This window comes from Taudactylus pleione, unplaced genomic scaffold (assembly GCF_031769625.1).
Source record: "Taudactylus pleione unplaced genomic scaffold, aTauple2 ptg000189l, whole genome shotgun sequence".
Lineage (NCBI taxonomy): Eukaryota > Metazoa > Chordata > Amphibia > Anura > Myobatrachidae > Taudactylus > Taudactylus pleione.
The window spans coordinates 16727791-16799879 of NW_028284591.1; positions in this window are offsets into that span (position 1 = coordinate 16727791).

Here is a 72089-nt window from a genome sequence, read left to right on the forward strand (position 1 = left end):
CAGTCTCATAGCAGTCAATCTTTGCCTTTGCAATTGGTTTATGGACTGTTATTTTTAAATCCATTAATCCAGTATTTTGTGAAACAGTGAACAAAACCAATAAAAAAAAAACTCCTTTCCTAGGAAAACCATAAGCTCTGTTGATGTCATTTCCTGTTCTAACTAATCATTTCCTTTTCCGTGTTACAGAAAATGGTGATGCAAAAAATGATGGCGTCCTAATAACAATTTAAATGTTTCTGGCTCTTCTATCTTCACATACTTTTGTTGGCAAAATTACTTGTGCCATGTATACTGGGAATATGTGTGTGTGAAATCCCAAACTGCACAAACCAATTAGTTCATTTTGAATTACTATTCTTACACATTCCTCCGCTAGTATATGATTCCTATTTGGTCAAAATCATAACCAGATCTTATTCCCTCCCTAGGTTTGCACTCCATGTTTTGTACGTTAAATGTACTATAAGAGGGTTTAAAGTCCTTCCCACCGCTGTTGTCCATTTGTTTGCTTATTGGTTATGTACAGTTATACCTTCTAAAGAGTTTTACAAGGAGAACACGTTGCGTACTGCAAATCAAAAAGGACAGTTCTTCTAATAGTAAGTGCTCTGGTTCTCCCTACAGTAGCATGGATGCAGCGAGAGGGTAAATTACATATGATATTGAATGGGAATTAACAAAATGGGTTGGGTACGGGATGCCGGTGGTGAGGATCCCGATTGCTGAAAATACTGATGCAGGCATCCCGACTGGGTTAAACTACTGACACCTGTTGGTAAGTACCCTAACCATACCCCTAACCCACCTTTGCCACAGTCTAAACCTAACCCTCCACCCCACAGCCTAACCCTAACCCCTACCCTAGTGCTTAACCCTAACGCTCCCCCTAACCCCAATACTTACCGTTGGACAGCGGACGGAATGCTGACACCAAGATTCTGAATGGTGTCGAGACTCCGACGTCGGCATTCTGAGCCCCGGCATCCCAACCACCGGGATACAAACCCCATCCCAGGAAAACAAGTATTTGCTTTGATATTACAGTATATAATCTACAAAATCCTACATTATTTTTTTTATATTTTTCCCAAATTTTTTCCACTTGTCTCCCTTTCACTGCAGATGATTTATCATTAACTAGATGATCCGCAATTTCCATGTTCTTGCAGAATACCATATAATACAATGTTTCTTCATCCAATCATACAGTAGATTTTATAGGCTTTAACGGTAGTGGTGAGCTTTTCTCCCAACTAGGGGTATAGAGGGTGGGGCAGCGGCTTTCCCTGGTTTTTTTTTTGCATAAACTATTCATTTTCTTTCTTTTCATCAGAAAATGAACTGAGGCAATGAGAAAATTACACAGGGCCTGAGTCAGATCCATTCGCTTTGCTGCACTCGCTGGCATTGAGTGATTTTTCTCAGTCTGCGCATGCGTAGAATTTGCAATGAGCGTGCATGAACCAGCCAGTTCGATGGGAAAGTGCCCGCCCGTAGCTCGCAGTCGGGATGCTATTTTGAGTGACAGATAGTGCCGTTTGTTGGTGGTAACAGGTGAAGCACAGGTGAAGGTGCTTGTGAACGGGGGAGTGGATGTGCGAACGTAGGCATGCCCGACCGTCTGAATGGAGTTTAATCTGTGTGCATAATTAGCAAAGTAGCGTCGTTGAACATGTGACTTGGATGATTTTTCCATGAACTGCTCACACTGCTTGCGGGAGCCTAGGTCTACCTTAAGTGCTGCGAGCAGCTCTGATGGCTCCCGATTAATCCTACATTTCCTGGAGATGACGTTTGCTGCAAGTGGCAAGGGGCATCTTTAAACATTTGTAAGTGCGATAAGCCCTCGCCCACTAAAACATAGAGGCGTCCTTATACTGCAAAGAGCGATCGCATGTTTTGCATAGACAGCCCCTTTTTCAGAGCGAGCGGCCGCAAATAGCGTCCGGGTCTGAATCAAGCCCTCTGATCGTAGTTTATCAGACAAAACAGAAATCACCTATATTGCCTGCTCACGTGGAACCTGATCACGTAGGTTTTGTAAATCAGGATACAACAGTGCTTGGGGTTTGTGTATGTGCAGGTTCCTCTGTTGCAAATTCAGCCCTGGCACATAAAACTTTCTTCTATCACCATTGCTAATTTGCCACTTTTGTGTGACAGTGACATTGTCGTTATGAGTGTTTCCTGACAGTGAAATTGAAAGTGGCCCATTAACATGAGCGCTGGCTGCATCTTTCGAATAAATCTACATTACTTTGAATTGCCTATTTTTGCAAGCCCCATAACAGCATTGCAACATTCTCATTATTTTGTTAAATATGCTTGTATCATTGTATACATCAATAGGAGAAAAAGGCGTACATAAGGTATGTCTGAATAATTTATTATTTATCACGACAACCTACCTATCAGCCCAGAAACAAATATGGGAACAAACTATAGGGATCAGTTTTCCAATAAATCTTTACAAAATGCATCAAAATGGTTTTCCGTATTGAGTATAATTTCAGCCGGAAAAAAATATATAACTGATCTCCTTTAGATGACGGATAATTGTATTACCGTGGCAAAGTATGGATTTGTAAGTAATGAGAAGAATCATGCAATAATAAAAAAAAGAAAAGAAAAAATTTGAAACGTTGTATCGAGTCGGGCATCAATTCCTTGAAAGCCCAGAGTTGATACATTATGCATCGCATTATCCAGAACAAAATAGCTCAGTACAAGCAACTAGTGAGAAGTGCATGAATACTTTAGAATGAAATATATTACTTGATACTCTCATTTTTACAAAGCAACTTCTAATAAAAGAAAGACTTTCAAGTTCTGTCTGAATGATTTTTTTTTTCTCAAATAGCCTGACTGAACACTGGGAGATCAGAAATGTATATTATCAAAGTGCATCAAAAATATATCAACTCTATCTTTCATACAGTACATGAAACGTGGTGATGCACTTAGCACTGACAGATAAACTTTATATCTCTAGTATTCATTAGTTCTATAAACAAAGGCAGCAGAGAGCGCTGCCAGGAGGAACTTTCATTTGCTACAATTCCAGGAGGATTCTACAATTTATCTTTGATGGAATAACAGAAGCTTTACCTGCTGAAAATGATTGAAAACTGCAGATGGAATTTGGATGCTGGAGAAACGAGGGAGATATCAAGCTAATAAACAGACTTCATTCCGCACAGAAAAAGGAGACCATAACGTGGGTCAGGGTAAATAAAAATGGGGCACAAAATTATGATACATTTAAAAACTAATAATACAAAAAATAAATAAATAAATGAAAGTGACACTATTGCCAAAATATAGGAATAAGAAGATAACTTTGAACAGCAGTCATTTTTGCTCTCTGGAATCTGATTTCTAAAAACATGTGTTTATTGTAGAGATGTGCGGTTCGGTTCTCCAGAAATCCGAATCCGCCCGAATTTCATGAATCCGGGTAAATCCGAGACGCGGTTCTAAAATCCTGAGGAGATCCGGGTAAATCTGGGTCATGGTTCTGATCTTTTTGTGGTTCGGAATTTAGATTTTAAATCCAAATTTTGGGTTTTGGATTGCATAAATTACATGATTTTACCTGTTTTAAAACTTTTTATCTCTTTTTTATTTAAAAACTCCAGATCCAAAAAACAAAACCAAAAACACTTGAGGGTGGTTTGCAAAACCAAATCCAGATCCAAAACTTTGATGGAGATACAGATCCGAAACCAAAACACGGGGGTCGGCGCACATCCCTAGTTTATTGATAGATTTATTGTATCGATCTGTACACGTAAAACTTGGATTGTGCTGGAGCCAGTGAGAACAATAGGCAGCTGCAGTGTAAAACCTACATTGCTTACAGTGGAATACAATTTTAGAGCAATGAGCTAATGTTTAGTAAAAAACAAAAACAAAAAAAAGTTAAACAATTAAAAATACTATTTATCATACTTAACATAGGAATATGACTGTAAGCTCCAGTATAGCAGGGACTGACAACATGAGTAAATATTATCTGTACAAATGTGTCAGTTTATTTCAGTAGCACCAAATAGCCCCCCTCGGCACAACAAGTCCTGGGTGACTCGGGCGCAAAAAGCATCTTTCTTATTAATAAAGTGTGTCTTATAAATAAAACAATTGAGAGTGACAAAATTACTGTTCTAGATTACACTAATACATTTTATGTGTGACGTTTCTACATCTGTGCGTGACTGCATTTAAATCTGTGTAAAAAGGGCCCTGATGCAAGCGGCTGCAGCTTTTACTCACGCGCTTTTCCGCTGTGCTTAATTATTATTATTATTATTACCACTCGCGCACGTAGGGGGGGTTTCCGAGTCCCTGGAAACCCCACCTGTCCGACCTGGCGAGCGCCGCTGCTTAACAAATTATTATTATTTTTTTTTAAGAAATACTGACACTGCCTGGGCTGGCTGTAGGGGGAGCTGCAGCGCGCAAGCCCCTCCCAGCCAGTTCCCAGGCAGGCACCGTGACATCAGCGCCTCTCATGCTGCCTGGACACTGTCAGCGGCGCGCTGTGCACTGCGCCTACGGAGCTGTTGAGTGCGGCCGCAAGACGTAGATGGCCGCCGGGTGCTGCCCCGCCCGGGGGGATAATGTTGTTGTTCAAGCAGCAGCATGTGTCGGGGGAGCGCCGGGGATCTTGCGGGCGGGCGGCGGGGGCTGGGAGTCTGAGTATTTTTTTTTTTAATGTTGCCATATTCTACTGCTCGGGGGGGGAGAGCGGGCGGGAGGAGGGGGCTGGTAGTCAGAGTATTTTTTTTTTTGAATGGTGCCATATTCTACTGCTCGGGGGGGGCGGGGTGTCGTGGTGTATAGCAGAGAGAGGAGAGGTACGGGCGGCGGAGCAGCCAGGAGGGGTTCATATAAAGGAGTATTAATCATTACATTCGATTGCTCCTTGTATGCGGTGGGGGGATGAAGGGGGGGAGGATAATATTTATTAGATTATGCCAGCTGTCTTCTGTATGTTTTTCCAGGGGGGTGGGGGAATGGGAATAGCAGACGGGTGGCATAAACTAATAAATATTATCCTCCCATCCCCCACCCCTGGGATTAGCTGACAGCCTGGCATAATCTAATACATATTATCCCTCCACCCCTGGGAATAGCAGACAGTTGGGGGAGGATTATATTTATTAGATTATGCCAGCTGTCTTCTATATGTTATTCCAGGGGGGTGGGGGAATGGGAATAGCAGACAGCCTGGCATAAGCTAATAAATATTATCCTCCCATCCCCCCACCCCTGGGAATAGCAGAAAGATGGCATAAGCTAATAAATATTATCCTCCCATCCCCCCACCCCTGGGAATAGCAGACAGATGGCATAAACTAATAAATATTATCCTCCCAATATACAGCAGACAGCTGGCATAATCTAATAAATATTATCCTGGATAACAATTATTAGATTATGCCAGCTGTCTGCTGTATGTTATTCCCGGGGGGTGGGTGAATGGGAGGAAATTTATTGGATGATGTCAGCTGCTATATGTTATTCCCGGGGGTGGGAGGATAATATTTATTAGATGATGCCAGCTGCTGTATGTTATTCCCGGGGAATGGGAGGATAATAATTTTTAGATGATGCCAGCTGCTGTATGTTATTCCCGGGGCGGGAGGAGGAGGATAATATTTAATAAATGATGCCAGATCACTGCTATATGTATTTTGACTCTGCATTCATGTTTTTTTTAGGTGAGTGCTGCCGTGTGTGTATGTGTATCTGTCTAGTCTGTATCAGTATTGTGTAGCGTGCAGGCTAAGGGGGAGGGGTTATTTTGATTGTGCAGTATCAATGCTGGGGGTATCATTGCTTGTTTCAGACAATGATCAGACGATCGTTGTCTGATCGTTCTGCATGTGCTTGATCGAGCATACAGCACTGCAGCAACTCCCCCACTACTGTTGATCGTGGGTCCCTATAGTAAACAGGTTAACATGATCGAAATCGACCATGTTGGCCTGCATGCATGGGCGATGGTAGATATCGTTATCGACCATTCGTGCCCGCTCATTGAGCGTTGTTTGAGGGGGCATTAAAGTATACTATTTGAGTGATAACGATCTGATCGTTATAGTTTAAATCGTACACTTTATCTGACCGTGTGTACGCGCCATTAGTATGTGGTAGGGATGTGCCATATAATTTTTAATTTTTTTTTACATATTTTACTTTAATTGTATCTTATAGAATAATCACCAGTTGTTTCTGACATAAGAGCAATGTCAAAGCGGCCATGTAAACAAAAGGGTGCTATCCAGAAATATTTTAAGGCAGCTTCAAAAGCTACAGTGACGGCTTCCACTGCTTCTGAAAGCTGTTTGGTTGAGCACCCTGGCACGGTTCTTTTGGAGGGAAACTCTGAGAGTGAGGCAGGAGCATCCTCTGCTGAAATAACCACATCAATAATAAACTTAGACGAATGTCCAGGTCTTTCAGAAGGATGCTCAGATAATGAGGCAGACACAGGGAATGCACCGAGCGTTCTACTTGTGGAACAGCTTAATCCATCTCAACCGGACATCAGCAATGCCCTAACTCACAGGTTCTCAAACTCGGTCCTCAGGACCCCACACAGGTCATATTTTGCAGTTCAGCTAGCAGGTGCACAGGTGTATTCATTACTCACTGACATGTTTTAAAAGATCCACACATGGAGTTAATTATTTCACTTGTGTTTCTATGAGGAGACCTGCAAAACATGCACTGTGTGGGGTCCTGAGGACCGAGTTGAGAACCACTGCCCTATCTCATTCCCTGAGTGATGCAGAGAAGTTCAATGTTCTAGAGAATTTTTATAAACCCCCAAAAGATTTTCAATCTCCAAAGAAGCTGCTGTATGGAAAGCAACGCAAGTTCCAACATGAATATCTGTCACAATTCAAATGGCTGGCATATTCCAAATGCCTTGATGCTGGACTTTGTGTTTTCTGTACTCTTTTCTTTCTGCCAAGTGGTGCAGCAGAAAACTTTGTGTCTGTGCCATATTCTAACTGGACAAAAATGGCTAGCGCATTAAATAAGCACCAAGTGAGTTTAACCCATATGAATGCTGTATCACTAGACACAGAGTTTAAAAACACTTATAAGGGACTCCAGAAGCCAGTGGACCACTATCTAAATGCAGAAAGGGGTAGGAATTTTGAAGAAAATCGAGCAAAGCTTAGACCAATAATTAGCGCCATCATTCTGTGTGGGCGACAAAATATTGCTCTAAGAGGCCATAGAGCCAGTGACGCAGGTGACTCTGCTAACAAAGGCAACTTCAAGGCTATATTAGATTACAGAAGTGAGGGAGACAGTGAGTTGAGAGAACATCTAAGTAAGTCAGCCAAAAATTCAAGATACATTAGCTGGCGGGTTCAAAACGCAATCATAGACATCTGTGGAAACATTCTGACTAGGATGATAGTTGCAGATGTGGATGAATTCTTTACCGTCATAGCTGATGAAACAGCTGACATCAGCAATAAAGAACAACTAGCTCTTGTCATTCGATTTGTCAGTAAAGAAGGTTTAATTAGAGAGGAGCTCCTAAGATTTATAGAATGCAATGAGGGGGTCACTGGGCAAAATATTGCACAACAAATCCTCACAGGCATTAATATGGCCGGACTTTCTTTGAACAAACTTCGTGGTCAGGCATATGACGGTGCAGGGTCAATGGCAGGGAAGGTGAAAGGTGCTGCTGCAATTATATCTCGTCAGTACCCAAAGGCGGTCTATACTCATTGCTGCTCCCATGTTTTAAACCAAGCCATCATGGCAGCTTCTAATATTCCCATGGTGAGGCATATGTTTGGTGCTGTGGATCGAGTACACACTTTTTTTTGACTCTCACCCAAAACGCCAAACTGCTCTTGAGGCTGCTATTTCTAGTGAGTGCCCAGAAGCTACAAGAAAAAGGTTGAAGTCTCTGTGCAGGACCCGTTGGATAGAACGGCATCATGCACTGGAGACCTTCCTTGACTTGTATCCTGTAATAGTGAAATGTTTTGTGGACATTTATAATCCACCATCAGAAAATCCAGCATCCTGGAGCAAATATAGTGTGGTTGATGCCAAATCTCTGCACCTTACTTTGACTACTTTTGACCACATCATTACTTTAGTAGTAGTGCAGCACTGTATGTCGTTTGTTAAAGGACTTACTGTCTTACTACAAGCTAAAGCAAATTACATTGTGAATGCCTGTTCTGCAGTTGAGGTTCTAAAAGTCACAATGGCAGGAATCAGACAGGATATTGATAATGAGCATGCCATGCTCTTTAAGAAAGCCAGTGATCTAGGATTAATGTTAGGAGTTACACCTAGTCTCCCACGTACCTGTGGTCATCAGACCCATAGAAGCAATGTGCCAGCAGAAAATCCTGAAATCTATTACAGGCGTGTCATTATTGTCCCATATCTTGACCATCTTATTACAGAGCTTGATGTTCGCTTCTCTGATCATCAGACAAAAGCCATGACAGCACTGACCATCATTCCATCTTTAATTGTTACAGACAGTGAAGATCAGAGCCAAATGATAACTAATTTCACTAATATGTATGAGGATGATCTTCCTTCTCCAAGAACATTCCATGCTGAGCTGATGCTATGGAAAAATCATTGGAAAGCTCAGGATACAGCCATTCTCCCCTCCACACCTTTTGAATCTCTATGCCATGCTAGTAAGCTGGCATACCCCAATATAAACACCCTACTTCAGATACTATGTGTACTTCCAGTCACTACCTGTGAAGCAGAGCGCAGCTTTAGTTCTCTAAAGCTTCTAAAAACCCATCTGCGCAGCACTATGGGGCAAAGCCGTCTGAATGGTTTAGCTTTGCTCCATATACATAATAAAACCCCTCCTGCTGTAGATCATGTCTTGGCAGAGTTTATTGGCCTCCATAACCGTAGAATGGAACTGGGACATATTGACATTGAAATTGCACTGGTAGTTTAAATTTTGTTCGTACATACTGTTACACATTGTGCATAAGCAAGCTTTATGCCCAGATGCCTTGTTATTTATATTATTTATTGTTATTTATATTAATACACTTGAAGTACACAATAAAGTGTATGTTGCAAGCTTATTCTGGTTAGACGTTTTTGTCATTGGGTCTGTAACCAATTATTTGGAAACCCCCCTTTCAAAATCCTGCGTTTGCCACTGATTACAGGTTGAGACTCCCATAATCAAATATTCTGAATATACCGAAATACTGAATTTTTTTAGCATGACTGAGACAGTGAAACCTTTGTTTTTTGATGGTACAATGTACATAAACTTTGTTTAAGGCACAAAATTATAAAAAATATTGTATAAAATTATCTTCAGGCTCTGTGTATAAGGTGTATATGAAACATAATTTATTATTATTATTATTATTATTACTATTATATTTTATGTATATGGCACCACAAGGGTTCCGCAGCGCCTCACAAAGTACATAAACAAATGAGCAAACACGAAAACAGCGACTTACAGTACAAAACAATACAGAATAAGATCATGGTATATAAACATTGCTGCAGCCATCATAACACACAAAAAAGCAGCAGGGCGTCAGCTACCAAGTGTTAGGTGCCCTCGTGGGGAGTTTGGAGTAGATGATCGTATGAGTGAGGGAAGGAGAAGCACATGAGGGAAGAGGGCCCTGGTCCCAACCATTTTGGATGGGTTCCGGACTATATATAGACAGTACAAGTTGAGTCTCACATATCGAAATATTCCGAAATACAGAATATTCTGAAATACAGAATTATTTTGGCATGACTAAGATAATGAAACCTTTTTTTTTTTTGATGGTTCAATGTACACAAACTTTGTCTAAGGCACAAATTATTAAAAATATTGTATAAAATGACCTTCAGGCTGTGTGTATAAGGTATCTATGAAACATAAATGAATTTCATGTATAAAGACAAACTTTGTTTGAGCCACAAAATTATTGAAAATATTGTATAAAATTACCTGCAGACTATGTGTATAAGGTGTATATAATACATAAATCCATTCTGTGTGTATATTTGGGTGCTATTCCCAAGATATTTCATTATAATATGTAAATATTCCAAAATACGGAATATTCCGATATCCAAAATACCCCTGGTCCCAAGCATTTTGGATATCGGAGACTCAACCTGCAATTAGATAGACAATGTCTAGATAGACACCAGATGTTAGACAGTCAATAGTTAGACAGGGACAAAGGGTCGACAGGGACAAAACACACTAAAGTTAGACATGTAAAAAGGTCGACAGGTACAAAAGGTCGACAGGGTCAAAAGTTCAACATGAAAATGGTTCTACACAAAAATGGTCGACTTTTTTGGTGATGCCACTGGTCCTCATACACTTAGCATCTATACGCTATACAGTGACTGTGAGTGGCTATTTGCTGATTCTGGGATGTATATATTAGAAGATGGGAAAGTTAAATGAAAAATTTGGTATGCTACTTCTTATCGAGCATCTAATTCTCGCTCCGATTCTTGCACCCTATAGGGTATATATGCTAAGTGTATGACCATCCTTCTGATGAAACCAGGACACCGGAGAAACATGTCAAGGCATTAAGGGCCTCATTCAGAGGCGGTCAGAAACTGGGCGGCCACTTGCATCCTGACCGCCCGCCTTTGTTGCGGTTGTTAGGCTGTGGGTTAACACCCACAGCTCTAACGACTGCTCTGGTGATGGTCTCTGACCATCGCGACCATCGGGGCTTATGACGAGACCCTAGGGTAGGGTCTCCCTTGTCATAAGCCCCGGAGAGCTTCTGGCTCTGTCGGAGCCAGAAGCTCCCCACTGACATCACTAGTGATGTCAGTGGGGCCGCCCCCAAACGGTAGGTGTTCCCATGGGAACGCTTCCATTTGGGCTGCCACCCCACTTGCCCGCCTTCCACATGGGGCGAGTTGTCAATCAACATCGACAGCTCGCCCCCTTTTGATCGAGACCCGCTACGCCGGCACTGTCGTGCGCATGCTCTGTGGGGGGCCATTGACCCGGTCCGAGCGCATCGGCGCTAACGACTGGGTCAGAATGACACCCTAAGTCCTCAGTTTGTCTAAAACCTTGTATTAGCAGGGTTTCCCATGAACCATAAACGTGATATACTGTACATGCTTTACTAAATTGGGGAAAGTTGGTTTTGCACTATAACTTCATCCACCCTAGTGTATCCTACTCACTAAAGATCTACTGATGTGAGCTCTGCCGGAGGAGCCATCATGCAGTGCCATAACTAGGGTTGTTTAAGCAGTGTGCCACCACAAAGAGCACAAGACTCTGTGGGCATTGCCATCTCTGCCCCATGGCACATGCATGTAGCTTGCAGGGTGCCTGGAATGGCACCCAACAGCCACTAGCCCTACTGCAGAGCTGCCCGAGTGTCCAAGGGATAAGGGACACTCCGGGCAATACCACTTTGCAGCCCGTTGAGATGCCAGGCAATACCAGAGCCTGCTGTTGAGCTGACAGCCCCACCCCCTATGCATGATGTCATGATATCACATGTTTGGGGGGGTGGCACTGGTTTGTATAAAGCCCTGGGAAGCTACTTCCATCATGCACATGTGCAGCTCATCTTACAGATTTTCTGGGTGCTCGGACTCCCCGTGAGTGCGCAACTGATATTTTAGAAGCATTGATAGCAAAATCAGTCCTCACCCCCAAAATAATGAACAATCCTGTTCAAGAGGGCACACTTAACAGCCTAATAAATTATAACATAAAACACTGCATGTAGGAAATGTATTTCAAACTTTTATCAGTAATAATTTTGCTCAGGTGTGAAAACTTAATAACACATTTAGTCAATATTTGTAAAAAAAAAAAAATTCTCATTCCACAGTGCAGCCATCTGCCCCATGTGTTGTCCTATGGTGCATTCACACTGTCAGATGTAGCAGGACAATATAACCGATAACGATAATGTTTATCATTAGATCATTTATGTTGTTCATTTTTTAGCTCCTTCCAGTCCCCAAATGATGGTCGGTAATGATAATGCCCATCGCTCGTGCATGCAGTCCAACCTGGTCGATATCGATCATTGATCGCGGGTCATTTAATCATTTGGGGGTTGGTGCTGTGCTGGATGTACGATAATGATCATTCAGCACATGCAGGATGATCAGACAACAATATCTTTATCGTTGTCTGATCTGACCGTGTGTATGCACCAAAAGCCTGATTTATTGTATCTTTTATACAATTGCAACTGTACTTTGTTTACTGGTAACTAAGGTGTTGGAATGTTATGTATAGATTTCCTTTGTATTACATAGGGGATTTCCTTGATATTGCATAGGGGATTTCCTTGGTATTGCATAGGGGATTTCCTTTGCATTGTATAGGGGATTTCCTTTGTATTGTATAGGGGGTTTCCTTTGTATTGTATGGGGGGTTTCCTTTGTATTGTATAGGGGATTTCCTTTGTATTCTTTAGGGTATTTCCTTTGTATTGTATAGGGGGTTTCCTTTGTATTGTATAAGGGATTTCCTTTGTATTGTATAGGAGGTTTCCTTTGTATTGTATAGGGGATTTCCTTTGCATTGTATAAGGGGTGTCCTTTGTATTACATAGGGCATTTCCTTTGTATTGTATAGGGGGTTTCCTTTGTACTGTGTAGGGGATTTCCTTTGTATTGTATAGGGTATTTCCTTTGTATTGTATAGGGGGTTTCCTTTGTATTGTATAAGGGATTTCCTTTGTATTGTATAGGAGGTTTCCTTTGTATTGTATAGGGGATTTCCTTTGCATTGTATAAGGGGTTTCCTTTGTATTGCATAGGGCATTTCCTTTGTATTGTGTAGGAGGATTTCCTCTGTGTTGTATAGGGGCTTTCCTTTGTATTGTATACTGGGTTTCCTTTGTATTATATAAGGGATTTCCTTTGTATTGTATAGGGGATTTCCTTTGTATTGTATAGGGGATTTCCTATACAGGTTACAGAGAGGTCACTGACTACTTTCTGGATATTTTAGTTTCAAAAAGATGCCAAACTTTTCTCATTTCTTACTTGTTCCAGAACAATACCCTATTTTACATGTACTGCATATGGGAAAACAGCCTTGAAAGCAACCTCTGTAAATTGTAATTAGACATTGTGTTCTCTGCTTATTCATCCAACAGATTGGTTTTTATACTTTTCATAGTTTCCTTTTTGTAGTCTGCAGATTTCTATTGGTTAGTGCACTGCCATTTCTCATTAAATACTTTTTGGAAGGAAAGAAACTTTTAATTAGGAGACATTAACAGAGAAAAGATGAATATTCAAATGTACTGTTTATTTGTTATTCTCATAGGGTATGTTACCAAATTATTGGCATTTATACAGATTTTGGGCAGCACAGACGGGGTAATGGTTAGCATTACTGCCTCACAGTACTGAGGTCGTAGGTTCAATTCCCACTACGTTCCTAACCATGTGGAGTTTGTATATTCTCCCTGTGCTTGCGTGGGTTTCCTCCGGGTACTCTGGTTTCCTCCCACGCTACAAAAATATACTGGTAGGTTAATCAGCTCTCAACACAAATTAACCCTAGTGTGTATGTGTGTGTGCATGCAGTAGGGAATATAGATTGTAAGCTCCACTGGGGCAGGGACTGATGTGATTGGCCAACTATTCTCTGTGAAAGCGCTGCCGAATATGTGTGCACTATATAAATAACTGGTAATAAATAAATAAATAAATAATAAATAAAATGTTGTGGTTATGACATTGTTTTCAGAATTCTTATAATGACAAAAAAATGTCCAAGTGCAGTAACCCAGCCACAGCTGAGAGTGAATAATATTATGTGTTTATAACAAAATAAAAAAAAATAAAACTAGACTAGTTTACAGATATCCCCCTTTTTTCTCTTTTAAACCCACCACTTGCCCATCCGCATTTTTCCATGTAGACCACACCTTTTTATTGTAATAAAGAAAGGGACTGTCCCAGGGAAATTGGGACTGTTGGCCGATAAGCAATTTTCACAAATACAGAAATCTATTTTGAATTTGCTGGAACTGAAAATATTTTACACACAGCATGGTTAAGATCTTCTGCAATGCATATTAGGGAGATATGTAATAGGTCCGAGATTAGAGAACAGGCATGATTTTAGCGAGTTCATGGCTAAATTTAAAGCAGCAATCAGTTATAAGGCAAAACTAGCCTTTTAACTGATTGCCGCTTTAAGATTAGCCATGAACTCGCCAAAATCATGCCTGTTCCCTAATCTCTGACCCTATTACATAACCCCCAGTGGGGTTGATGTTTCATGCAGTAAAAAGAGTGTAGAAGTTTCCCATAGGAACCAATCAGCTTCGAGGTAGCATTTATGAAGTACATTCTTTAAAAAAAGAAATACTGTAGAAGCTGATTGGTTGCTATGGGCAAAGTCTCCATAGACCCACTTCTCCATGCTTTTCACTGCTTGGTTTTAGAGTAAGCAGATTGGGACTCTAAATTGAAGTTACAAAGAAAAATAGCTTATACTGTACTTAGCGGCTTAGCAAATATCAACTTTTGTGAAGGTATTGAAATTTTACATGTAAATATTGTATATTCTCCCTTTGCTTGAGTGGGTTTCATCTGGGTGCTCCGGTTTCCTCCCACACTCCAAAAATGTACTGGTAGGTTATTTGGCTCCAAACAAAAATTAACCCTAGTGTGTGATTATGTGCGTGTACATGTGGCAGAAAATATAGATTGTAAGCTCCATTGCAGCCGGGACTGATGTGAATGGATAAATATTCTCTGTAAAGTGCTCCGTAATATGTGTGCGCTATAAAAATAACTGGTAATAAATAAATAATACATAAATATATTGCACAATTTGTATATTAAGGGTAGTGGGGCTTTGGGCCTGATTCAGGTTGGTTTGCAAGGCTGATTTCGCATGCACCCAGCTCGCTGCGAAAATATGCTAATGATTGCAATTGCACGGCAACCACTGCACTATACCAAGATGCCCACCACTGGATAATGCCTGCCCACTTTCCATGTCATGCATCCGCAAGTCAGCAAAAACATCGGTACCATCGAGTAACATCGGAACCATCCGCACAGTTGTGGTTGACCTCACCCTACCGCAGAAACTGCTAAACTTCCTGTTGCCATCTAGACCTCTGCCAGTGTATGCTATCGCAGGGGCATAATTATGCACGCCACTGTAATGGCCTTTATACACCCTCAAATGGTAACTTCCTGTCAATCACCATGTGAAGACTCTGCGTTCTCACTGCGATCGCTTCCCGATCGCAGTGGCCGGTACACGCACACACATTGCATCTTATATGCATGCGCAGGATGAAAACATCGGCTGGCTGCGTGTGAATGCAGCCTTGTGAACCAACCTGAATCAGGCCCTTTGATCAGTGTCTAACCACTATTATAATAACAGTATTAACCTGAAAGTAATAGGGTAATGAATATTCCGTGCCCACCGTCTTCAGGAAATATCAGATATAATTATACAGTTGCGAAGTTCCTCAATGTAAGACACAAAGGGCTTTATTTAAGAAGCAGAGGCTTTTGTACCTCTATCACTTCTCGTCACGTTGGACTTGAAAATTTAAAGCGGTACTATCATTTGTAAATAAAACCCATAGTCTTTTCAGGAAAAATAGAGCAGCTGCCAACCTGTGTCCATTTATTACTGCACCTTTTAAAAGCTAGATATTGCTCTTATTCGAGCACATGTGGACGCATTGCCATAGTTACATCAAGTTTGGCAATGGGAGCGTCACGATCGCGCCTGCAATCAGAACTCCATCCAAGTCAGTTGGACGATTGTGTTTTGCAAATTACCCTAACAATAAAGTATACCTCTTTGCCATAACCAAGGGACTAGATTAGGAAGGAGCTCCTCCCACGGTGGCCTTTCGGTTCTGCTCAGCTCACAGTATATACAGTTTATAAATTAGTAAAATGCCCTTCACAAGGCCATAGTGTCATGATCCGTACAGGAAGTTCCACAGATGAGGGCAAAAGTCATGGGGTTAGGGTGGCTAGGGAACAACTAGGAGAGTGACAATGACTAGGTTTTCCTATTGCGGCCAAATCCAGCTTTGGCTAGACCTGCCCAGAGGTGAGGAGTCTAACTCACTTGGTGGTCTTCACCAGTGACCTCTCCAGTTGGGATATGGGTTTTGCTACACCATGTGAGCAGGTTGTGACCCTCTGGGCAGGTACCTGGGTGTGGCAGGAAGACCGGAAACTATATTTATGGGAGTTAGCACTGGAAACCCTAGGAATGTAATAACATTTAGAAACACTAGAATTGAAATGGTTACTGGAGATGATCCAGATGCCAAAACACAAAGAATGTAACACAGAGGTGTACAGAGGATTATAGAGATCCAGTCGCTTGACTTGCTCTGAGAAACACAGGGAAATGTAAGACTGGAAAGTACTGAGAATTGTTAAGGATCCAGTCACTGACTTGCACTTAGAACACAAGAAAATGTAACACAGGAATGCATTGAGAATTGTAAAGGAACCTCACTGACATGCACTGAGAACACAGGGAATTGTAACATAGGGATGCACTAAGAATTGTAAAGGATCCAGTCACTGACTTGCACTATCAACACAGGGAAATGTAACACAGGGATGCACTGATAATTTTAAAGGAACCTCACTGACATGCACTGAGAACACAGGGAAATGTAACACAGGGATGCACTGAGAATTGTAAAGGAACCAGTCGCTGACTTACACTGAGAACATAGGAAAATGTAACGTATGTTGGCACAGAAGTGAATAGCGGCCGATCCCAGGCCGCATCCTGACACGTAGGTCTATAAACACAGAATATCAGAACTACAAATTAAGGGCCATATTTAATTAGCGGCGAAAAGTCCATTATCTGCGATAATTTATAGCCGTTGACGTCATTATTGCCATTTTCACTTATCCCCATATTCAATTTCAAAGACTTTTCGCAGGTGAGAAAAGTCTTTGTCAAAAAATGGGGATAAGTTTGCACCATAGAAAAGGTGGCAAACAAAAGTGCAGAATTATGGTTTTGGGGTGCAGACGTTAAAAAAGTACCCTGTAGCCCTTGGAATGTCCCATAAAAGTAATCTGTGTAAATTTTGTAAAAATTTTTTAGCATAGGGCCCCCCAAAAAAGGGGTTTCGTTTTGGTGGTAAAAAAAAAAGGTTGGGTGACTAACTTAAAAAGTAGCAAAATTTACTCGGGGGGGGGGGGGTCCCCAAGTATGCTGCAGGTGTTTTCTAGAATGCAGTTGGTTGCGGCAGGTGGATTTTTAAAGAATTTTTAAAGTTCAAAATATGCTTGCACCCATTTTTATGTATCCCAAATTTGATGGGACTAGTTGTTTTAAAAAAAAATGTTGCTAAATGCTATTCTTCACCACTTATTCAAAGACGCATAAAAGCACCTGCCGACACCGTATAAAAAACACAAATACCTTCAGCAGCCCAATTCAGGGGTACCCATAGTGATCCCCAATGTCAGACCATCTTTTGGGGGGTGACAGGCTGATTTCCCCAAAAAATTACAAGACTTTTCGCTACTTACCTTTCCGCCGGGTCCCATTTTCTCCAAATCCTAATTGAATATGGGGATATGCAGGCATGCGCCCGATACTCTATCCCCAGGAAAATCTGTGATGATGGCGAAAAGTCCGACCTGGGACTTATCACCTCTAATTGAATATGGCCCTAAGTTTTAATTTCAAGAATAACTTCAAAGTTTACAGGTACAAAAAGAATTAGAAAAATGATTATAATTATTAAAAGTACACACAGATTACAGACAATTTCAAAGAAAATAAAAAAAAGTAAAATAAAGTTGGAATTGAACAATGGCTGTTGGGGCACACCAGCCATATGGCTAACTTAAGAGAATGAACACTTTTGCTTGGTTAATATCCATATTATGTCATGCTTCCTAACTCACAGAAATGGATTCTTCATAGCGCATGGGAGGGGAGAAAGAAAGTCTGAGATTTAATTACTTCCCTGGTACCAGGTGTGATTGCCTGACCCTGTTCTCAGAACTAGGTTCCTGTCCAACAAATGGAGATGACAATGTGGGCAGCGTGAAATAGGACATGATCAAGAGATTTAATCTTCTCCATACTGCTCTTGCATACTGAGGAGACAGGCTTAGATTTCAGATAACATACAAGGGTAAATTCCTATTTCCCATTCGGCCCCTTGTGGTGCTGTTTACACAATTTATACCAAACACTTGCTCTGTCCTTTGGCATGCAAACTCTACTGGAAATAACAGTCTATCAGCCACATTCTCTGAAACTTAATTAGTTCTTGCATAAATGTAAACATTCGATAACTGAACATACAAATCATCTGGTTAGCTGATACAATTTAAACATATATACAGTGGATCGTACATCTATAGATCAGAACACATACTGTTACCAATGCCATTGTTAATTTGCACATTAAAATATGAAATGGGCTTTATCATTAAAAGGAATAATAAATGCCATTACATCTAATTATGGGAGGGTAAATAATAAGTTAAAATGAAAGATATGCCTATTGAATAACAAATACACATTCAGAGAAAAATAGGCAGTACAGAGATATTTATGGGTGAAAGCCAAATAAGAATTGTATCATTAAGGTGCAAAGACACCCATGTTTTGATTCTGGATCTAATCCATCAGCGTGATTTGGTTTTGACAAAACCACCCTCAATTGTGTTGCTTCTAGATTTCTTTAAAAATGTATAAATTGATAAAAACAGCTAAAATCATGTAATCTGGACCTGTTTTTGTTCCTATAGTATTATTAAAATCAAATCCATTCATTTCAATTCATTTCCAGTCAATTTTGATCACATCACTCCTATCAAAATATAGTTTTCACCAATACTGGACAAAAGATGCAGTGAGCTGGCTGAATAAACTAAGTGTCTCCAAACAGCAAATCAATGGCCTTAGGTCAGTACAAGTGTTTGTTGCCTTAGTAACATCTAGTAGAAAACTATATTATCATCAAACTTACTAAAAACAGCAAATCACACGCCCAAGTCTAGTACAGGCGATTGGAGGTGGAGTACTATTTATTGGAAGATAAAGCATTACATTATAATTACTACTATAAGGAAAAGTCAGAAACTTGGAAAAAAGTTAAACCAAGCTTCCAAATGTTAGTTTTCAAATGCAATCTGAATCCAAACAACAAATCATAGGCCTCAGGCCAGTACAGATGACTGCTGCCAGAATAAAGTCTAGTAAAAAAAACTAGGTCACCATCAAACTTACTCCAAACAGCAAATCACAGGTCCTAGCCTAGTAAAGGTGATTGCAAGTAGAGTATTTAGTGATATATAAAGCATTTATTTATTACTATATAAGGAAAATGGAAACATGGAACAAATTATTAAAAACCAAGCTTCAGAATGTGAGTTTTCAAATGTAAACTGAAATGGTCACCAGAAGCTACACAAGCATTATTTGCTATATTAGTTTGGGCTGATGTGTCTAATGCAGCTCAGGCTATAATCATTTTTGCATACTCTGTATCTGTGGATAAGTTGCAGGGAACAGGACCTATATGCCTGGATGATAAGCTGGTGATGGATGGACTTGTAGGATACAGAACATCAACGCTTGTGACAAGTGGATGTCATGAATGAGATCTATGCTGCTGCCATTATCTTTAGAAGAGAGTGGAGAAACTGGAGCTGATAATTCAATATCTACTAAAGGAAGAAAAGCTGAAAGGAATAACTCAGTTGCTCTGTACTCATCATAGTCTATTAGTGGGGATATAAAAGAGAGTCTCATTACCAAAGAGCACCTATTAGTATTTCCTTAAATTCAGTTTGGATGAGTTAATTAGCTGACTTATTTATTTTTCATAATAGTTTAATATGTACTGTTGCAATCACTATTCACATACATTGTACAGGAAAATAATAGTAATAGTTGCTAGGAGAACTGTAACTTTGTCTTTATGCAGCCAGAATTTTGTTTGAATTAAAATAATTTTGATTCGGGGCCAAAACACCATTACAGTAATATATGCTGCATTTATAAAACATACAATCTTTCCTTTAAATATCTATATTTAATTAAAAGACATGATATTTATTTTTAAACCAGAAAGCATTATTTTTTCAGCTTACAGTATATAATTGTGGGTTCTAGCTGATGGGGACACAACACAAAGTAATTAAAGTAATATTCACTGTCTCAAAAACAAATTATCTTCCCTTGAAATTTCTAAATTGAGTTAAAATACTTGATTTTTGTTTTTAAAAAAGAAACAAATGTATATTTTTCAGATTTTGTTATTGTGGGGTCCAGCTGAAAGGGACACAACACCCAGTAAGTACAATAACATATACTGCCTCTCAAAAACACACAATTTTCCCTTGAAATATCTAAATTGAATTATAAAAGATTATATTTTTCTATTTAAACTAGAAAATATGTATTGTTTGTGGTACAGTTCACTCAGACATAGCACAATATTTTTTGGTCAGCAAAGCTTGCAGTCACAACTGTTTCTGCCCCTAATGCACAAGATATATACTGCTCAAATGTATACACAGTGCACAGTAAGTGCAGATCAGACTCTCAAATACAAGCAGGAGCCTCTGCAGATTGCTACCTATAGTGTCTGTCCCTTTATCTCCCCTTGATATGTACAGTTTAAAGACTGCTTTTCTGACCACCAAGACACAATACTGAACAAACTATATATTTGGTCAGCTCAATACGCATATATAATATATACTGAAGTGTAAATATACTGTAGATACCCTTGTGAAAAACAATTGTAAGTGCAGCTCACTTCAAGAAACATACACAGGAGGAGGCTGTGCTGCAGGTTACTTGCTACTTTCTGACCAGCATCTTTAACAACCCAGAAGCAACATGTCTGAATAATAGATGGCCACCAGGTAGACTCTGGCAGGAAGTTTGATGCCCCACAATGTGTTTACACATGAACTACTGTTGACAGCATCACCTGCGACATAGAAGCAGCCACCCTGGATAAAATTGATGTGCCATGATGTGTCCACAGCATCTTTTAGAGAAAGGCAATGTTAGCCAACCCAGAGTCTCGGTGTGTGTCTCGTGCAGATCAACCTTGCTGCAGATAGCTATACCAAACCAAGACTACCGGCCACAACCATCTACTTCACAGACCAGCTATAACATCTACAGCAGGACCCACTGTGGTAAGAAACCACAGTCAGAGACATGGGACACCGCTCACTCTACACTCCACCCCAAAACTATCGATCAGCACCAAAGTACATGATACTGTACATGTCACATGTGCCAGTCCCATTGTTGCTAATACAGAAACTTCTATCACAGAGTCATTGGTTGGAAAATTAATAGAACATTGTCATCTGCATTGTTATTTAGTGCTATCTAAGTATATTATTCATGTTTGTGCTATTGTAATCATTTTTATAGTCAAAACTAACAACCAAATCATATACAGTATACTATACAATACAGTACTGTACAGCATACTTACCTACTTTTGAAAAGGCATTTCAGTGAGATTGTGAAAGCAACACCTACGAGTGCCGCAGTAAAGTGGGCGTGTACTGTTACATCTGAGAGGCGTGTCATAATACTGACTTACATACAAATGTAAATGAGCCCCAAAGCAGTTAGTAAGATCTACTTGTTGATGAATACACACTGATACTTTTCAGAAAATGCATGTAGCCATAGGGATCATTGTGCCTTATAACCAATGCAGGGAAACAATACTAAGGATCCCATTTGAATGTATACAGTATATCTCTGTTTTTATTAATATAACAGCTTCATAAAAGGGCTAAGGTACAATCAGGGAGATTGCCAGACTTTTCAGGGAGTCAGGGCAATTGCTAGTATTTCAGGGAGACTCTGACAATTAGGGAGAGTTGGCAAGTATGTTGTACAGTACAGTACAGTTTGTGTGTACATCTGACTCTAATACTAGCCATAGCCTCCCCAGCCATTGAACTCAACACACCTCACTATCGTTTACAGTACATTAAGCCAAACAGTATGCCACTATGGCAGATACTGATTGGCTTAATGACAAATATACAGTATATGACAGTAATGTACAGTACTGTACTTACTACTCCTAATTTGGACCTTTAGACTCTGCATCTGCCGGGGGTTTCTTTGACTAAATAACTCCACCTCCTTTGAAGGGAGTGGACTATCCATTGCTAGCCATACTTGTATACTATGTCATGGCGGGCAATCCTATACAGTACACCTGCCGTTTTTCAATATTGTTGGCGAGCACCCTGTCCCTCCAATGCACAAGGATGAGCAGCTCACCCCTACAATAAGGCCTATAGTGAGTTGCCATATTGTCAGGAATGAGTACACATAGTAGGAATCTTGACAGTAGGATGCAGGATGGTAGGATGACCTGTAATGTGTACAGTACAATGTCTACTGTATAGCGGTTTACCGTAAAATACAGCTGGGTGGCATACAGTAGCATGGATATACCAGGTGGTGGGAAGTTGAGAGCAATGTATTGAGTTCAGCAGAGTTCCCTAAGAGTATTGTACTTGAATTGCTCTGTCTTTATTTAATGCTGGTTGTCCATTTCTGGCCAACACAGTTATGTATTTTTATAAATGACAGAACTAACACACCAAGTGGTTTATTTTTATCCTGTAATGAAGATTTATAAATAAAATATAAAAAATAAAGAAAATACCGATGTTCAAACTTACATTGTCCACTTCTGGGTCTTGAAATAGGGGGTGCCCACTCTGTAAGGAGCTCATCTTAATGACTCTCCCACACATGCCAGCCATATCAAGGGTGATGTTATGTGTGCAACTTTACAGCAGGGAATCTGTACAATACTGTACAATGTCAAAAGTGGTTTATAGTCTAATGAAGCTGGATGTTATAATATGGAGATGAAGCAAGGGATGGAAGGAATGCATAAAGTTGAGCAGAGTACTTTAAAAGTATTGAACCTGAAATGCTCTGTCTTTATGACCAAGCATCTTCACACCATATAGTGACGGTGGGCCCGATTCACTAGGGATCACAATTGCTAATATCAGTAGTGCTATTTAAATGTTTGCCTTCACATTGCGATTGCAGGCAGACATAAGGACGCCCACTTCCCCTTACTCACATCCATATGCTAGGGCAACACAGTAAAACAATCGGTAACATCGAGTAACATCATACCCATACGCACACTTGCACAAGCCCTGACCTTACTCAGAAATTGGTAACATCCACGCACGCTATCAGTGCTATGGCTGCTTATGGCCCCTGCAGCAGCATTGCAATGCACTGACACACCTGCATTTGCCTGACCAACCCCCCCATCACCACCCACAAATGGCACTACCTGTCAATCACTCTGCTCTGGGTCTGCGTAGCCTCTGCAATTGCAGTTCTAAAAGCAATTGCTAGTTCGCGCACGCTCACTGCAATGCATATGCATGCGCAGTATGAAACAATCAATCAATTGCATGTGTGTGTATAAGCAACTGCGTTCCTTGCTGAATCAGGCCCAGTATGCCATACGGATGCAATATAATGTCTACAGTGGATCCCTGTAGTCTTGACACAAAGTGATCATTTCAAGCACGAGGAGTGACTGTTTACCCTGCCTGTATGTGATTGGCCAGCCTCTCATGGATTACCGTGCACTGCTACAGTATTGTATACAGTACTGTAGCTTTCATCTGTGGAACATTTGCTACCCAGTGTTTTAACTGCCTGGCGTGTAGTCTTTCGTGGCATATGGTATGCCTCACCATGACATAATGCGCAGTATCAGCCATAACGCGTACTGAGCAAAGATGTAGCAGGAAACATCTATAGTTCACTCATATCTGTGTGTTTATGATTGCACATTTGTAGCAAGGGTTACTGGCATCACCATTGGGTGCAATCAATAAAGCACTATTTTTATCTGTACCACAACCTGCTTTTTTTCACAATCTTCACATGCATGTCATACCAGGCATACCACAGCATAGAACACACCACAATGTGATAGAAAATCCTACCTATCTAGCCATTGTGAGGTTGGGCTACCTCTACTATCAGCAGCACAAACCTTCACACCATTAGACTACTACCCCAGTGTCCTGGGAACCACAGTATTTTTGCTACACAGATTAAAATTGCCTTATTTTAAATCCTTCCCACCCACTCCAACCACCTACAACCATAATTGCCTACCCTGCTGGGACAGCAGGGAGGCTCCTGAAAATCAATTGGCACAGCTGAACAATGCGGGTAATTGCAGCATTGTATAGCGGCGATGGGTCTACGATGATCTAATGACATTGTCAGATCAACCCGCCTCTACCACACCACCCACGGTGCCGACCTCCTCGAGGAGGCAGCCAAATGGTTGGCAAGTATGCTTACAACTCTCTCTAATGGCAACTATTGCAGCACCGCTACAGCCCAGAACCCTCTCGTGCACTCTCCAGTGACAAATGGCACTTGGAAATTTTGTTGGATGGACTTAAATGAAATCCCAAAAAAGCGAGATCCGACATTTCTGGGAAATTAAAGTTTTGGCTCATTTTGAAAATCAATTTGGTGGGAGAACCTGACCCAGGACACAGTTCTACTTGGAAACCCCAAATTTGGATCTATCAGAACTCTCCAAATAAGAACTGATGTGTTAAGAATGAGCTGATTTCAGCATATCCTGTATGTTTGCTCTTTAAAAATGCATTATCTAGTTTGAAATGTTGTGTAATAACACAGGGACCATTCTTCTAGCAGAACATCTGTGTATATTCTTTATTTTTTATACTAAAATTATGCTTAAATACTGTGGGCCTGATTCAAAGTCGCAGGCATCCATGGGTACTTCTCCGTATGACTGCGGCGGGCTACTTACTTCCTTATGCTAATGCAAGAATCCATCGGTATATGTTGCAGCTCTGGCATACACTCACATGACACTACCATGGCACACCCAAATACACCCATGATACCACCATTAGACGGAACAGTTCCATGCATCCGAATGGGTTGCCAACCAGCTTCTGCTCAGAAACGCTCCCATTTCATGGACAGTGTGATCTTTCAATGGATGGATGAATCTATGTGCACTAGGAATCTCCCTCCACGTGTGTTTGCATGAACCAGTGCATGCGCAGTTACCAATCTCTGATTTTAGCGTATGCGCAGCATGTTGCAATCCACAAGGTCTGTGCACATTTTCATTTGTGTCTGACTCATAATCAGAACCTGTCTGGTTTGAAGAAAATGAAAATACCCCTAGTATGTTCGTTTGGGTTAGGGGATTTACACTATAATATCCAATGGGAAAAGGACTGATGTGAATGATTACATTTTATCTGCATAGTAATGTGTAATATGATTGGCGCTTAATACCTAAATAATAATGGTAATAACGATTTGTCAATAAAACATCTACAGGTGAATCCTTTCTTAATGTGGATTCAGGGCCTGATTTAGAGACAGATGCTCTGAAACAACGAGTGCTCTGAATCTGGGCATTTTTTTTTGTGCAGCCTCCTGGCCACTCGCATAGCTGTGGGTGACCACCCACAGCTATAGCGAGTGGCCAGGATGATGGTCACGATGGTCAAGACCATCGCGACCATCGGGCTTGCGACGAGACCCTTGTGGTAGGGTCTCATGGCCGCAAGCCCCTGAGAGCTTCTGGTTCTAATAGAGCTGGAAGCTCTCCCACTGACATCACTGGTAATGTCAGTGGGGCCTCCCACAAATGGTAGGCATTCGCTTGGGAATGCCTCCGTTTGTGAAGCCACCCCCCGGCCACATCTACCAAATGGGGTGAGCTGTCAATCACCATCGACAGCTCGCCTCCTTTGGTGCGAGACCCCAGAGTGACAGAGCGCCCGTCACTAGCCAGGTCTCGCGCATGCACACAACAGAGCCGGCTCCATCGTGCGCATGCCCAGTGGGCAAACATCGACCCGGTTGTGAGCGCTCAGTGCTCGCGACTGGGTCTGAATCAGGCCCTCAGTCTCACCAAAGAGCTCCTCTCGGTATGGGACTCTACCATGCCATGGGTCTATCTCATTCACAATGTACATCTTACTCGCATAAATAAAACAACTTGGAGCAACAAAATTACATTGCGCACTTGCACTGATCAATTTGAAGTGAAACAATTGTCTGCATATGTGTAAAAAGGGCGCCAATGCGAGTGTTTTATGCTTTCTATTCAACTTTGTACATGTGTAAAACCTATTCCTGTGCGGTTAAGTCACAGCCTAGCATCTCTAGTACACTGGGAGTGAGTTTTTGCTGCACCTGCAATGCCAGTAAGGTGCAAAATTAAAATAAAAGACGGCACGCTAATCCTCTCAGAGCGACATGGCATACGGACAACCAAGGATACATCTGTATGTAATCTACAGTCAGGGGCACCGAGAGGGGGGGGAGTGGTTACTATTTACCTGGGAAAGGGCCTGTTGGAGAGGCCCAGAGGGGGCCCGGGCCCTGCAGCCCTCCCACCGCCCATTCACTTGCCACCACTATTTAGTTCGGGCAGGAAGAGAGGGGAGGACTGCTGCAGCAGCAGTCTCTCTCCCCAGCTCAGCACACACACTGCTGTCACGCTGTGTGCTGGGCTAGGGAAAGAGGCGGCAACAGCAGTCAGTTTTCTCCCTCCCAGCGATATACGTGGGGATGGGAGCGATTGCGGCCCACCACCGGACATGCCCCAGTAACGTCATTCAAATGGACAGGCGCGCCGGTGTTTTTCTGACCACTCCCCAATACCACTCCCAAATGCTGACAACCTGTCACTCACTCTGTGATGGATTCCTATGTGCGTCTGTGATTGCAGTGTGATCTCTGCGCAAATGCAGTGTGGCTTATACACTTGCGCAATGGCAAACAATTGCTCAATCTGCATATGTAATTGCCATTGTGTTCGTCTCTGAATCAGGCTCATGGTCATGTATGAATTACAAATGTACAGAAAATGATAACATGTCTTTTAGGTGTAATGTTATATTTCTGCTGTATACCCGAGTAATATATATTTAATTCATATAATTAATTAAAAAATGCCAGTAAGCAAGCAGACAATCCCTTCTATATGTGACCTTACAAGAAAGAGTTAGAAAGCAAAAAAATAAGTTTAATATCAAGAAATGAATGCTGAATATCATCAGTTTATACTCTGCTACAGTACAGTAGTTCTAACCCTTGCTAAGTTTTCCTCCAGGGACAAGAATTACACTGTTAGTACTGTTCATGAGTGTGTGTTTCCCGTTTTAATACTGTTTAATTTAGGTATCTGCTTTGCAATTGTATTGTCTTGGTTCAGTAAAGTCTATTTGATAACATTCTGTCTTTGTGTTCTTAACAAATCCATGCATCAGCAAGGCTACATTGTTGTAACATTACATTTAAGACAGGCAATTATTGAGTTTGTCAGCACAATGAATAAATGAAACTGATATTGTGTATTGAAATTTAAAGTATTAACTGAAGACTTAAGAGTGCCAGCTTTAGAACCAATTTATAGTGATGTCAGACCTGTCCATTTACAGTGAATGTAAGATATAATTTTGAAGGCATTTTATCATTTTTACACAGACTCAATGGATTTATTTTAATTAAGCATTTTACACTCACATTATCCCACATGCTCAAACAAGGTTTGTCATAACACCTAGCAGCTGTCATTTAGTCTGAATACAATAAATTTTGCTAGGACTGTGACTATTTCAGTACATAAAGATAGATTACTTTTTCCAAAGTTCCTTTGTGATCATTGGAGGAGCTCTCCTGCTTGGTGGCGTTCTTCACATACAGGGAATAGAGAGTTAAAGTGATCATCTGTTTCCAAGGTGTTGTCAGGTTGTGGGATTCCTAGATTGCTCATTATTTCAAACCTGATTCCAATTGGGTCACATGTTCTGAACTTCCTATGGATCACAGACCTCTAGTATAAAGCCTGTTACTAACTGTGTATCAGTGTCTGTGCAACGTTACTTTCTGTTCTTTCTTGGACTCCTGCCAGATCCCTGCTGTGCCTGTGGGTTGCTGTGGACTTTGCTATATCTCCGCTCATGTTCCAGCTTAACTTCTGATGCCAGTTACCAGCCGCACTACAGAGCTCAGCATAGCCATTGCCTAAGTATTGCTTCACTGCTGTGGTTTCACCTTTTGCTGCACTATTTATTTTGCCTGTTGCCTCTCACTCCTGTGGACATCGAACCCATCTTCATTACAGTTGTCAACTGCACCGTTATAGTTATTATCACTGCATAACGGGGCTCAACTCCATTCCAGATTCCAGTCACATCGCAGGGCTCAACCCTGTTCCGGAACTACACCGCTTCACAGGGCTCAACCCTGCTTCAACCTCATCACATCACAGGGCTCAACCTTGCTCCGACCTTACTGCATCACAGGGCTCAACCCTGCTCTGACTTCATCGCATCACAGGGCTCATCCCTGCTCCGACCTCATCGCATCACAGGGCTCAACCCTGCTACGACCTCACCGCATCACAGGGCTCAACCCTGCTCCGACCTCATTGCATCACGGGGCTCAACCCTGCTCTGACCTCATTGCATCACAGGGCTCAACCCTCCTCCAACCTCACCGCATCACAGGGCTCAACCCTTCTCTGACTTCACCGCATCACAGGGCTCAACCCTACTTCCACCTCACAGCATCACAGGGCTCAACCCTGCTCCATCTTTCACCACCTCACAGGGCTCACTCTGCTCCGGATCTCCATCACTACAGGGTTCCACCCAGGTGAAGCTCCTCTATACCATCCTGAGGTGTTAGCCTCATACTGGACTCGGGGTTCCCTACCATATTAACTTTTCTGTGTTAAAGACTATATGGGGGGTTTTCTCCTATACTCATTATTGCTTATGTGAACCTCAGTGTTGTTTAGACTTTATGTGAGACGTTGCTATTATATTTCTCCTTTGAATAAATTCTATATTCTTTTATTCCGTGCTATCGAGATTTCATGAAAAGGTCATTTCTAAAGCCACCCCAGTATATTGTGCCTAGTAGGCCTGCCTCCTCTCAGGAGTCTCAAGTGTGGGCAGCCGTGACAAATTTCAGATCTGCTTATAAAAGTAATTTAACTTGTGTACCTGTGACCTTGTGAATTAACCTGCTCAATAGTGTTTCACATAAAAACATATAATTGTAAGGGGATATAGTTTATAGACTGTGCTAAATGCCGCCGGTCTGTATCTCGACAGCAGTGAACCGACAAGGGACTTAAGATAGGCATTGAAATACTGATGCTTATCTTAATCTCGATGCCGGAATGCCAAAGGACGCCAGACCGATCGAGGTAAATCTGGCCGTCCTTATCACTGCGCCGTGGGGGGGGGTAGGTTTAGGCACCCCCGGGGGGGGACTTAGGGTTAGGCATAACACTGGAACTTTTAGGGTTAGGCACCCCTAAGAAGGGGTTAGGGTTAGGGGGGGAGAAGGGTAGGTTTAGGGCACTTACATGCTCCATCGAGATTTTCCTCTGTCGGGCTTCCAGCGTCGGCATTTCAACCCAGCGGCTGTTAATATTATTACTCAACCCATTGGGATACATCATCTATCAGAGGATGAATCTTTGGAGATGACCTGCTTATCAGGTCTGATCCAATCATTTAGTCTTTCCTCGGTCTGTCCCTGATAAAGAAAAAGCTTGATATGCTTTGCAATTAAGTGCTGTATAGTATAAAAGGTGGTGTTGAGGGCTCTACCTTATAATATATATATATATGTATATATATATATATATATATATATATATATATATAAAATTACCATGCCAGGGATGAATAATGGATTGTCAGTCACAAGTATTAATGTGGACCACTATGGGAATATATTCTGGTTTGTTTTAGTATGGCAAAACTTACTTTCAAGGTTATCTTTTGTCTTGGACAATATGATCAATATATTGCTCCCAGTATGAGGTACTGTATTAAAGCTGTTAAGGCATTTGTTTTTTCACTTCCTATGGATCTAAAAGTTAATGATTTCACTATTTACCTTATTTTGATCCAGTGCATCTCTAATGGGCAAAATAGCCATAAAATGTCTAAAACTGCAACAAACCTATTTATATAGTCTTTCCCTATCTGCTTCAGTGTCTCTTGTCCCAGAGAAACAGAGTTCAACACTTCGTCTTGATAAAGGATCACATCATAGCTTGTAAATTGTGGCAAAAAATAAACCTGATAAATTTATTAGGGAATTGTCAGGGAAGAAAACAACTTTACATGATGCCAGCTGGGACAGCTTAGTTTTTCAGCACTAAGCAATGTGTAAGACTGTTGAATATATTTATTGCATTGATTGATAAATATGTACTCTACAGACATAAAGTTGTTAGGAGCTGAGAATAAAATGTTGTGTGAAATGAAAATATATTTTATTTATAATATAGAAGACCAAAGTTAACCCTCCTAGATGGTTGTCTTCAGCTGCTGGCTGGTAGGCACTGTCACCAAGGGATAGATCAGGGGTAGGCAATGTTTTTCACTCCAGGTGCCAGACTTTCGACCTTTTAAGTCAAATATGTTCTTGGCGTTCCACCCCATTACAAACATTAGAGGAACACAGTAGCCCCTTTAGAAGTGCCATAGTGTGAAACACCTAAACTCCCCCTCCCCGCACCCTAAACCTAACCCTCCCCCATTAGTGTCTAACCCTAACCCTCCCCCTAACACCTAGGCATCACCACTAAAACTAAACTTAACCCTCCACTATTCCCCGATACTTGCCTTCGGGTGCCGATGCTGTCGATATTACGTTGCCTGCATTTAGACCATTGGCATCCCATCTGCCGGGATGCTGACTACATCCTGTTACAGTTATTTGGCCAACTGCCTGTATTCATAGTAAAATGGACAGGTCCCTCAGAATATACACAAACCTGGGTTGATTAAATTATTCTGGGAAAATAAAAGATCTGTAGCCAGAACTTCAAAGACTAGGGGCTGAATGTAATAGAATGCGAGCCGGCATTGCTGCGGGAATACATGTGAGTATGCCCATAATATTAAAGCAGCAACCATGTTAAAGGCTAAACTAAGCTGGTTTAGCCCCATAGCTTTTGATGCATTCTCTGCATCTATGCTTCGTACAGTTTCAGCATCTTCAATACTTGCATTTATGGTTCATCGAAGGAAGGTACTGTATACTGTAGTACCACGTAAAGAACTCTTTATAAATAACTGAAAGGATGCATTTTACACATATGTGAAAGCAAATGTGGAATTAATGTGGTTGCATGGGTGCAGCTAATACATGGCCAGTAACTGGAATTGGGCCTGAAACAGCTGCACCCCCTTCTCAAATATGGTAATTCCTCTGTGTGGATTGCCAAGAGGAGATAACTGCCATGGGCTTGTTGTCCTCTTTTGAATTATGGCTCAAATGGTATAACCACCCATGTGTCAGCCCACTCATGCTCAGAAGGGCTTCGGGACCTGAATTGCTGGACTTTGCCTTATAAGCTATATATAGTAGATTCACTGACCATCATCTGCTTTTAAAGAAACATATTTTATTCTGTTTAGGTACTGTGTATTATACAAAAGCAGTTCTTACTCTGAGTGCATAAACCAAAGTAAAGAATATAATAAAATGTGTAATTATGAATTTTGAATGTAAAATGGAACTAACATCTCCTTATTGTCTGGAGTTAGGCAACAGCAAGCTAATGGTAACATTCTCTAAAAAGTCATACAGCATATGGATCCCAACGGCGTGTACTCACTGTGGTGCAGGTGAGATTGAGATGTGCAGTATTGGGCGGTGACTGGGAGGTAAAGATGGGCATATTATGGGAGTGTCACTGACGTGGTGGAAAACTCAGACCTTTAATTGCTCACAATTGAGGCCAAAGTCTGATGAAGACTTTGCACCAATCATGGGGCTGGTGCAAGTTTTGATGGAGCAAACGGTGGTTGTGTCTCAAGGCTCACCAAGCATGGTTACACAGTCTGAAAATGTCCAGTGTGGGTGTCTCAGTCCTTGCACAGTCAGACACACTCCTGCACACCAGGGGAAGGGCTGATCCTAGCATTCGCATAAAGTCACAGACTCGACTATGGCACCAGATGCAAAAGCAGTCGCAGCAGCGTGAGGCACGGAATAAGCTCCACTTATCACTATACCCTGACCACTAGGATTGATTTGTGTAATAAGGTGTGGATTTCTTACCAAATACAGTTCCTGGTTCATCTGTTAGTCTTCTAAATTATTCAATACAAATATCAACAATTAATTGAATTTAGGGGATCATTCAGACCCGCTCGTGAGCGGCAGTATGCTCGCAAGCAGGTCGATGTTCCCCCACCGCACATGCGCACGATGGAGGGAGCTCCATCGTGCGCATGCGCAAGACCCGGCGAGCGACAGGCTCTCCATCGCTCCGGGTCTCGCACCAAAGGGGGCGTGCTGTCGATGTTGATTGACAGCACGCCCCTTTTGGTGGGCGTGCCGGGGGCGTGCATGCCAGATGGAGGCGTTCCCATGGGAACGCCTACGTCTGAAGCCAGCCCCACTGACATCACTAGTGATGTCAGTGGGAGTGATTTTGGCTCTGATAGAGCCAAAATCACTCCAGGGCTTGCGGCAGTGAGACCCTACAGCAGGGTCTCGTCGCAAGCCTGATGGTCGCGATGGTCTTGACCATCGCGACCATCATCATGGACGTTCGCATAAGCTGTGGGTGGTAACGCACAGCTATGCGAGCGTGCAAAAGGACACTCCAAATTTAAATAGGACGGCCCTGATTCAGAGCGAGCGTTCTGGTCAGAGCGTCCGGCTCTGAATCAGGGCCACAGTGTCTTGACCTGAATGACACGCCGGTGAGTGGTGGTAACCCACAGCTATTCGAGTGTCCAAGAGGCCGCTCCATTTTCAGGGAGGAGGGCCCTGATTCAGAGCGAGCGCTCTGGTCAGAGCGTTCAGCTCTGAATCAGGCCCTTAGTCACATATAACCATTTCACAAAAGAGCCAAGTGGTGCACACAGGTGTGACACAGTTGAAACAACAATTCACATGAAAACAATGTATACATGCATAAGACTACAGGAAAGACACTCGGATCCCTGGGTAATTTTATTTAACAGGAACACTTTGTTCTTGTGCTGCAAGGTAGAGGGGTTAGCAATACACTATTATACCCACACCACATGTAATAATACCATTAACTGTTTGTATAAAACAATATTTGCAACCTAGTGATCATGTAGTCCCTGAATGTCTGGCCAGAACACCTTGCGTTGGTGCACTTTTCAATAACCAAGGCCTTAAGGATATGTTGCTAGGATATCTGAAGTTATTTGTGAATGCTACACTCCCACTGATGGTAATACTGTCTATGGCTCTTCAATGCTGCAAGCCCAGGCTTGGAACCTCTTTAAGATAGCCTGTAGCTGTCCATGAAGAAGGCTGCCTTTGCCTACAACAAGTATAGTCCGATGGTTCCATTCACAGGTGTTAGCAGATAAAGTTTAACCCCGTATAATACAACATAAGTTAAGTTTAGTTGGTCTGGATGAAACAACACAGTTCCTTAATAACTGTTAATTCAAGCTGAGTATCTGGGTATATGAGAAGGGATTATCCTGCTGCTATAAAGTAGATGAGGAATGCATTAACTCCATCAGGCTCTATCCTCATTGAATGGATGTATTGTAATTAATCTCTTAGTGTTAGCAGACACTACTATGAGCTCACAGGTAAGTAGGCCTTTACTTGTATATACCAGTCTGCAGTTTCTGTCAGTTTCGTGTGGTGCAAAACACTAGGCATCTAACATACCTGCTCCTTGTAGTCCAGCTGATCAGCTTGCAACTCCTGGGACAGCATCCTTTCCTCCAATCCAGCCCCCACTGTCAGTCTCCGCAGAGGCTTCGGGGCAGTCCCACCTATGCTGCTCCCTCTCCCAAGCAGCAACAGCTTCCTGACAAGCTCCGGGTTACACCGCTTCGGACAGTCCAGCCTCTCACCCTGTAAGTGGCACCCGCGGCTCCCGCTGACAATCTCACAGCTGTCCGGTGAGTGCGCGGACCCTGCGCTGTATCACACTGCCTCAGGACTCCCCGCCAGTCAGCTGGGCAGCTCCTCTTAAAGGCTCTGTCCGGGTCCTTCACATATGCCGGCTCTGTTCCCGCTGGATGCGCGTGCTGCATTACAGTTACAATGGCCATATATCACTGTAGGAGGGCAAGCTGGGCTCCCCCTCAAGTCCAGTGGGGCAGTCCAGACACTGCGCCACCCCACCATTAACAGTCCACAGTTCATAATCCCAGTGGGGGGTAAAAGCAAATAGAGACAATTCAGCAGGCATAATATAAGGCATACAAATGCCAGTGTCCAGTACATAAATAAAACACATTACAGCCCTGGGGCATCATGTACACCCAAATAAATATTAGACACATCTATCCCACATAAACCAGGCATCTTATTAGTGATACTCACAGAATTGGGGGTATCACATAAAGAAAATCTATGGCTTCTCTCATAAATTTCTCTCTCCTTCTTCTTATTATTGGTATTAACCTTTCACTCAACACCTGTCCTGCCTTAAGCAACAGCCGATCTCAGGCAGAGTCTTTTTACAAAATAAATCTGGGTAACTACTTAACAATGGAAGAAAAGGAAATTAAAATGTCTAAGACTGAGATGATCATCTTTCCACCCTCCCGAATAACCTCACTTCCCACTATTTCCTTATCGATTGATGACACAACTATCTCCTTTAGCCCCAAAGTGCGCTGTCTTGGAGTTATTCGGGACACCTTCAAAACACACATTCAGCACCTCTCGCAGTCCTGCCATTTCCATCTCAAAATTATTTCCAAGATCAGATCCTTTCTTATCCAGGATGCTACTAAAACCCTTGTCATGCCAGAGTGTTGGAGTTGGTTGGAACATCATGGGAGGCTGAAGTAGAGTGTAGGGAGGCATGATTGAATCTGTGTGGCTTGTGCCAGGACTTCCTCATGCAATATAGGATAAACTAATAGAATATGGGATGTGTCAGGATCGTGTCAACCCTCATCCAGTCACTTGTCATCTCCAGATTGAACTACTGTAACCTCCACCTATCTGGCCTCCCTGACTCCTACATCTCTCCACTCCAATCTGTTCTCAATGCTGCTGCTTAGCTCATCTTCCTCTCCAAATGTTCTACATCTGCCTCCCATATCCTACACGTCCTCCAATGACTCCCCTTCCCCTTAAGAGTCCAAATCCAGGTTCTTACACTTCACTATAAAGCCCTCACCATTCCTCTCCCATTTACATCTCTAACCTCATCTCCTTTTACACACCACCCACCCTCTTGCTCAACAAATGCACACCGCCTCCATTGTCAACCAATTACTTCCTCCCACTCAGTCCTCCAAGATTTTGCTCGTGCTGATCCCTACCTCTTGGACTCTCTCCCTCTCCCCATCAGACTCTCCACCTCTCTACAATTCTTCAAATGGGTTCTCAAGACCCACTACTTCATCAAAACCTCCCAGTTTTCAACCTAATTTACTAATACATGTTCCTACCTGCCTGTATACTCCCACTGTGTCACATCTGTTTGTCTGCCCCTCCCTATTAGAATGTAAGCTCTCACAAGCAGGGCCCTTTACTCTCTTGTGCTTCTCCTTACTTATACCTTCAGCTACACTCCCCACTTGGGCACCTATAACTTGATTGCTTATGCCCTTTTGCTAATTTGAGTGTTATGATTGCTAATGCAGGAATGATTATAAACTTTGTCCCGCATTGTTTTTAACTTTAAGTCACTGGTTTCTTGTTCACTTATTTATGTTCTTTGAAAGGTGCTTCAGAACACCTGTGGCACCATATAAATAAAGGTTATTTTTTTTTTTGCATTGCCCTGATTGCATGTTATGTATCTACTTGAATGTTTCTATTTGCAGTCTTCAAAAGCGTTGTGTGCCGACCCTCATGTTTTGACTTTGGTTTTGGATACGGATTCATCTTTATGTTTTGGTTTTGGGTCTTGATGTAACTTTGACCTATTAGTATACAATCCAAAACCCGAGTTTGGTTTTAAAATATGAGTTCTGAACCACGTGAAGATCCGAATTGGGACCTGATTTGACTGGGTGCCCCAAAATAATTCCGAACTTGGACTCGGTTCAACTTGGAACCGTTAAATGTGGTTGTTATCGGTTCTCTTGGAACCGAACCCGCACAGCTCTAGTTTTCATCCATTCTCCAGATGGTGCTTCAGAAACCTCTTAAAAGTTACATATTTGACAGAGATTAATCGGGTAACAGCTTGTGTACCATATTGTGTGTATATGTATTCTATATAGAATTCTACATAGTATTCTCTCCTCCCAGTACCTTAGGGAATGCAGTCATTACGGCACATAATAATGTCGACAGTTATGATGTCAACATTTTTGAAATGTCAATATTGATCATGTTGACATCTGCAGAATGTCGACACGATCACAGTGTCAATATGTGATATATCAACATTCTACAGGGCCCATAAGGTTAGTGTTAGGCTGCTCCAGTGGAGGGTTAGGAATAGGCTACGGTAGGGGAGTATTTGGGTTAGGTTGTAGGGGCAGGGTTAGGCTGCAGAAGGGGAGGTTATGGTTTGGCATTAGGGAGAGGGTTAGGATAAGGGGTTAGCATTACTCACTGCTCGATGAAAGTCACCAACAGTTGACCGCCAGACCCGGCAGACATTGCTGGAGCCGCCAGACCATGAATTCACCACAATATCACCAGAAACTATTTTTAAACATTCTGATCATGTCGACATTTCATCAGTGTCACCATGATGAATGTTATCATTGTAAATGTCAACAAGCCAAGCATGTTGACATTACATTGTTTACATTGTCATGTGTCAACATTTTGTATGTTGACAAATTATACAGAATCAAAGAGTTACTGTACTGCTTCCAAACATTTTAAACCAAAGAGTTATAGTATAAATGTCCTGCTTTGCCAGTTATTATTTTGGAATCCAAACCTGCTCCCAGTTGTTATCCAGCTGTCTCCTGTTGCCTCATCAACATCACATGCAGTATAAACATATAATTATGATATATCTCCTGACTATGATGGGATGGATCTCTTTGGAGATGACCTGGCTTGCTGTGCCTAACTCTGTTCCTTTCATTTTGTTTCACCACCAATCTACCGGAAAGTGTAGACACCATCTTTGCTCAATGCCAGTCTAAACCTTCTGCTGTCACTTTTCTCTATTTTAAATACTCAACTCATGGTCAAAGTGTGACATTATGTTAATACATTGAATTTTACTGACACATGTACTGTAAGAATATAGCAATTTGCTCATTTTGTTTTTCGCATAAAAGTTGCAGTTTTGTGCTATTAGAAATATGAATTTGTAAAATATGTTTCCATAGATACAATTTCTTGAAAAATACACAGACTCTATGCAGAATAAAATCTGTCATGCTTACCGATCAATTGTCCTTTTGCAGTAACATACGCCTGATTTATATGACCAAATACTGTAGAAAATGGATAACACAATTTACACAAAGCAAAACGGTGTGTGCACGAATAGCATAGTGAAAGATATGCTGGCTAGATACTTCTATATTATAAAGCCCAAGTTAAATCATTCCTGAGAAGGTCAATGTGTGAGGGTTGGGTATGCAATCCCAGCACACACAATGCTGGTGGTCAGAATCCTAGCAGTGTAATCACGAAAGTGAATATCTCGATGTATGTAGGTAAATATCCTAATCCATCTCCTAACCCTACCCGACCCCTCCTGCAGCCTATCTCTAACCATCCCACTCTGCAGCCTGACCCTAACCCACCCATCCTGCAGCCTGACCCTAACCCTCCCCTCTCCTCCCGCAGCCTCACTCCCCTCCCACAGCCTATCTCTAACCATCCCACACCGCAGCCTGACCCTAACCCTCCCCTCCTGCAGCCTATCTCTAACCGTCCCACTCTGCTGCCTGACCCTAACCCTTCCCTCCTGCAGCCTGACCCTAACCCTCCCCTCCCACAGCCTATCTCTAACCGTCCCACACTGCAGCCTGACCCCAACCCACAAATCCTGCAGCCTGACCCTAACCCTCCCCTCCCACAGCATATCTCTAATCGTCCCACACTGCAGCCTGACCCTAACCCTCCCCTCCCACAGCCTATCTCTATCCATCCCACTCTGCAGCCTAACCCTCCCCTCCCACAGCCTATATCTAACTGTCCCACTCCGCAGTCTGGCCCAGGGGAAAACGCAGGATTTTTAAGGGGTTTTTTCTAGTATATATATATTCAGTGTATATATTGTGATATCTTGGGGGTAATTAGCTCGGCAGAGGGTTGATTGGTGCAGTGTTTAGGTGCTTAATGAGGGTCCACATAGAGCTTTCAAGCAAAACAAATGAGATGGTGCTTTACTTCAAGCAAGGAAAACAGGTACAACACAAGGACCAGAAAATAATAAACAACCTAGCCCCTGTTTAGGGCATCTAACTAATTTCTTGAGCCCTCTCTAATGTGGTGCAGCTAGTCTGCCAACAAAGTCTCTGCCTGCTTCTTGCAGGTCTATCACCGGCTCCAGCCTTGCTTGGCTTGGCTGCCACAGCTATACAAATACAGTCAGTCCTGGTGGTCTTCCCTGTATCATACAGATATAGGCCCTGGCTTCCTCAGGCTGCAGCTTCACTGCCTTCCTGTCACACAGTCTTAGAGTTGTGGTCCCCCCCTTGCCTCCTGCAAGGTACAGACACAGGCCTCCTGGCCCCCCAATGGCTTGCTTAGCTTCACTGGACTCTCTGGCTGCCACAATCCCACATAGGCTGTTTCTCATGGCAGCCTGACTGGTATGCCTTCACATCAGCCCACACCTGAGCTCTCTCCACATGGCAGCACTTACACATAATCCCAGAATCCTTTTCTTCTCTGTGTGGGTGGAACTATCCTGCCCCACACATAATCTGCTGCTCACCAGTGCCATCTCTGGTGATACTGCACAATATTTACACACACAATCATATACACACACACATATATGTCACACATACACACACATATATGTCACACATACATTGCACACACATACACACACATTTGTCACACACATACACTTACAGTACCATGCTGCAGGTTGGAGATGGAGATGGGACCAGGCACCATGTCAATAAGCCCCACCACCTCGTGGCAAAATGCAGCGATTTGCAGGTCCACCTCCTCCCCATTGACCCACGAATCATGGCATTTTGCAGTGAGGGGGTGGGGCTTAATAACATGGGGATGCTTGCTCTCCTCTCTCTCAGGGGGGTTTCTGGGTACTCAGAAACCCCCCTTGCATGCGCTACTGCCTGCCCTAACCCACCCATCCCACAGCCTGACCTAACCCCTCTCCCTCTAGTGCCTAACGCTAACCCCTAAACCTTACCCTAACTTTAATATTACCATTGAGATTGCAGCTGTCAGGATTCTGGAGCTGGGTTTCAGACTGCTGTCGGTATTCCGGTGCAGGGATTTTGTCCGGTGGGATGCCAACTACTGTACATCCCATGTATGATTATATAATTATTATAAATACAATAATTATAACTTCCAAAAAGGAAATTACAAAAAAAATTACTAAAATGTACATTGAAAACACAAAACATACATTTTAAATGTTTTATGCTTTTGTCCTATATATTTTTATTTTAACTGAAATACATTTTCTGCTGTTATTGGGATGATATATGCGCTGACATTTTGAAGGATTATTGAAAAGCTTTTTGTAGTTTAGATAATGACTTTCAAAGCACTTACCATCCTATGCCAGTCAGATCAGGCACTTTTATTCTTCACCATGGAAATATTAATAATAATGTTATCATGTGGACTGTGAATGACACCATACTTAATGGGAAAGCGGCTGTCAGTTAAATGCAGTCCGTTTTCTTGTTGCTAAGGAAAGTTAATAAATCACTCAAATTTTTTGCCATATTTACTTGTAAATCATTATTAATGTTTGAGGATAGCTCAACCCTGAATTTTGACATTGAAGTGAGAAATATGTTTGGCGACACTGTTTCCAGGGGATAATTTTGTGTTGGTGAAATCATCTTCTATTTAATCTGATCATTATTGGAATTATAATGAAACGTTACACAATGTATGTCTTGATCAATTATTCTCACTGAAAAAGGGTAAAGTATTAAGATTTTTTTTTCATGTGTTTGTAGTTGAGTTTTTTTTTTGCGTAAGACACGGTTTCCCATACTGCACCACAAACCGTGTACATGCATCCATATTCATAATTTGCCACATCTTAAACTTTTAACTCCTTTGACCTGGAGATACAGAACAGGGGATGGAAGGACTGGACACTCATAGGCCAAATACAGTAGGGTCATGTTCAAATATTCGTAATTAATCCTGTACTTGTGGTGAACCTCTTGTGGTGTACCTCTTGTGGTGTACCTCTTGCAATCACTAGTGCAATGATATACAATGATGATGACTATGGGGCATATTCATGATTTGAGATGGGCCCATTACACATACCGAAGCGCTAGTTTCAGCATGGTTTAAGTAACTAGCCTAATTATTAGGGGCCTGATGGGGCTGCATAGTAATCAGTAAACTCCTAAATCTGAAAGTTTTCAGAGTTTGCCTGTGGGAATAGGCGGAGGTGGCGTGGATTTCCGGAGTCCTGCTTCTTTCTATGGGAAGTAGGTCCAGGGTTGTGAAGAGGGATCTGAACGGATCCCTCTGCTTCCTCCTTGCTGCCAAACAGGTGGCACATGCATGAACTCTGTTCACACATGCGTACCTGGAAGAACCGGCAGGCATACAGTAAGTAACACTACACCGGCTCCCGATGATGTATTTGCCCCTATGCAGTTCCTATCTGGGTCAGACTCGGAATTTAGCCGGCGCCGACTCGGGATATTCCTGAGTTGGCACCGCTCACACCGGAGTCGGGTCTGCATAGACCCGGCTTTCCCAGCGTGAAAGTGGACACTTGGAGATGACGTCATCTCCAAGCGCAACTGAAGCCGGAACAATCGGCCGGCTTGCAGCGCACTCCAGGTCATCGTGACCCGGAGTGCGCTTTTCTCACAGCAGGGTTTCACGGGCTACGCCTGTGTTAAACCCTGCTAGTTACCTGGACTGGATTGCCGGGTCACTCAACCCGGCGATCCAAACCTCTCCCCTTTACACCAAGGAGCTGCCCGGGTTAACCCTGCAATAACCCAGGTTTTAGCTCCGGTGTAAAAGGGGTATTAGTTGTCTTTTTATTTTTGACTGCTGCAAGAGGAAAACATCAGATGCATTGTGTACAGTTTTATTGGTATTTTACGCCATTATATTTTATTTGGAGCACACAACTTTATCATTTATTACTAACACTATTATGCCACATCTCTATGTTATCTCTACACTATCAAGGAGCATCGGTATACAAACTTGTTGATTAATCCTGAAAGCCCTCTGGTGCAAATGCGAGTGTTCAGCTGGACACATCTTGATAGGCATCCCAGTGACATATTCACGTAAATGCGCTGTTCATTTCATGCATCCTGTCCTGCGTGCATTCATTGAGCAAAAGTGTCTAATACTACAGAAGCCCCCTTGTGTAGCTTTAACAGTATAAATGATATTTCAGTTTTGCAGCTGTACTCCTGCATGTTTTAAACAAAAACATTTGAATATTTGTTTGTTAAAAATGTCATCAACAGGTTCATCTATACCAAGTCATCTCTTTTAGTGCTGCCGATTATGATAGACATAAATGTTTAACTCTATGTTTAATGGTACTTGTAAATAAGGTATATAATTATTTATTATTTATTAACAGTTTCTTATATAGCGCAGCAAATTCCGTTGCGCTTTACAATTTGAATCAAGATTAACATTATACTGGGTTGTAAAAGACATACATACATGACATACATAAGGGTAAGAGGGCCCTGCTCACAAGCTTACAATCTATAGGGAAATAGGTGTTGATACACAAGGAGAGGTGCTATTGCAAATAGGTCCAGCCCAATTGCAGATATTCTTGGTGGGCTGTATAATCCAGTCACACTGGAAAGTTGGCCTAGGGTTAGGAGGATGTTCAATTGAAGAAAGAGAAGATGTGATAGGTGTTTACTATAAGAAGAGAGTTAGATAGGGAGCTATAAAAGGTTAGGTGGGCGGTCCTGGAATCTGATAAGCTTGTCTAAAGAGGTGAGTTTTCAGAGAACGCTTGAATGTTTGGAAACTAGTGGAAAGTCTTATTGTGCATGGGAGGGCATTCCACAGGGTGGGTGCAGCCCGAAAAATGTCCTGTAACCGTGCATGGGAACAAGTAATGCGCGGGGATGAGAGACGCAGATCTTGTGCAGAACGGAGATGTCGGGTTGGAAGATATTTTGAGATAAGTGAAGAGATGTATGTTGGTGTGGTTTGGTTAATAGCTTTATGTGTGAGTGTAAGTATTTTAAATTGAATACGGTAGAAGACCGGCAGCCAATGGAGGGACTGACAGAGTGGATCAGCAGACACTGAACGTTTGGTGAGAAAGATCAACCTCGCAGCTGCATTCAAAATGGATTGTAGTGGGGAGAGCCTGTTTTTGGGAAGACCAATAAGGAGACTATTGCAATATTCAATTCGGGAAATTATGAGTGTGTGTATAAGAGTTTTTGCAGTGTCTTGAGTAAGATATGATCGAATTTTGGCTATGTTTCTTAGATGTATGTAACAGGATTTAGAGACAGATTGAATGTGGGGAACAAAAGACAGTTCAGAGTCAAGGATGACACCTAGGCAGCGAGCTTGTGGGGTGGGGTAGATTGTCGAGTTGTCAACAGTAATAGAGATATCAGGTTGGTAACTGCTATTGGCTGGTGGAAATATAATTAATTCTGTTTTGGATATATTAAGTTTGAGGTGGCGAGATGACATCCAAGATGAAATGGCAGAGAGACATTCAGTGACACGGACCAGCACAGATGGTGACAAATCTGGGGAGGATAGGTAAATTTGAGTATCGTCCGCGTACAGATGATACTGAAAACCAAAAGAGCTGATTAGTTTGCCAAGAGAGGTGGTATATATTGAGAAAAGCAGAGGACCTAATACTGAACCTTGTGGTACTCCAACTGATAGAGGTAGCGAAGTGGAGGTAGAATCAGAAAAGCGAACAGTGAAAGAGCGATTAGATAGGTAAGATGAGAACCAAGAAAGGGCTGTGTCTTGAAGACCTATGGATTGTAGTGTTTGTATGAGAAGAGAGTGGTCAACAGTGTCAAAGGCAGCTGTGAGATCTAGAAACATTAGAAGTGAATAATGGCCTTTAGCCATTATTCTTGTTTATAACTTGTTTTAACTAGAGATGTGTACTGGAGCCCATGTTTTGGCATTTGGTATTAGATCTGGATTAATATTCATGTTTTGGTATTGGTTTTCAAAGCTTCCCTCAAATGTTTTGGTTTTGGATCTGGATTTTTTTTTAAAATGATAAAAATCAAATAATTTTTGCAATCCAAAACCTGAAATTTAAAATCCAAAATCCAAACCACTAGAAGATCAGAACAACGAGTAGGATTTATCCGGATGTCCTCAGGAGATTAGAACTGTGACTCGGATCAGTCCGGGTCCATGAAATTCAAGTGGATTCAGATTTCTAGAGAACCAAACAGCACATCTCTAGTTTTAACTTTTTGCTATAATTTCTAACTACATAAAATTGAAGAGACTGAGGGGTCTATTTACTAAGCAGTGTTAGGAGACAGATGGCCTGATTCAGACCAGCTCGTGAGCGGGTAGAAGTTTGGCCACTGCGCATGCACACGCCGGAGCTGGCTCCAATGTGCGCCTGCGCGAGACCTGGCTAGTGACGGTTTGTGATTGACAGCTTGCCCTGTTTTGGAGGCGGGCAGGGGGGTGGCTGGCCAAATGGAGGCGTTCCCGATGGAATGCCTGCCGTTTGGGTGCGGCCCCACTGACATCACGAGTGATGTCAGTGGTGAGCTTCCAGCTCTATCAAGAGCCAGTAGCTCACTGGGGCTTGTGGGAATGAGATCCTACCTCAAGGGTCTCGTTGCAAGCCCCGATCAACTCCCAACTGTCATCTCACAGGCTGTATTTGAAAAATGACAGTTGGGAGCTGATTGGCTGGCACCTTATCACTTTTCACTCTGTCTTCTAACACTGCTTAGTAAATAGACCCCTGATTCTGAGTCACACGCAATATCCAAGCAATGCAGATGCTCACACAGTTGAGTGAGTTTTTGCAACTGAGCATGTTCGGTGCATTTGTTACATAGAGTGTACTCAAAATGGGCTGTTGCAATCAGGACAGATTTTATCAGAAATGGGGCAGAAAAGTAATGGGCATTCCTGGGCAGTAACTGGGATGTGTCTAGAAGTGCACACAAAATTTGCCCATCTCATGGGGGTGTTATGGGAGTGTCACAGGCGTGTCAGTAAAATGGTTGCATTCACAAAAACACAGCTGTAGCCATAGGAGTCAGACTGAGAAACTACACCTGAAATAGGGCTATTGCAAGTAACAATGGTGTGCTGATGGTGTCATCTACAGAAACACTGGCGTTATTACTGCACGCACAGACGCTGAAAGTTGGTGTCTCAGTCCTTGCACATTCAGACCCTCACTTGCACTTATTCCTGTACCATATACTGTACTGTATATATATTAAATATCTTTTGTGGATCCCGCTATTTTATCACTTCCAGCCACCAATTCCGTTTTTTTTTCTAATGGACAATAAAGTTTTCAACCTAATTAAAGGATTAACCACCACCACAAAGACCATCTTTCAAAAAGTGCTGTACCAGCACGAAAAGTGTTGTTGGCATAGAAGAGAACCCGGAGGTTCAACCCACTCTGCAGCCACTAAAGACCGCTTGTCCCCGCTGACTACTAGCTCGCTCCGGTGATATCATCATCGGCCATCCGTCCAGACACGCCAGAGATGCAGCACCAGGAGAGGCACCTACGGAGGAGTCTTGCAAGTTACTCCCCAGCCCGCCACTCGAAAGACCATACAGCAGTAAGGTAGGGACAGTTAGTCTAGACACCTATCAGCACCTCGGGGCTCCTTCTTTTTCACTCAGAAGAGCTATAAATATAACACTTTCTAATCCCATTTTTTTCTCCAGGTACCATCAGAATTGAGTTTTATCGTTTTTATTGTTTATCTTCCCCACCTATTTCTTATTTTAAAACCTTTTATTTTATTCTATTTTATTTTCTTTAAAATGACCCTCCTTTTTATTTTTATTTTCATTTTGTGCAATACACCAACACAACTTATCATTACTACCTATCACCACACAGCGCTTATTAAAACCTCTCTAATATCTTAATTTTCAATAATAAGCTGCTTTTCAAGCCAAGCGCGGATATATCATTCAATATAATATTAAATAACTTGTCATCATTTTATCCATATATTAGGAGCTGCCATCACAGCTCATTACTCTTGCAGTTCGCGGTTGTCAATAGGCACCCGAGATGCAATGCCTCCCAGGCCACATTGGTGCCTAGTCCCGTGGTTGCTAGGCAATCAGGATACCATGCGGCTGCAGGGAATTCTGGTCCTGGCTGGGGCTAGCAGCTACGTGCAGCTCTTCAGCTACTGAACATTTTTTCATTAGAGGACTGAGTTCTCTCTCAAACTAGTGATTGTCACATATCCCTAATAAAAGACAGTCAATTCCACAGATCCTTGCCAGTGATAGCTTATACTTTGGTGTGCTAGCTGGTCCTGTTCCTGTCACTCTGTGTCATGGTATATTTCTACTACCTGCATCTCAGTGCATATGCTCCTGTATGCTCTGTAGCCTGTACTTGGTGTGTCTATAGCCCTGTCTCGCTTGCTATTCATTATTGCTGTTCAGGTTTTGTGTAACATGAACTCTGTTTGCCCTGCTGCATTTATCACCTACAAGCTACTCAACAATTATCCCTGCTTAGCAAACATATTTGTTCACATACCATTGTCTGGTTGCCATTGGCTAGCCCTGTGATTTACCTTTTGTGGCCCCACTTCCATGGCTTACTATTGAGGTCAGTCCTGCCTCAGTAATTGCTCTGCATCCACTCCCTCCAGCATATCATGCAATCTCCTGATAATTTTATAAGCCCCTACTGTCTGGAAGGCTAAGACATGATGGCATCCAAAGTACCGGTGAGTGTATCCAATGCTAAGGGAAGCCGGGCCTGATTCAGAGCCGGACGCTATTTGCGCTCGCACGTTCAGAAAAAGGGGCCGGCTATTTAAATTGAGCGCTCGCTCTTTGCGTCTGTTGACGCCTCTATGTCTGAGCGAGCGAACGAAACATGCGCTCGCTATTTTGTAAAGACGCCCCCTGGCCGTTCGCATCATACGTCATCTCGGCTATTTATTAGATTAATCGAGTACATCGAAAGGCGTCTGAGCTGCTCGCAGTGCTTGTGGTAAGATTTTCCTACCGCAATCATGCGAACAGTTCAGGCTAAGAAACAACCAAGTGACGTGGTCGATGATGCTGCTTTGTTAATTATGCACACCCTTAAAACGCCCGTTTTGACCGTTTGGCACGTCTGCATTCGGATCTCCACTCCCCGTTTTCAAGCACCTTCCCCTATTACCACCCACAAACACCTCATCCTGTCACTGAAATTAGCAGGCACTCGCTATTTTGCGAACACACGATTTCCAAATGCACTGACTGGTTGGCGCATGTGCATTACGACCCATTCGCATGCGCAGATGTGCGAACATCGCTCGGAGCGGACGAGCGGCCGCTTACGAGCAGCTCTGAATCAGGGCCGCCATTCCTAATGTTACTATAACGGTTTATGCTAATTATTTAGGTGCATAATAACACCATATATATATATATATATATATTTTTTTTTTTTTAACTAGATGAAAATAAACTAAACAACACACAAATTTTCTTACAAGAGATATTTAATACTATAGCAATATATACATCTTTCTACACAAACAAGTTTCCCGAAAGCCAGTTATGTAGATCTGTGCAGCAAATGCATTTTCACTTGAACACTATTGACTGTAGTTTGTATGTTACCATTCACATGCATTGCTGTGTATCCACTGAATCAGGAATTCTTTGTACACCTTCTAAATTTTATATACGGTTCAGCGATTCAGGCAATGAATTTTTGAGGACCACAAGTGAAAAACAGTGAGTTACGCTTATCTGTGTCTTTTCAGAAGTTCTTGAAGGAGTAATTTCATAAGATGAGCTTAAGACAATATTGTGTTCTTGACATTTTGTTGTATCCTACTGTAGATTTAACCACTTTATGAGGAATAAATTGGAACTTGTGCTGAAAATGCCCTAGGGAGGTGATTTCATTTCTAAGAATGGACATAGAATCTCTACAAACACTGGAGAAAGCTTCTCATGGTAACTAACACACATGCTTGTAAGACAAATTGAAAATGACGTTAACACCAGGTTAGAAATAAATATTATATATTTTATATATTTCTAGAAGTCGCTACAAAAATTCTTCCAAAAAGTTTTCTTTTAAATCTATGCATTAATAATTTCCTAAGAAAAAAATTTCTTTAATGTTAATAATACTAAAAATATATTTGAGCCATAATAAACTATTAATTTAAATAATAAAATTAAATGAAATACTGCAAAAAGTGTCATTCATATAAATTTAGCAAATGATTACTGACATTTATTTAATACCACCAGTATAATCCCCAGCACTTTAGAATTGTGAACAAACACAGTAATAAAATAATACAGGAGGATAAAAAACAGATACATAGGTAACAGGATATTGGTAGAAAACTGACCATGTTTGGATTGTGATATATTTATTCAGTAGGGTGATTATCTGTCAACTGCGCATGTGTCACGGCTTTACTGCGCACGTGCCATGGTACCCTTGCAATGCAACTCACAGTGATGATTACTGCGCAAAGTGATTGACATTCAGAAACCATTTGGGGTATGTAACAGGGCGGTCAGGCACAAAATGCAGTTGTGTTGCGGCTTTTTTTAGGGTGTGTTTTAGCCTGCACCTGCGACCCATTACGCAGATAAAGCGGTTCCAAATGCACAGTTCAGGCAACCATTCTGCATGACCATAGGGTTAATTAATTGGCTGATTATCGATGGATCCATGACAGCGGGTGCGTATTTGTATGCAATTGTGTGGATCTGCTAAGCCACCATTGGGCATCTCAATGCATTTCCAGCTGGCTACAGCATTATCATATTTTAGTACAGCAGCTGCATGCAGGATCGGAACCAGGCAATTGTTCTGGCAACTTTACATCGAGATTGAAGTCCCAACATGTAATAGTCTGTAATAAGATATAAAATCACCAAAAATCCACAAGTATCACTCTTCACCGGATAGAAATTACCATCTCGATATTTGTCATGTCAAACATACAATTTGTCAGATGCATGGGCATAATGGTCATAGGTGCAAGGGGTGCATCTGCTATGGGGCCCAGAGCTGAGGGGGGTCAGTCCAGTGGCGTAACAACAGCCCCCGCAGACCCGCGGTGGCTTGGGGGCGTGGAGGCTTATGGGGCGTGGTGGCTTGGGGGCTGCAGATTCCATGCGGACTTGCCGTCCGCATGAAATCTGATGAAAACGTCCATCCAAAAATGGACGCCGCCTAGGAGGAGACAGATGCTAGAGGTCCTACTGGACCTCTAGTGTCTGTTAGGCCAGCTCCACCGCTGCATCGGACCACCCATTATGCACGCTCTCTGTGTGCCTGGCTGTATGTGAGGAGAAGACGGACGCCACGACCGAATCATCTGACTGAGGTACATGGGTGTGGGTGGGGGCTCAACTACAGGGGACACGGCATATGGGCTCAACTACAGTGGGCACATCATATGGGCTCAGCTACTGGGGGCATGGCAGGGGGGAGCAAATTTTATAGTTACGCCACTGGCCCAGCCCCGGACACAATTGCTTGCAAATCACCAGAAAAATCACCAGAATAACTTGGAGAATAACAGAGGTGCTTGTAGAGAGAGATTGCTCAAATCACAATGATTTTATGTAGAGCTGTGTGGTTCAGTTCTCCAGAAATCCGAATCCACCCAAATTTCGTGAATCCGGGTAAATCCGAGTCGCGGTTCTAATCTCCTTAGGAGATCCGGGTAAATCCGTGTCACGGTTCTGATCTTTTTGTGGTTCGGAATTCGGATTTTAAATCCGAATTTCAGATTTGGATTGCATAAATTACATGATTTTAGCTGTTTTTAAAACTTTTTATCTATTTTTTATTTAAAAAATCCAGATCCAAAATCAAAACCAAAAAACTTGGTGGTTTGTTTGCAAAGCCAAATCCAGATTTAAAACCTTGAAGGAGATATAGATCCACAACCAAAACCAATACACGGGGGTCGGAGCACATCCCTAATTTTATGCTATCTGTCCAGAAAGAACATAGCAAAGAGCCACATTGAATATATACTGTTTTATTTGCCACTAATTAAAACTCAATTAAGGGGCGCCAAATGTCTCAATGGGCTAATAATGTTGAAAAACAAGAATATTTTACATTATGAAGATAAAATTGTTTTTAAGCTAATTGAGGTTAATTAAGGAATGATAAAAGTTTATTAACGTTGGCACTTTTAGTGCCACACTTTTGTACTATAGTTGATGCTTCTGTCATTCATTAATATGTCCCCAATTATCATAACAATATTATTGTCCATATGATTTTAAATGATATTATTATATAACATTATTCCCTCCAATAATAAAATCTGTAAATCATTATGGCTTAAATATTTTTATTATTTTGTGGGTCCTTAAGTGTGTAGTAATTAGTGACAAAGTAATAAATGTTTAGTGCTGCTGTTTATTATGTTCTGTCAAGACATATATCTCAAAATGCCTGTACTGCAGCTTCAGTAATCTCTCTGGCCAGAGCCAGTTTGTGGTCAGTTCGTACTTTCTTACCTAACAAAATAGCTGGAATTGCTGGAAACTGATAGTGATTAGCTTAGTAAGCCTCAGATTCAATGGCTGCGACATCCTGACGACTTTGAGACATACTTGCCTACACTCCTGGAAGTTGTGGGAGGCTCCCGATATTTCGGGTAACCCCCCACACCCCCGAAAGTGTAGGCAGACCTCCCGCATCCTGCCCACTTCCTAGTGAAGTGGGCAGGATGGGGAGATATAATAGGGAATTTGTGGGTCCGCGAGGAGGGGGCGTGGCTAAATGTCACAATATGCACCATTTAGCCCAGCCCCCTCAATGCAGGTCCACGAATCGCACACTTTTCCGGGAAAGGGGCGGGGCCTAATTCTGTCATCAGTCCGGCTCTGCCCCCTGAATCGGCCTCCTGCGGCAGCTCTTGGAGCTGCTCCAGATTTGATGCCTAGAACAGGGGTGGGGAACTTTTTTTCTGCCGAGGGCCATTTTGATATATATAAATTTATTTGCAGGCCTGGTGTAGGCCACACCCCTCCATGTGACATCACACAGGGCGTGGGTCACAGTCACCGGTAACTACAGCAATGCCAGGAGCATCCTGAGGATTCTCCGGGGAGCTGTAAGGGCAGTGGTGTGACCATCTGAAACGTCCTAAGGATGCTCCAGGAGGTATTGTTGCATAGATTCTGGCTGCAGGGTGCCATTTTAGGCACCCTGCTAGCCAGATGAAGTTAGCAGAAAAAAGCTCTGAGGGCCAGACCAAATTATTCTGTGAGCCTTATACGGCCCCCGGGCCTGAGGTTCCCCTTCCCTGTTCTATAAAGTTGATAATTATGCTTTGAGACCAAAGTTGCTGGTATCTAGCTACAATTTTGACAAAAATACACAATCTATTACATGGATGCAGAAAGGGGAGAGCAGGCATTCATTTCCTGGGCATGCTAAGGTGTGAAGGAGGAGAAATATCCCGCTCTGCAACATGCATGGTACTTACCAATGTATTTTTTCTGTATGCACATTGACACACCTCCATGAATTGGACCATGCCCCTGTTTCTCCCAGACCAGCAGTTTTTCTTGCCTGCCATACTTTCCACACACAAACTGGTATTACAATTCATATCATGCAATTGCTGTTTGATGATTGATGAAGATATCTCTGGCTGGGTCTAGCAAAGGTGACTTCTTTTGACTCAACCATACTAACAGACGTCAGTGATCCAGCTGCACTGAATAACTGCACCTTATACACATTGGGCGCCCACCTAAGGATCCAAAATGTGCAGTGATCTTGTCATCTAGCTCTGGATGCCGGTATATGTGGCCAGTTTACCATGCTCTTGATAAATCAATAAATGTTGATATAGTATGTTGGTGCTAGAGGTTGCAAATTACTTAGTGTATACATTTGTGTAGGGTGATTTTGACATTCTTATTTGTGAAGCACACAACAACTCTTGATCATCACCAACTGTAATCCAAGGTTCAAGCCTGCTCTTCTACAATGATTTACTTAATTCATAAATGATGTTATACCAAGTAGTATTTGAGGAGATAAATGGGAACATTAGTCTTGATGAAAGGGTGGTATTAATGTAAACGAGTTGGGTATGGTATGCCAGCGATCAAACTACTGACAGCAGCATCCTGACAGTCAGAAAATTAACCCACTAAGCTAAGTATCCTAACTCTAACCCCTAATTTTCCCCCTAACCCTAACCCACCTTTCCCCCAGTGTGACTGTGATCATTGATTTTCTATAGCTGGGACAGTGTGCCTCTACTAACCAGCTGATAAGAGCCCTTGCTCTAATAGTATTTGTCAACTGCCAAGAACCAAATTATCACTGAAACTTTTTAACTCTTCCACTATTAAGGATTTTCTCATCCTTGTGTTGAGGCCATTTTTCAACGTCAGTGCTCATCACATTCCAACATCAATAGCACATAGTTTTTCTATGCAATATACACATAAGTTATATCTTGTTCTTTAGAAGATTTGGTATTTAGTCTTTTTCATCAGTGTTAACATGCTGGATGTCAACATGTTGTCGGTCAACATTATCATCAAGTTGACATTCTCTTGGTCAATATCACTGCCATGCTTGCCTCTGAAGAATCTCCTGATAAGGAGTTGAAAGCTGAGGTCCAGGGTTGAGGGAGGAATCAGAGGCAAGGGGCCTGAATGTATGATCTCCTCATTCACAAGTGTCGGATGTTGGCGAGACCTGTCCTAAGGCGCAGAGTCTAACCTGCTGGGAGGTGTTCACCAGTGACCCCTCCAAGTGGGATATGGGTTTAAGCTGCACCCAGCAGGCAGGTTGCGGCCCTTTGGACAGGTATCTGATACCCGTGGGAATGGAGATAAATGCAAACAATGGCCTGATGACACAATAGTAGTATCCAGTAGAAGTACTGAGTACACAGGCTAAGATGTTTTGACGCACTGCTACACAAGGAGATGGCACTGGTGGTTGCAAGCAGGCAAGGTGTTTCTGACGAACTGCTGCTCAGGGAAATGGCTCTGGTAACTTTACGCAGGCAAGGTGTTTCTGACACACTGCTGCACAATGTGATGGCACTGGTGGTTGCACGCAGGCAAGGTGTTTCTGTCACACTGGAACTTGAAGAAACTCGAGGGTATAACAATAGGGGTACCTGGAATGAAGTAACAACAAGTAGACATGAGAAGTAACAACATTTGACAGGCAACTTACTGTTGCTAAGAGCCCGGTTAAATATCCTAAGGTAGCAATCCATTGGAAGGCAGCGTCGGCTGACAACAACCATGCTACCATTGGCTGGAGGGTCAGTCAGGTGATAAAGACAGTCATGGCTGGAAACCACGGAAAACAAATCACAGAGCAGCCACTGACGAAATATCATACACCTAAGGCATAACTCTCAGCGCATCACCCGCCACTGTACCAGACATCTGACCGCACGAGAAGTCAGGGGAAGTCAGTGCATCGGTGAGTAATGGCAGATCCTAGGCCGGAACCTGACAATCACCATACTATACTGAATTTGTCTAACGTTATTGAGGGCTGTGTAAAGTACAGTAGGGCTACTTTGGTGGGATAACTCTATCCAAAAAGGCCAAACAGTTTTAGAGTGCAAGCAAACAGGCAGCATATATATGTAGCTGATTTGTGTTTATCCTTTTCAGTGACAGAGATGTGGAAAAACTGTTTTGCTTCTTAGCGCAAATGTTTCTACTGGATCATAAATTGAAGGAAAAAAGGAATTATTGCGCACTAAACTTAGTGGAAGTTGTCGGGGTGGGCTGCACTTATAGAGAAGGGTGTCTGGCCTTCTACAAGTTTCAAAGAAAGAAAGTAAATGAATAAATGCGCTCTATAACCCCATTTCTGATGGTTTGTGCGAAATGACAGTATAGAATAGTGCAAACAGTGATTATTGGTTGCTCTTAGTGGATGTTAAATAAATTGCGTAAGTGGCAATTATAATGTTCTAGTAGAATTCAAGGAGGAGACAAACTTAAAAAGTACAAGCAAATCTTTACTAGTTATTACTGTAGTATGCAAGTGAACATAGGTAACACTAAGAAATAACAGTTTAATCAAAATGGTTATGGCCAGGGGTGTACAAAGTTAGATACTTTGCTGTATTAAGAGAAATAGGTAAAATTAGAAGATTGCTGCAAAAGGTTAAGTCTTGTGTGTAACTTAACGTTATAGTTCCAAAAGGTGAGGTCTGGAGACCCTTGAATTGGGTATGGGAGTGTATCCAAGATGTAGCAGTGTTATTGATGGTGTGGCGTCCCGCACTTAGGTGGTTAATGCTGCTGCAGAGGTATGCTGTCTGAAGTAGTTGCCCGGGATGTGTTTCTTGGGGTAATGAGTACGGAGTGACACTGGAGTACACCGGGAGGTACTGCTCTGAGCACAGGGTCTCATTCAGACCCGCTCGCGAGCACAGGACGCTCGCAAGCGGGTCGATCGTACCCAAATGCGCATGTGCACGACGGAGCCAAGCTGTCGCTCCGGGTCTCACACCAAAGGGGGCGTGCTGTCGATGGTGATTGACAGCACGCCCCCTTTGGTGGGCGTGCCGGGGGCGTGGCTGCCCAGACGGAGGCGTTCCCATGGGAACACCTACCATCTGGGACCGTCCCCACTGACATCACTAGTGATGTCAGTGGGAGTGATTTTGGCTCTGATAGAGCCAAAATCACTCCAGGGCTTGCGGCAGCGAGACCCTACCGCAGGGTCTCGTCGCAAGCCCGATGGTCGCGATGGTCTTGACCATCGCGACCATCATCATGGACATTCGCATAAGCTGTGGGTGGTAACCCACAGATATGCGAGTGTGCAAAAGGCCGCTCCAAATTTAAATAGGACGGCCCTGATTCAGACCGAGCGCTCTGGTCAGAGCGTCCGGCTCTGAATCAGGACCACAGTGTCTTGACCTGAATGACACACCGGTGAGCGCCTGGGCTACCTGACAGTATCCGGCGCACCCAATCAGACAGACCGCTAAGTTTTTATGGGGGGATAAACGTTTGTGACTCGGAGAACCAATCGCCGCTGTCCCCCTCCAAATAGAGAATAACCTCCTCTGGACGCGACAGGGATCCGTTCTTACCTTTTGCCGGCTTGTGGCTGTCCTGGCATCTCTTCCTTTGTTGTACACCCCTGGCCATAACCATATTGATTATTCTGTTATTTCTTAGTATTGTTGTATGTTCAATTGCATGATATTAACTAGTAAAGATTTGTTTGTACTTTTTAAGATTGTCTCCTCTTTAAATCCTACTAGAACATAATTTAAGGGTACCCGAATTACCACTTATGCAATTTATTTAACATCTACTAAGAGCAACTAATAATCACTGTTTCCACTATTCTATACTGTAATTTAGCACAAACCATCAGAAAAGGGGTTATAGAGCGCATTTATTAATTTACTTTCTTTGCTTGGATAATAATTGTATAAAGTTTTTGCTGTTAATCAAGGCCTTAACAAGCTATGGGCGACTGTTGCTCCTGGCTAGCGGAGCGTCCTGGGATCCAGACAGAAATCTTACACACAAAGGCTCTCATTCAGAGGCGGTCGCAAGAAGCGAGAGCTCGCTCTGAATGAGGGCGGCCACTTGACATTTCAAGTGCGGCCTCCTGGTCGCTAGCTATGCTGTGGGTTACCACCCACAGCTTTAGTGACCGACCAGGTTGATGGTAGTGATGGTCAAGATCATCGCGACCATCAGGGCTTGCGAGGAGACCCTAAGGTTGGGTCTCGGCAACCACAATCCACAGGAAGCTTCCTACTCTGATCGAGCAGGAAGCTCCCCACTGACATCACTGCGGGGAGCTTCCTGCTCGCCTCCATTTGTGAAACCACCCCCCCCGCCCCACCTACAAAACGGGCCGAGCTGTTGATCACCATCGACAGCCGCCCCTTTTGTAGTGAGCTCCGGAGCGAGAGAATTTCTCTCTCGCTCCGGGGCTTGCGCACGTGCAGTGCGGCCGCTGTGCATGCGCAGGGCCTAAACATCGACCCGGTTGCGAGCGCTCAGTGCTTGCGACCGAGTCTGATTGAGGTCCAATATGCAGACTATCGGGTTTCCTGAGGATGCCCGGTCAGTGCTGAACTAAGCGGAGCTGCCAGGCATGCCCCCTTTACGCAATGTTATGCTGTGCTCAGTTATGCTTCTGATGTAGTATTAGAAAACATTAGTCAAATTTCTTTACAAAGGAACAAAGTTTGAGGTGGCAGCCTATTGGCGTTGGCTGCAGTTTGCTGTAATATCAAGTTGCCATTTAATTTGAACTTTTTTACTGCTCTCGTTCTTTCTCTTTTCCTAATCAGTAAATCCGGGTGGGAATTTCTCATTTTCCTCTCAACTTGTCTTGTTGCAGTTTAATTTAAAATGTTGGACTGGAGAAGGCTGAATAAGTTCCCTTGCTTGTAATAGATTGCAATTACACGCTCCTGGATCACATGAATACAAATATTTAGTGAAGCCTCATTCTGTTAATACAGTCCCATGGACAGCATGGTGACTGCACCTTATGAGCCTGGGTGGAATTAATTAAACCTTTCTGATCTCTGATATAGCTGCATATATGTATGTGTTATAAAGTACCCAGGAGAGTTGCTATAAAGTCTATACAAATAGTTAAATTATGTTTAAAGGAGATCTCATATTAAATCAAAGAGTAACAAAGGGTCATTTAGAAAACTGCAAAAAACCTATCCTGCTGTATACTGTAAATGTAATGTGATGATGTCACGTGCCTAATATAACACATTTGCAGCTGTTTATATGAAAAAGAGAATTATTACTTAACTTGCCAAGATGGTGATATCTAACAAGAGGAACTGCGTGGATTGGAGTTTTTTCTGTCTCTCCAGTCAGCCCCCACTGTCTCTCCAGTCAGCCCCTACTGTCTCTCCAGTCATCCCCTACTGTCTCAACTGCTAGCCTCTACTCTCTCTCCAGATTTTTATATGTAAAATGTCGACATTCTCAGAATGATGAAGCTCTGCTGGGAGGGTTTGGGTTAGTCACTTGGAGCAGGTTAGGGATAGGCTGTGGGGAGAAAGGGTTAAGGTTAAGCAATAGAGGTAGGGTTAGAGACTAGGATTAGGGATATGTAGAAAATACTCACCCAAGCCACCACTCCGTGAGACATCTGCACCTGAAGTGATGGTCACATGACTTCTGGGACCTGTAAGCCACACTGGAGCCACTGCAGTCGTTGGAACCATGAACAGCTGCAAAATGTTCATTGTCTGCAAATCCGCTCTATCAGTCCCTCCATTGGTTACCGGTCTTCTACCATATTCAATATAAAATACTTTTACTTACACAGAAAACTATTAACCAAACCACACCTTCATACATTTCTTCACTTATCTCAAATATCTCCCAACCGACATCTCCACATGCATTACTTGTTCCCATGCACGGTAACAGGACTTTTCTCGGGCTGCACCCACTCTGTGGAACGCCCTCCTACACACAATAAGACTTTCCGCTAGTCTCCAAACATTCAAGCGTTCCCTGAAAACTCACCTCTTCAGACAAGCTTATCAGATTCCATAACCACCAACATAACCTTCATATGTAGCTTCAATATCTAATTACATCCCTTCTTACAGTCCACACATAACCTCCCATATTTTCTTTCTTCACTTTCACATTATCCTAACCCTAGGCCAACATTCCTGTATGACTGGATCATACAGCTCACCACTAACCTCTGCAAACTGGCTGGACTAATTTGCAATATGAAGCACCTATCCTTGTGTATAAACACATATTCCCCTATAGATTGTAAGCTTGTGAGCAGGGCCCTATTACCTTTATGTCTGGTTGTTACTACCCAGTTTTGTTCTATTAATGTTGTTCCAATTTTAAAGTGCAATGGAATATGCTGATGCTATATATGAAACTGTTAATAAATAAAAATAAATAAATAAACAGTAAGTGACTGCTGGACCACCAGGGACATTAGCTTAACATTCTGTCATGTCGACATGTCAACCATGTAGACATGATGAATGTTGTCATGTCGACGTGTTGCATGCCGACATTTAATTCTTGTTGTTATTCTCCTGTTGACTTGATGCATGTCGACGTCATAACTGTCATCATAACATCCCACTCACATATAAATATATGAATGTATGCAATGGAATATGCTGCCACTATATACGTAACTGGTAATAAATACAGTACACAGATTTATTCTCACTCACAGATTTGCTCTCTACTCTGCATCAGGCTCTATATAGGTGACAGAGAAAATTCACTGTATTGGGCCCACAGGCGTATCTATAATGGGTGCAGGGTGTGCGGGGAACACAGGCCTCTGGGTCCAGGAGTCCCCACACCGCACACCCTGTACCAATAGTATTACTTACCTCTCCGGAGTCCCACATCAGAGCGGGTGTCCGGCACTGTAAAACGACTGGAAAATGGCCGCCGCGGCCATTTTTCCGTCATTTGTGCATGCGCCATACCGGGAAAATGGCCACCACGGCCATGTTCCCGGTGTCCTGCGCATTCTCTGTTGACTCTGGGTGCACTCTAGTGCCCAGAGTCTATAACTATGGCTCTGGCTGCATACAGCTCAGTGCGCTGCCGGACAGAGAGGAGGGGGCCCGTGTCGGAAACTGCACACGGGCCCCCTCCTCTCTAGAAATGCCCCTGATTGGGCCAATAGTATTATTTTTGGTAAATGGAATGACACGTTTTTTTTTGTTTTTTTTTTAAATCCACAAGCATAATAAATAAATCACAATTATTAACATTGTGTTCCAGATATACACTTTTAAGAGAGCGGCACAGCCAGCGATTACTACTGAATTGATATCCTGCATTTTTATGATAATAGTGTAATATAATTAGACTGATGAAACTGCTATAGGTTACATGTGCTGCTGTATTGGGCTAATTACAATCTTTAGTTGAGTTAGACCTTATGTAAACCCATAAGGGTGACTCAGGTTTGTCTAGACATTTATCTTAGATTGTGTACATGGATCATCTCTTATTAATTAAATGGCAAGGTGGCTCCATGAAGGTTCCTGGGATAATGTTCTACAATCCACAAGATTACATTCCTCTGTCTTTTATACCTGTATATAATGGTTTTTCTGCTTTCGTGCAGGGGTTTTGTTTACAAAGATGATTGCCATTTTCTTCTTACTAAAGAACTTTGCCATAATCCAGTTTTAAATTAAAACCATGAAATAGCCTTGACACTGATCCTTCCCCATAATGGCTGCCCCCTTCATATCCCATGTAGCTCTTTCTTTAATAGTCAGATATTATCAAATCAATCCTGACTACCGGCAATTTATTCTGGCTCCATTTGAGATTTACTCCGGCTTAATAAGGCATCCGATGTTTGTCTGTGGAGTTATCGTTTTTTAAGACTCTTAGAAAGGCTTAAAGAAAATTGGATGTGTGTATAGGTGGTTTGTATTTTCAAGATGAATTACTGCTGAAATTATTTATTTGTTTCAAAACCTGACAGCTATTTGCTGCTTTTTATAAAAAAAAAAAACATTTTAATGGCTATGCAGTGGAATACATCACAATTAAAATTTTCCTAATGTGGCCATAGCCAAGCTCTGGTGAGAATGTGGTCAATTGAAAGCAACAATATACACATGAAAAGAATGTAAAACTAAGATACACCTTTATTATTTCAATGGCCTTTAGCAACACTCACCATCTACCATGAATACATCAGTTTTGTTGACAGTCGATATGTCGAGAGGAGAATGCTGGTGCCATAATGCCGACACGGTTGTAATGTTAGTTATTGCATTTTAGCTATATTGGCATTATAACTTTGGGGTCTATTTACTAAGCAGTGTTTGGAGACAGAGTGAAAAGTGATAAGAAAGTGATAAGGTACCAGCCAATTAGCTCCCAACTGTCATTTTTCAAACACAGCCTGTGAGATGACAGTTGGGAGCTGATTGGCTGGCACCTTATCACTTTCTTATCACTTTTCTCTCTGTCTCCTAACACTGCTTAGTAAATAGACCCCTCTTAACTTAGAGATGAGCGGTTGGGTTTTGGCTTGGATCTTCCTGCCAAGTTCGTATCCCAGAACGAGGCAAAATGTCATCTGCACCCAGATGTCCATAAAAGGTGGCTTCTTACAGTACCTCATTCTGAGATCACAATTCGGCAGGAAGATCCCAGCTAAAACGGAACCGTTTAGTTCAACTTCAGGCATCACTGTAAAGCAGCATGTTAAAATGTATAATGCCAACACAGTTATGATGCTTTAACCAACATTACAACCATGTCAGCATTATGCAGTTGATATTCTACTGTTGCCATAATGACTGATTACCTCTAACATACCTCATCTGACTATCATGTAATATACTGGGCATATGTAATAGTTTTTCTATTTATCCCCTCAACATATTTCCCATACTTACTTTGTCAACTGGTGATAATCCCAACTTAACAGAAGAAGTAGAAACATGTTAGTACAGTATAACTGTTATATCGCAATTATTAGAAGATGAAGTATGAGGTCGATTTTTTATACTGTAGGCTGAAAAATCTGCAGTTTTCTTCGGTCATCTGTTTTTTCAGAAGTCACCATGTTTGACCAAAAACTACATACATTTGTCTTGTGTACAGAGACACTCTACTGTCAATAATTACTGTCACATTTAGGGTTTTTAGATCTGAGTCAGGACCCATGGACTGTGCTGATGAGTCATAGCTGGATAGTGGTGGTTAAATCAGTGGTCTACTCATGGCTGAGACCCATGTGGTCAATGCCTGGTGCCTACAGTGAGGTCAGTGACACCTATAAGGCTCCCAGTCTGGAACCAGTGTTTGAGAACTTAATGCAGCGAATAATACAGGTAATTGCTAGCCCACCTGGAATCTGCTAAAATATGCTGTAAATCGATTATTAGAGATGGATCACTGAAGCCTAAACCTTCAGAGAGTAATCTAGATCCAATGCCAAATTCCCAGCAACCAGAGTGAACACTGAAGCAAAGACACAGCAGAGACACAGCACAACACTCTAAGAGAGGACTATCTGGATAGTCATATGGTGAGCAGAACAACCTGTTACTGTGATTTCACAGACTATCAAAACTAGCCGGCTAAGGGCCGCATTCAATTACAGGCGAAAACCCGTTATTGGCGATAATTTATCGTCTTTTTTGCCTATTTTAATTATCCTCACATTCAATTACAAAAACTTTTCGCTTGTGCGAAAAATCTTTTTTAAAAATACGGGGGTAACTTTTCGCCACAGAATAGGTGGCGAAAAAAAGTGCAGAATTGGGGTTTAGGGGTGCAGGCTTAAAAAAATTACCTGTACCCCTGGGAATGTCCCCTAAAATTAATGTGTGTTAAAAAAAAGTTTTAAAAAAAAATTGGGACACCACAAAAAAATATTTAACATTTTGGGGTTAAAAAAAAATAAATAGGGAACACACTTCTAAAATAGCTAAATTTAATTCAGAGGGGTTCCGAAGTATGCGGCAGTTATTTTTCCCCAAAAAAATTGCTAAATGCTTTTCTGCATCACCTTCTTCAAAGCCGCATTTAGGAACCTGCCGCGGCTGTTTATAAGCCCAACTTCCCTTCAGCATGCAAAAACGGGGGGTACCCATAGTGATCCCCCATGTCTTTAGGGGGGTCCAAGGATGATTTCTAAAAAATTGCCACATTTTTCCGCCACTTCCAGTTTTACCGTGTCCCATTTTCGCGTCCATGGAAATTGAATACGGGCATAAGCAGGCACGCGCGCGATACTTTTCCGCCTGGAAAACAGGCGAAGGAGGCAAAAAGTCCAGCAGGTGAAAAGTCTGGACGTTTGGCCTCAAATTGAATACGGGCCTAAATATACATCCACCTTCAGAGGAAGGAATTATGGAGTGAGGCAAACGTTTGGGTATTGTGGAGCCCACGGCCAGGGGAAAAGGGCTGACGGGACTCACGCCCAATGATCAGATAACAGCCGGCATTGGATGCTGCGTCTCTGCTCAGTAGCGTCTACCTCCACATTTTGTTTAGACACAGTAAGTGTCAAAGTGGGAGCTTCTGAAGTTATAACAATTTATTATCTATGCGGAAATATGCTCTGATATTTTGCACTTTCTATATTGGCAAATTTTAAACAAAGGGACATACCTTCCTTATTTCGGAATTTAATTTTATACACTGTGAGATACTATTGTCATCAGTGGACCCACTGGGATTAATAGATTAACAATATTCATTACAGGCTCGGATTATTATGTGATTTTATGTATGTTCTCTTTTATATATATTGCAAACTTTATGTGATATTATATTGTTGTAAAATCATAATAAATTTATACCATTGTTATATCAGCTGGAAAGATTATATGGATTATTTCTATCAAAACAATTTTTTGAGTAGGAATGGGACCGGAGGTAACAGCAGCAGAGCCGGTTTGGTAATAGTGCTTGAACACAGGCCGGTAAGGTGCAGAGTGGAAGCAGGACACAGCATAATTCTGCAGTGTGAATGGAGCAGACTCTGATGCAGAGGCTTGTAGGAATCCAGTAGGCAGCAGTGCTGGGTCAGGCAGTAGATCGGAGGTAGCACTTACTCAATACTGAGTAAGATCAGAGGGAGGTAAGACCATACGTAGGTGAGTATTGAACCACATTGTTCCGACAATGTTGTAATGGCAGGTGCTGACTTTAATAGGCTGCTTTTGTCAGGGATAGGATAAGGTGGTCATGTGAGTGGAGCAGACAGGCAGGGCTGTAATTAAGGTGGTGCGGCCGGTGCGCCTGCACAGAGGCCCTGATTCAGAGCTGGACGCTCTGACAGAGCGCTCGCTCTGAATCAGGGCTGGGCATTTTTTTTTTCAGAATGGCCTCCTGGCCGCTCACATAGCTGTGGGTGACCACCCACAGCTATAGCAAGCGGCCATGATGATGGTCGTGATGGTTAAGACCATTGTGACCATTGGGCTTGCGATGAGACCCTTGTGGTAGGGCCTTGTTGCCGCAAGCCCCAGAGAGCTTTCAGCTCTAACAGAGCTGAAAGCTCTCCCACTGAGAGAGCTCTCCCACTCACTTGTGATGTCAGTGGGGCCGGCCCCAGATGGTAGGAGTTCCCATGGGAATGCCTCCATCTGGGCAGCCACGCCCCCGGCCCGCCCACCAAAGGGGGCGTGCTGTCACTCAACATCGACAGCAAGCCCCCTTTGGTATGAGACCCGGAGTGACGGAGTGCCCGTCGCTATCCAGGTCTCACGCATGCGCACTGGCCTACCATTGACCTGGTTGCGAGCACACAGCGCTTGCGACCGGGTCTGAATCAAGCCCAGAGCGCACATGACCTGTTGGCGAAATCAGCCGCCTCCATCTATGATCACGGCCACTACTGCCCGCTACAAAGTTTAATAGTAGCAGTGTGCTTGGCTCTTTAACTGCCGGGCACAACGCTACTTAAATACTTAACAGTGGGCTGGGCAGCGCTGCCTGCCACTGTGGTCCACCCGCTCCCTGTCTCTGGTAATATCACTGTGGACTGGGAGAGATGTCATGACGTCTCTCCCAGTCAGTCCCAAGGAGCTCTTCCATGAGTATCCGCTGGCCCACTGCCATTCCCCCTACAGCAGCAGATACAGAGACTGCGGCTCCCCAATGCCCCCCCCAGCTACTTATAAAGCTAATTGCTGCTTTATGGAGAGAGGCCTGCGGGGATGGGGGATTTTAATTGTTTGGCATATTGTGTAAGGGGGAGGGGGGAGTTTTACTGTTTGGCCTAATGTGTAAGGGGGATGGGGGACTTTTACTGTTTGGCCTAATGTGTAAGGGGGACGGGGGACTTTTACTGTTTGGCCTAATGTGTAAGGGGGATGGGGGATTTTTACTGTTTGGCCTAATGTGTAAGGGGGAGGGGGGATTTTTACTGTGTGGGCATAATGTGTAAGGGGGATTTTTACAAAATTCAGGTGGATTCAGATTTCTGGAAAACCGAACTGCTCACCTCTAGTACAAATGGCATCCTGTCTCGCCCCAATCAATTAGAAGGCGCTCACAACATGGTACAAACCATATCAAGACTTTGTTCTAGAAAAGAGCATTGCAGAGCAAAACTTAACTAAACAAGTAGAGATATTAAAGTTTTGTTTTTTCTCAACAGGCAACATGTACTGTACAGTGTATAAGTTCTCATTTCTAAGACAGGTTTGGTTAAATTCATTCCCTTCTTCAGAACACTTAATACTGAATCAGCAAGTGGATTTAAAAAAAAATGCATTGAACATTAGAACATAAAACACATGCTGATGGTTCAAGGTTAATGGATGTATGAAGCAAAAGTAATTATGTATCAAATCTGAGATGACAAAGATTTCGACACATGCAGGACTGATAATCTTCTTATTGCAGGTGGCCTACTCTGAGGATGAGCAGAAGATGTTACACGTTGACATTTACTTGTCAAAAAGCTAGGGGGAAAAATGAAATTGTTCCTGTCCATTGCAGACCCAGCTGCTAACCTTCCTACTTTAAACAATAATTGGGGTTCCGCCGAGCTTTAACATTTCTATTGATTTAATAAGCCGAAGAACATTTCCAATCACAGGAAGATATTATAAAACTATAATTTGATTCACATATCAAAATGTTAGACGGCGTTCTTTACTGCAGTGAATTATTTCCCCTACCCAGGACTAAATTCTGTTCTCACCTAATGTTTCCTAATGGCGACACACTCTTGGGACTGGTCTGTGACACTTTTATACTTATATTATGTGAAGAAAGATTCCCATTACCATCAAAAGACATATTAATAACATTGTAAATGAAAAGTATATGTGATTAATTACAACTTTATGTGTTGCATCGAAAGTGTCCTTGTAAAGTTTTTTAACAACTTATTAAGTAGTGTTATTTTTCAAAGGTCACTAAAACACTTAAATGCTGTAAGTAGTCTAAAAACGCTCAGGACGACACTGCACCATAGTGAGTTTAAGATTAAATTACAATTTTCAACTTTTAACTAAATGTTATGTGAGTGCTTTATCAAGTATTACTTATCCCTTATTTAAAGTGGAACAAAACAAAAATGAAAGGCTAAAATCCTTATAAAAAGACATAATAAGTGGTAACGTATGCCAGACAGGTCTAGGGAGCCGTGGTTCTCGGGTTTACGCCATGAAACATTTCATGTGTTCTGTATAGAGGTATTGGTCAGAAATACTATTGTTTCTTAATGCCAATGGATTGAGGATATAGTGCCAACTAAATATTATTCTTCTGTGGTTGTTTCTGTTTTACACCAGGAATAAGATAACGTTGATGGATATTCACCCAACTATCATATTTTGTCAAAATTTCAAAAGCTAAACCTCAACACTGATAAAAATCATATCATCCCTGCTGCACAGCGTACTTTAATTATGACGTGAATGTGGTCGCCAGAGCTACAATGAAGTAACAGAAGAGGACCGGGACCAGGGGTAAATATAATGGGATGGGAGAGGATGCCAATCTCAGTGCACAACTTGCACCAGTCCTGTCATTACTGCAAAATAAATTCCTGCGTAGTTTATAATTAAAGTTTCATTATTGTCCCTTGGATCTTGTAATTCTACAGACACCTTGATGTGTGCAACATCATGAGCAGGAGACCCTCCTGTCTGCTTGGATGTGGCTTGTTTTGGACAATTCAGAGTGCTCCTAAACATCCCATTAATGTGAGTGGAAAGCATAATTTAACAAATTTCTTTAATATCATGCAATCACATGCAAAACATATTGTCTTAGTTTTGGCTAGTGTAAAACTATAAATAGAAAATAGACATCATTGAGCAAATAAACAACACTGGTATTTTTATTAGGTTAATAATAATAATAATAATAATAATAATAATAATAATAATAATAATAATAATAATAATAATAATAATAATATTATTATTTATATTTTTTATAATAATAGTAATAATAACAATAATAATAATAATATTATTGTTATTATTGATAATAATGATAATAATAATAATAATAATAATAATAATAATAATATTTATTATGATTATTATTATTATTATGATTATGATTATGATTATTATTATTATTATTATTATTATTATTATATTAAAGAGGCAAATGTCATCAGCTACTTCCCTTAATCATAGGGGTACTGACACATGCAATGCTTATGTCGAATGCAGTGGAGCAATTATTTTGCTACTGTGCATGCGCAAAAGCCACACTGCACATGCACAGTGATTGGTTAGCAATGGCGGTCACAGAGTATATTTATTTGGAAAGTGAGTGCAGGTAGTCAGCATTTGGGAGAGGTTATGGGGGGTGGTTAGCAAAATGCAGGAGTGTTTGGGCTTTCCTCTGGGCCTGCCCTAGTGAGGCACTGTAAATTCATAAGTAGCTGTAGAGGTCCCGGCATCTTAGGTGAGACCGCAGAGGCTTGCCAAGAGGTTTGATGTCCAACCATTGTTTCCGATGTCCCACATTTGTATATAAGAGGCAGATGTGAGATGCCATAGGTGGGCAGGGCTGCCATCAGAAATTGTGGGGCCCAGGTCTGACAAAATAGACAGGGTCCCTGGGCCCCCCTTGCCCCGCTATCACTAAGTCTCATGACTATTGACCTACCTTATTGCCTTGAAGAATGCTCCTTCCTTCTGGCTTCTTCTCCTCCAGGTCTGGCTGGCGCTGCTACTCACACTCCGTGGCTCCTCTGACCTCTTCCTTCCAGCGGCGTGGAGTGACATTGTAAAGTCACGTGCGCCAACTCCAAAGGGGATTTTTTTTATTATTGAACAAGGGCAGCAGCAAACATATATATATATATATATATATATATATACATACAGTATATATACATATATGTGGATTATATATATATATGTGTGTGTGTGTTTATTAAACACACACACATGTATATATTTGCAGTATAAACCAAACATGTATATATTATATATAACACACATATATACACATTAACACGTAACACATATACAGTATACAGGGCCTGTGCTAGGGTTTGCAGCGCCCAGTGACATCCTGTGTTGCTGCCCCTTCCCTCCTCCACTCCCTCCCCCTGTGCGTATACAATCAACATAGCGCCGGTTGGGAGGGAGGGCATTTCCTGCCCCCTCCAGATCTCGTGGCGCTCCAGGCGACTGACCAGTTTGCCCGTGCCTGGAGTCGCTAGTGACAGTAAACACATTAACACATTTACAGTATACATACACTAACACATACTGTATATATACACACTAACATACATGCACATATATCCACACTAATATACATACACATGACATATACACACTAACATACAAACACACACACACATATATATATATATATATATATATATGCATATATACACTCTAACACATGCAGACACATACACATGATAACATACTTACACTTCCATTGAAACAGCAGGGCACCTCGCATTATTAGGCCCGTCCCCTCTGAAATTACGTGATTTGCGGTTGTTTGAGGGTGGGGCTTGTCGCATTGGCTTCGTCCCCATTACAATCATAGATTGGAGGGGGAATCGTCCATAAGCTGGGGTTCCCAGGTTGGAGGAGGAGGCCTTTGAGTAATCGAGTAGCGCAGGCCCCCTCCCATTATGCCAGTATCCGGGCCCGGGACTTCAGGCCTGGCAGTCCCCCCCTGATGGCGGCCTTGGAGGTGGGCATCACTGTGCACAAGATGGCGGCTGAGTCATCAGCATATTTTCCTCTGTGTAAGCAATTGCAGCAGCCACAGTGGTTGGAAACATCTCTTAATCAATGCCCATCATCACATTTAAAATTAAAACTAAACCTCTTCAGTTACTCTGTCCAGAAACAGTTCCAGTACTAGTGGAATTTGCATTGCATGTATAAGAACACACTTTTATACAGATAACAATTGAATTAATTTTATTTACGCTACAAGGGGTGACCTCAGGCCTGATTCTGAGTCTCACACAGGTCCGAACACATTCTGAATGTGAATGGAATTCAAACAGAAAGTCAGTGCGACTTTCTGTATGCCCTCATGCATACACATTGCACGCTCTACTTTTTCCCTGCACAAGACATTATCACTGGCACTTACATCTACCCCATACTGGGTGCTTTACATACGACTGAAATAGACGTCTCCTGGGCATGCACACAACAAAAATATTATGTAACTCTACCAACATGCCCACTGTGCACACACGATACTCCCACAAGGCGTATACCCAGTTGCCAGTAGGGAACGCCCTTTTCATGGTCATAAAAAAATGTCTGTGCTGTGTCCAATCAGAAATACCCAGAGATATGCAAAAATGGGTATGGTCACTATGGCGCATGCACAGTACTGTGTTAATACTTGCTGGATGCGCAACAAGATATTTCAGTATGAGTCATAAATATAAACCCTCTGATTATCTTCCCAGTGCAAAAAAGTGTACACCAGACATTACTTCCTCATAACGGATATCATATATTCCTTTTGTTAAACTAAAAACTGTTCTACATTCTCATCCTATTTGACAACTGGTGGTCAAAACTAATTATGTGTATTCATGGTCAGCCCCCACTGGGGTTGTTGTAAGACGTGGGCAATCCATTTTAATAAAAGGCCATCTGGTCAAGATACCGGAAGAAAGTTTAGCTGTCTGATCTGACTGGCGGAAGCCTAATGTGTCCAATCTGGCACACCTGGTAATCCTAAGAGTTTCCGAATTGCCTGCAGTAGGCAAACATTTGGCTACAATATACAAAGGCTTAATTTTCAAAGTAGCACACTTATTATATAATAGCACTTCAATGACAAACTCCACAGGGAAATTACCAAAACTGCGAGCTATTCTTTACATCTTCCCAATCAAGCTATAGTCACGCTTCCAAGTTGTGCTGTCGTGCTTATCTTACAATCCTCTACCAGCTTGAACCACTGTCTCCCTGCTTTGGGCAGGCTTGCAGAGTAACAATATCTACAAAGACCTATACGATTTGGTTGATTCAAGCCACAATCAACATTAAATGCAACAAGAAACTTCAGAATGTTTTTCGGAATAAACAAACCTGTTTAAACATACATAAAAAGGTGTAAAGCCAAATGACCATCTACTGCAAGATATGTTTGGTTCAAATATAGAGTTGTTACAGTAGATTCCATGTTACTGCACAAGTAGGTAATTTAGGATGAAAACTAAGCCAAGAGAGAGGGAAGATGTGTGGACTGGTGGTATTTTGTATGATTGCCATTGATAGTCTGCTTTATGCTCTTATTCTCTAACCAAGAGAGATTTTAATATTTTATTTAATCCAAAATAATGTCACTCCGACATTACAAATAAAACACTATATACATATTTAATTCATCTTATCTACTAGATGTTTATTGCTATAATGCGCTTTGTCCTTTTGTCAAGTTTGTCATATAGATAGCTACAGTAGGTATCCAGACTGATGTCCCATGTCTGCAAGGACACTGAATACTACAGATGAATGAGCTTTCCCTCATGTGAAGAATATCTGAGGTCATAACAAGATGCACCTGAGCCTGATTGGGTGTGAAAGGTTTAAGTAAAGGTACCACAAAGATTCCACAGCACCATAAAAGGAAATTACATATCACAAGCGCAATACGGTGTAAGTTGACACATCTAGGAACAATATACAGCAATAAAAGGGCAGTCTAGGTAGACAAGGACAGAGGGTGGGGGAGGGCAAGGGGTGTAACTTGGTATTCAAAGGCCCCATAGCAAAAGTTTGCAATGGCCTCTATATACAGTACCACAAAATGGTGAAAAATGTATATAACATATGTAACATTGACAAGGAAGTTGGGCCCCACTCAGCTCTGGGCCTCATAACAGCTCTTGCACCTATGGTAGTTATCCCCATGGGGAGAGCAATTTACAGTATTATAATATAGGGCAGGCTGTAGTACAGTAAGTTGCAGAGGGGAGACAGTTTGGCACTCGATGAGACATACTGTAAGGTATGGGTGAGTGTACAGTATAAGAGCCACTGAGCAAACTTAGAAACAAAAGACAAGGAGCACAGGCTGCATGGATAGTGCTAAGAGAGGAACAAAATGACAGAGGGCATAGGCAAACGCAAGAGGGGTTTCCGTCTGCCTGAAAACCCCCTTCCCCAGCCCACACCATGACCACAATAGAAATAGTAATATAATGGATTTTTACCTTCGCTGCATGTTCTTCTCAGTATAATAAATGAAATAAATAGCACCACCTATGGATCTTTTAACATGAATCCGCCAGTAATAAATAACCTGTGCACCAATTAGGGGATTTGGAAAACATGCACTGTTAGGGATGTGCTGCTATAGAGCCCAATATGTACATATATGTCCAGGGCAGTGTTAGGTTCTTCTGCTGCTCCCCCAGACTCCCGGGCTTGCTCCCATGCCCTGGAATGGTGCCCACATCTAAAATAAAAACATTCAGCTCAGGCAGGATGGCCCTACTGCTACATCTAATGGCTTACTGTGATCCCTGGTCCTGTATATGCTGGGATTATTACACACAATACACTATGTATGACACATATAATGGGTTACTGTGATCACTGGTCCTGTATATGCTGGGATTATGACACACAAAACACTATGTATGACACATATAATGGGTTACTGTGATCACTGGTCCTGTATATGATGGAATTATGACACACAATACAGTATGTATGACACATATAGTGGGTTACTGTGATCACTGGTCCTGTATATGCTGGGATTATTACACACAATACACTATGTATGACACATATAATGGGTTACTGTGATCACTGGTCCTGTATATGATGGAATTATGACACACAATACACTAGGTATAACACATATAATGGGTTACTGTGATCACTGGTCCTGTATATGCTGGCATTATTACACACAATACACTATGTATGACACATATAATGGGTTACTGTGATCACTGGTCCTGTATATGATGGGATTATGACACATACACTATGTATGACACATATAATGGGTTACTGAGATCACTGGTCCTGTATATGCTGGGATTATGACACACAATACACTATGTATGACACATATAATGGGTTACTGTGATCACTGGTCCTGTATATGATGGAATTATGACACACAATACACTATGTATGACACATATAATGGGTTACTGTGATCACTGGTCCTGTATATGCTGGGATTATTACACACAATACACTATGTATGACACATATAATGGGTTACTGTGATCACTGGTCCTGTATATGATGGAATTATGACACACAATACACTATGTATGACACATATAATGGGTTACTGTGATCACTGGTCCTGTATATGATGGAATTATGACACACAATACACTAGGTATAACACATATAATGTGTTACTGTGATCACTGGTCCTGTATATGCTGGGATTATTACACACAATACACTATGTATGACACATATAATTGGTTACTGTGATCACTGGTCCTGTATATGATGGAATTATGACACACAATACACTATGTATGACACATATAATGGGTTACTGTGATCACTGGTCCTGTTTATGCTGGGATTATTACACACAATACACTATGTATGACACATATAATGGGTTACTGTGATCACTGGTCCTGTATATGATGGAATTATGACACACAATACACTATGTATGACACATATAATGGGTTACTGTGATCACTGGTCCTGTATATGATGGAATTATGACACACAATACACTAGGTATAACACATATAATGGGTTACTGTGATCACTGGTCCTGTATATGCTGGGATTATTACACACAATACACTATGTATGACACATATAATGGGTTACTGTGATCCCTGGTCCTGTACATGATGGAATTATGACACACAATACACTATGTATGACACATATAATGGGTTACTGTGATCTCTGGTCCTGAATATGCTGGAATTATGACACACAATACTCTATGTATGACACATATAATGGGTTACTGTGATCGCTGGTCCTGCATGTGCTGAAATTATGACACACAATACACTTTGTATAACGCATATTAAAGCTGGATAAGTGGTAATTATACCCTCTTCATGGACTGGCCACACTCACTCTAAAATCACGCATTTGGAAACCCCCTTCTAGAAATCCTGCGTTTGCCACTGGAGGGCCTGGTTCATGACAGCTCCAGATGCAGATTAAAAGTCTAATTTAATCAGAGTTACTGTAAACCATACAAATCTCAACATATATGTAGAGCTACAAAAACCAAGACGTCTGATGTCAAACCTGTGTAAGAATGCAAGAACCAGTGGTTAAAACACAGTTGGTGCAAGGTGCTGCTACATGACCCGGAAGTAATCGTAGCTGGCCAATGACAACACGCGCTCTCTATGAGGTCACAGAACATATATTTTTTTTAAAAATCTAACAAACTGCCATACAGAAATATAAATGCAAAACAGTTTCTAAAAATAAAACAATAAAGCAAAGAAACAGAAGAACTAGTCTAAGAAAAGTTTCTACAATTTCTACATTGCACCAAGATTTATAATTCCTCCCCAAAAAAAGTCAATATTTATTTTAACTGTTTTCTGACTGTACAGTAGGTGCATAACATTACATTACAACTGGGGTGTATTTTTGCATGTTCAGAAATGACCTTGGATATATCGCATAGACTTGAAGTGTCCAAGTTACCA